Source organism: Hemibagrus wyckioides, linkage group LG11, assembly GCF_019097595.1.
Source record: "Hemibagrus wyckioides isolate EC202008001 linkage group LG11, SWU_Hwy_1.0, whole genome shotgun sequence".
NCBI classification, from domain to species: Eukaryota; Metazoa; Chordata; class Actinopteri; order Siluriformes; family Bagridae; genus Hemibagrus; species Hemibagrus wyckioides.
In genome coordinates this window covers 29468362-29537239 of record NC_080720.1, presented here as the reverse complement: position 1 = coordinate 29537239, position 68878 = coordinate 29468362, and the positions used below count along the sequence as shown (strand labels likewise).

The window sequence follows — 68878 nt, the reverse complement described above, 5'->3', positions numbered from 1 at the left end:
GCATCAGATAAAGCTCAGCTTCCTAACCCTTAATTATTCAATGAACCTGAAAAATTCAGGTTCACACTAAAAGAAAAACAGAGATTATGATAACAATTAATATACAGTCGGACGTTTATCTAGATAAACTTTAGCCGTGTGACATTTTGGACCTTGGACTTTTCTGAAATAACAAAACAAAGCAAGTGTTCATTATTAAGCAGCTTTCACACCTTTTCTGCAATGTCACGTTACTTCATTACTTGCAGAAATAATTAGTTAGCTAATTAACCCGTGTTACATTTCTCTTTACTGAGAATCAAACAGAAAGTGTTCACTGATAACGGAGAGCCACATGAGAGCAATGACGTAGGTATTTCTGAATTAAAATCCTAAATATGTGTGATCATTTTTTAGAGATCTGCTCTTTCCGACAGAATTATTGTACTGAAATGTGTAGAAATGTATTGAACATAAATGGAAGTAAACATGGAAATAAACAAAACCTTTGAGAACTTTGGAAGAATGGAAATGGACAATATCTTGAATATTTTTCCCAATTTTGGAAAAATGGAAATGGACAATATCTTGAATAATTTTTCCATTTTCTAAAGAATGGAAATGGACAATATCTTGAATATTTTTCCCAATTTTGGAAGAATGGAAATGGACAATATCTTGAATAATTTTTCCATTTTCTAAAGAATGGAAATGGACAATATCTTGAATATTTTTCCCAATTTTGGAAGAATGGAAATGGACAATATCGTGAAAATCTTTTCAAATTTTTAAACAATGGAAATGGACAATATCGTGAAAATTTTTTCAAATTTTTAAAGAATGGAAATGGACAATATCGTAAAAAAATTTTAATTTTAGAAGAATGGAAATGGACAATATCTTGAATGCATTTTTTAAATTTTGGAAGAATGGAAATGGACAATATCTTGAATATTTTTTTTTCATTTTGAAAGAATGGAAATGGACAATACCTTAAACTTTTTTTTAATTTTGGAAGAACTGAAATGGACAATATCTTGAATGCATTTTTTTCAATTTTGGAAGAATGGAAATGGACAATACCTTAAACTTTTTTTTAATTTTGGAAGAATTGAAATGGACAATATCTTGAATGCATTTTTTTCAATTTTGGAAGAATGGAAATGGACAATATCTTGAACATTTTTCCCAGTCTTGGAGAAATGGAAATGGACAATATCTTGAATGTTTTTTTTTTTATAATTTTGGAAGAATAGAAATATTTTTTTTTCTGAATATTCAATTATATTTTATGAATATAATGAAATTCTTCATTAAATAAATCTAAGTGATTTTTTAGTATTGGGCATTTTTTGTCTTTTGCCTTGAGTTTAATCCTTTTCACTGATATGTTCATGTGAAATGCTGATGGGATTCGATCTAAGAGTTGATCAAGAGTCTTAGAGTCCAAACTTAGAATCCATTCTGGCTTTATTGCTACACAAAAAAATACTGAAAACCTCTGAAATTCTTCTTAATATTTCTAAAATTCCACGTTGGTGCTCAAGCTGTTACTGATAATGTAATTTATAATCCAAAATATTTATTTTGGAAACACAAATGAATATTTTTTTAAAGTTTTTTTTCTCTTTTTTAGGCCTCCATTGTGACCGTATAATGGTTGTACTTTTCCCTTCACATTCTCTAGCCTCATACTTCAAATATCTATCGACAAAATCCAAGTGCCCTGAGACTTCCATTAGGTTTTTTTTGTTTAGATTCAAAGGATTTTTCTTTTCAGAAGGCGAAGGCTGCCTTAAAAGTATTGTCCAGCATAATCGGATGTACACTACAGATGTGCTGGATCGAGATTAGAGCTGAAAATTGCTGCATTAGTCCTTTAAGAGCCATCATTTTCTAATGACTGTAATTACAGCAGGATAGGATAGAGAAAACATACTTTTTTTGCTGTATTTGCTTTAGATCTTTCTGCCATTTAAGGTGCAATACCTTTAAGGGGGTTATGTAGAATCCGAACACTGAATTATGGGAAAACTACAAACCCAACACACCCTAAAAGAACCTTTTTTTTTGCGCATCTGGATTAGATGACTGCTTTGTTGTTCGGCTTCATAAATAAATAACTGATTCTATAAAATATAAATACTCACCGAAGACAAAAAGGTTTATGTTCTGATTACAGATAGAGATTCATTATCCGTTCTTGGTGGACACGAGTGGAACCCAGTGCAGTCATGTTTGCTTGTTCTAATCCCATCCCCCTTTAAGATTCGACGTGTTGTGTGTTTTGAGATGCTTTTCTGCTCAGCGTGCTTATTTGAGTTACCATAGGCTTACAGAAGGTATAGATAGGTATAGTGTCCTGATTCAGAAGTCGCAACGAATCAGACCCATGCGCAGAATTAAAAACCGTCCCTGTTTTATTTCACACGACATAACAAATGAAACAAGAAATAAACAGTACAGTGGAACCTCGCTATACGAATTTAATTCGTTCTGGAGGCAAGTTAAAGCTTTAAGGTGAAAATGTGTATTGCAATACAAATTTCTCATAAGAAATAATGTAACTGCAGATAATCCGTGCCAGCCACCTAAAAATATGACCAATATGACCAATATGAAGCATATGTCAACTGTATGGCTGCTTACAAAGAACTGACCCATGTCAAGCATTCAGTGTCAAGGGTCCTCACAAGAAGTCGTGCCACCAAGCTTGGGCTAAAAATAGAACAGACCACCCATGCCACCAATCTGTCAACAAAAAAAAAAAGCCGAAAAATCAGCTAGCTTTTGAACGAAGGCAGCGCTGGTATCGCGGGTTGACTCTTTCAAAACAGCTTTAGCTGACTGAAAAAAATAGGTCAAATTCGTACACTCACTTCGGTTGGTTTTCCACTGAAGTTTTAAACGGCTTCCAGACGTACAGGCAACTTAGCCGGCGCAAATGCTCCGTATGCCTATGCAAATTTCTTGCAAAATTTCAATTCTTTCGGTAAAATTTCATAAGGGAGGTTCCACTGTACATGAAAACCTGGAAACAAAACGTCAAACCGTAACAGGAACACAAGGAACCGAACATGACAATGAACAATAACTCGACAAGGACAGACACGCAAGGGCAGGTAGAAATAAGGCAACACATAAGGGGAAATTAAGAATAGGTGACATAACACATGACATGATCACATGACTTTCAACAAGGCATGGCAATCCACCCCCTCTGGTGGCCTGGAAGTGAATGGTCCCAGTAGTTCCTTAAATATAGATGTGTTTGATGTTTTTTGTTTTTTGCACCATTCTGTGTAAACTCTACAGATTGTTAAGTAAGACAAATTCTGCTGTGTGTGTGTGTGTGTGTGTGTGTGTAGTTTGCATGTTTTCTCTGTGCTTTAGAGGTTTCCTCCAGGTACTCTGGTTTCTTCCTTTAGTCCAAATACATGTATTGGTGGCTGACTGACTTCATTAAATTGTGTGTGTGTGTAGTTTGCATGTTTTTTCTGTGCTTTAGAGGTTTCCTTCAGTCCAAATACATGTGTTTGTGGCTGATTGGCTTCATTAAATTGTGTGTGTATGTGTGTGTGTGTGTCTGAGACTCTGTCCAGGTTGTCCCCTGCCTTATGCTCTGAGTCCCTTGGGATAGACCCCAGGCAACCCTGTCCATGATAAGTAGCACAGAAGATAGGTGGAAGATGTATTTTTTCTTCTTATTAGTATTTTTCTCCATGTTTGGTCGCTGTGATTCCCAGATTCTGTCTGTTCTATCACTGTTTGACCTGCAGTTTCACACCATATTATTTGAACTGAAGCACAGAATCGTAAATGACGACCCATGGACTGAGTGCTAACCTCCTATAGTTTCAACATTTTCCCCTGCAATTGGCAGGTGGATGGGTGTTAATTATAAGGCGATTTCGGCGTGCCTGATTCACAGGTGCAGGAGTGAATCTGGGATCGATTATGCAAAACAAACAGACGATTAGAGGTTAGTGGTGAGGTTCTTTTTTTAAATTTGGGATCATAATGTGGAGAGAAAAAAAGAGAAAAATGTGTTATGTACAGTATTTCATGTCAGTCAGTCACAGGGTACACACAGAAATATGTGGTTCACATCCATGTTTATTAAAAAAAAATCAAATTCGTGAATAAAAATACATGAATTGTAATAGAAAGGTTTTGGGGTTAATTAGATTTCTGTGTTTTGTGCGTCTGATGTCCAGCGTTGTGTTCACAGCAATACTAATCACTGCGGTTTCTTATTCAGCACAGCACTAATTTTTCCTCCTCCTGTTCCTCTGTGCAATAAGAGTCTATCAGACCTTTCGTCTGCTGCTTCTTCATCTTCTTTTAGCCCTTGTCATCTTTAACGAACTCGACATTTGTGACCTGCGCCTCGCTCCTGTCCTCTCTGCTTCTCTTCATTAAGCAGAACATGCGAGTGAAAAGCCATGGCTCTGGAGTGGGCTTCATTTGTTTGTACATTTGTACCTTTCCCACTTCAACACACTGGAGCCAGATCACACATACACACTCTGTTCATTCATTCTGAAGCACACACACACACACACACAGATATATATGACACACTCTTTCATTTAGTTCAGCATGCAGCAGCTCTAATTCCATCTGCTCCTGGTTGCATGTGGGTTCGAGCCCGATCGCTCGGCTAATGACCTCGTCAAACACACGCTGCACAAAACACTTGAGACGTTTCAGAGACGCAGTACAGCGCACTAGCACATGGATAAAGAGTGATAGTGAACACTGCACACATCATTCTCTAACTGTAGCACATATCTATCTATCTGTCTGTCTGAGTTTTTATCTTTCTATCTGAGTTGACTTTTTAAAGTTCATTTTCTAGTTTTCTGCACTGAGTAGTGCACTGGAATTTAACACTAATTTTCAAATTCCAGTGTAATGCACTATTTTTACCAGACGTGTTAGAGCTGCCAAAAAAAAGGAAGTGTGGAGCGCTGAATACTTTTAGGACTCAATGGCGGCAGGTTGCTCTACATAGCTGAAGCCCAGGACTGCTGGAGGATGTAACAGTTTAACATTTCCACGTAGGAGATCAATTACAAATAAAAATTCATGCTATTCCAGAACACCTGACCTTCGTGTCTTAAAATAACAACTGACTGTTTTTTGTTGCCATTACATATGGATTACTTAAGTCCGTGTGTGTCCGTGAGTTTTGAAATCTCCAGTATTGTTCTAGAATGTAGAAAATAAATCCCTAAACAAAAAACATTGAATTAAAAGGTGTGTCCAAACTTTTGACTGGTAGTGTATATATATATATATATATATATATATATATATATATATACACAGTCACTGCTGTATGATGTCACTAAAGCCCCCTTCCATTAAGGTACAATGAGGAAAGTAACTCCATGTGTCTTCACTAGGAGCAGATTAAAGAATCCTGCACTTAAGCTGTTTTCCGCAAAAAAACCCCCACAAAAACAAGCTGCATTGACATTTTTTTGAAAAAATGCTGCATCAAAATCAAGCCACAGCAATCAGAAAAAACCTGAAATCCTGACGGGACTGTATTATTAGTAATAGTATTGTCTGTTATTTGACCCTCCTCTGGACAATCCTCTGACCACACTTCTGGAAAAAAAAAATCGCTTCTGAATAAAAAAACATCCGAAAAAAACTTTTATTATTTCCACCTCATACCTCCGACTCGACTCTAAAATACATATGAGTCTTTCTCTTTTCTGCCTCCGTGGCGAGACGAGATGAATAAATACGAGATGAATAAATGAAGCAAATGTAAATATCATTTTCTCGCAGATTTCTTCAGCCCACACTAAGACACCGAGTTCTCCCTTTGCCTATCCTAAGGTCCTGTTTCGGGTTTTACAGATGAGACGAGCCGAACAGATAACGGGAAGTCTGGCAGTTTCATTTTAATCTTTCCTCTACAGGCTATATGTTTTTAAATTTTAAAACAGGTGCCTAGAGTTATATTACTTTATTTCCAGGCTGGGGAAGATGCCAGGTTTTAACATGGTTTGATATTTGATATTTAAGCCACAAGCTCAAGGGCATTAATAATCTCAATAAGCTTCAGAAATTTCCAACCACAAGGCACCTTACTGGTACTTTGTCTTTTAGATGAAGGAGAAGAAGAAGAAGAAAAAGAACAAATCCTAGGCATGGTGTTCTTTGGAATGGTGTAAATGATCAACCACTGAGCTGTCAAAAGAGATCAGAAACAAAGACGAAGTGTTAATAATGAATTTCTTCTCACGCTAAATCAGGACTCTGGTGTCCTCAAGTAGACATTGTGAAGGCCGTTTGATTACTAATTGGTTTTTACTGAAATGATGGCTGATGATGTAGAGAGGAAGCTCTAAATAGACTGCACTCTATTTTGCAGCTTTTATAGCAATCAGAAGAAAATGTGTAGAAAATCCATGGATGAAAAATTCATGAAGCATGAACTTCGGTACCCAGAGTTTGCTGGTCAACTTTACGAAAACATTCCAGCTTTTTAAGACACAATTTCCCTGTATAGTTCTTTGAACAAATTTGTTTTATGTGATGTCACTTCCTTAATATGAATATGCAATATATGTATACACATAAATAGTGTTTAGGGTTGTAACCTAGTTTCTTACAGTACACTCTACAGTACAGTGTAATAGACCATGAATGGGACAAAAAAAACCCTTTTTTTTATTAAAGCTGAGTTGTTATGTAGCTGCATGATGGACATCTCCTCAGTTACAACAGTTTCATCCACACAAAGACATCACACAAAGCTGCTATATCCTTAATCATTCACAGATTTATCATTTTGCACATTTATTGTATAGCAGTGATTGATCTGGGATGTGGTAGCATAGTGTAAGTTTGTTGGACTGATCAGAAGGTTGTGAGTTTGAACCCCAGGTCCACCAACCTGCCACTGCTGGGCCCTTGAGCAAAGACCCTAAATTGCTCAGTAAGGGTGTCTGCCAAATGCTGAGTAGTTTTGGAGTTACCAGGACCAGCTTAAGTATCTGGAAAGCATTTATAGCTCTTGTTTGGCTGTTAACTGAGGTGTGATTTCACACATTCTTTGCTGTTGTTTATCTAAATGTTACAGTGCTAATAAAATAGCCTGAATCCTGAACCAGCATTTTTGCTATAAATATGGATACTATATACTGTATATAAACAATTGACATTAAGAAGTGTATGTATATATATATATATATATATATATATATATATATATATATATATATATATATATATATATATATATATACATACACTGTATATATAAATAATCCCCCAACCCTAAACGTTCACAGGAGACCTAGACACAAAAAGTCTCTGGCTGTGTTTACCTTAATGTAAAGTGAGCTAGTCCAAAATGTCCTCCCCATATCCATTAGAGAGGTGATTCAATCCCTCTGACTCCCAGCCTCCTACGGAGAAGTGACATTTGCTGAAGATATCATTTTGGAAAACAGACACTAAATTCGGTCGCACTGATCATCTCTTTGCTAAGTCAATTTCCTGCTGGATTTTTCCATCTCTATCAAATTCTTCTCTCTCTCTCTCTCTCTCTCTCTCTCTCACGCACACACACACACTCTCTCTCTCTCTTTTTCACACGCAGGCCCATTGACGCAGATTGCTTTCAACCATTTGGGTATAAATGTAATATTTCCACTGATTGTGCAGAGTAGCAACAGATGGGAATGCAAAACAGTTCAATGTGTTTGATATCTGTCCAACCTGAATGCATGTTCCTGATTCTTAATGGGTTCGAATGGTTCTCTATTCAGAAATATCACTATAATTTTGTTTAGGGCGTGCTCCAGGTCTGATATTTTGATACTTTGTCCTTTGTGTCATTTCTTGACAGCAAATAAAAAGGCATTTAATAGTAATGATATGCTTTGAGTGTGATTATATGTGTCGGAGCTGCATGGCAGACCTTTTCGCTTAAGCAAAATTAGACAGAAGATTGGAAAAACTTTTCGTGTGGTCTTTGGGGGTCAGAGACTATTTACCTTGAGACGATTTACTATCAGATGCTTTTCTGCTCTTCATGGCTGTAAAGTGTGGTTAATTGAGTTGTGTTGAGATAAAAAAAAGACATTTTTGTCCATATAAATTCTGCTCAGTGGATGTTTAAAAAAAATTAATTTATTATTATTATTATTATTATTATTATTATTATTATTATTATTATTATTATTATTATTATTATTAATTTATTAACATATTACTTTATTTATTTATTTGTGTTGTGTTTGTGATCCTATGAAACTGGCTGGTCAGTATCCATTTTATTTCATTAAAATTATTACACTTTTAAAAAAATATATATATAGCTAATTAGTTAAAAAAAAGTTAGTGAGTGCCCTCTGAGTATCATCTAAACTGTCTCTGACTTAACAGTCAAGCTGTTAAAAATGTCACAGCAAAGGTTTGCCTTTATTCTTTAACACTTCCAAAATGCCACATTACCCTTTAATGATTTTGTAGGTCACGGTCAGAGTTTAATATAGAAATTATTGAGTTATCAGTATTTTAATCTTTCATGAAGCCGAGTAGTGAGCCCTGGAGAGGTCTTGAAAAGTTTCGTTTCTCCTCGGCAGAGCTGGACAGTCCACTGGGACAAGACGCCGTAGCTTGCAACTGGCCTCATGACATGTTCTGTGCCTTTCCTTCTCTAGCACTAATTAGTATCCTGCTGTACAGGGCCAGGCCACATTAGGAAGCACAGCTTGTAGAAATGGTGTGCCATATTTCACTAGGAGACAGCGGGTAGCTTTCGGAATGCGTACACACATGCACTAGCAGGTATCCATGTAGATGTCAATATCCAAAGGTCATAGTATGATACAAAGCTAGCAATTTTCAGTGTTCTGTGCTCACCGAGCTCTAAATCAAATACTGCTTCATCAAGAACTGGGATATTTTTTAAAGTGTCATGATTTCTTTCAGTTCGAACCAAATGAAGAACGCTAAACAGACGTACACAGTAAGATAGATTCATCATATAGGTAGCAGGGCACAATATAAAGCTACAATTCTTCCTTTCTTATTTGACTCCACATAAACCTTTAGTGCCATGCCTGCCTTTATTTCTCACCAGATAGGCTTCTTGAGAATGCAATCAGGTTAATACCGGCTCTCCACAACCACTTGAAATCGTGTCTCGTGGTCTCCTTCTTCACACCAGGCAAAAAAAATAAAAACTCTCATGTCTTCTCAGGCACTTTCTCAACCCTAAAAAAGATGCTCGAGACGAACAAGTCGGTTTTCATCCGGGCCCGCCCCCGTTTCAACCCTGTTCGCCGTTACCGTGGCGACGCTGCAAAACTATTACAAGAGAAAAAATGCACCAAGAAAAAAAGAAACAAGAAACGCTTAAAGAAATAACGAGCGATATAAACTGCGTTGTTTGGGATGACACAAGTGGTTCGCTAAGTGTGTGGAAGGTCGCCTGCTGGGAATTGATTACAAATCTGATTGCTTGATTGGAATTAAAAAAAAAAAAAAAAGACTTCCTGGAAAATTCCCAGCTCATGAATCTTATATACTTGCATGAAATGGCATTTCACACCAGAGCAGATGTAGAAAAGCATGACACACTCTCTAATCAGTGCCTGTATTGATAAAGTGGCAGTTTCTTCCCTAAAAGACCAAGTCAATCGTTTTTTAGCATTCAGTCTACGTGCTTGGTAATGGTGTTTGGTGTTTAAAACAAGCGGGTTTTAATATAATACAACTACAAATACATTACTTTTGCAGAATCGATCATTACTGCAAGTTTTTACACCCTCAGCCAAGTATTTTTTTCTCTGTACATGAGCATGTGCTAGAGTTTACTTAAAAGGAGTTCAAGGGATCGATACTCTCAGAATTGGTTGATGGTTAAGATTTTAGGGTTGGGGTGGTGTGTGTGTGTGTGTGACAGTAGAGGCTTGTGAGTGTTGATTTGTTGGTGCAGAACAACTCACGGCCCCCCCCAAAAATTCAAGATGCTTGGTAAAGTGAATGAGAGTTGAATGAAATTGAACAAACCAACTACGAAAACCAATTTTTAAGGGCAGAACAAAACGAAGTAGACTGATCTGAAAAGCAGTGCCCCAGAAAAACAGCCAAAAAAAAAAAAAAAATGGTTCATCGATCATTCAGATGCACAGATTTTTGGACGGCGGCTTAATTGAAATCGATGTTATGATCTTTGAAGCAGCTGGTACAATTATGATGATGCATTCACAACCTAGCTAGATACATAGCTAGCTAGATTACGGCAGCTAATCGCATCCTTTCTAATCAAGGAAAAGACTGAAAACTATAGAATATAAAATTCATTTTTAAAGAAATTCAACTAGGTTAAAGCAGGTGAGGTTCCTGTCTCTAGCTCCTCCCCCAAACAAAACATTTATATATACTGAGCCTGGGCCATTGTGAATCCTGCCCCAAAGGGTATATATTAGTGCTTGTAGTTCAGATTTTCGACCACTAGATGCATATTAAGTTTAATGAATAGGGCTGAGATTGCTCGACATCTTGAAAGGTGACCAAATAAATGAACACTGTCAAATGGCAACATCTTTATATATCATCACTCATTCAGAAGAGGTTGTTAAAGGGGACATGCTGCTCAAGATGGCACTTAAAGGTCGCTTTTCGTTTTAAAAAGAAATCTACTTGTCGATAACCCGCTTCTGCCTTTTTCCTCATTGTCCCAATATCAAAACTGCAACACAGTGTAATGTCATTTATCTCACTTGATGTCTCTTTGCCCTTAATATGTCTATGAGAATCCCAGTCCAACTAACTGCCTGCCATTTATCACCACCTACATTTCCTGATATAAATAAAGGACATTCTGAGGGTCACTACACATGAATAAATAACGAACTCATTTAAAAAATTTTTTATTTATTTATTTTACATTTTTGCTTTACTGATCATTACTGAAAAAAAAAAAATCACATCAACAGCTATATGATTGACATAAAGAGGTTGACATTATCAAGGGTGGTTGATGTAAATGGGCTAGCAGGACATTTCAGTTTTGGCATCCAGATCAGATTATTTGCTCTTAACAAATGTCTTGAGGCGGATTTGTTTGCAACAGCACCACCAATGGTCAAAAAACAAACAAACAAAAAAAATGCATAGAGCAGGGGTGCCCAATCTTATCCGCAAAGGGCCGGTGTGGGTGCAGGCTTTCATTCCAACCGAGCAGAAGCCACACTTGAGTCTACTGAAAGCCAAGATCAGCTGATTAGCCAGTTGGAATCAGGTGTAGCTTGTGCTTGGTTGGAATGAAAACCTGCACCTACACCGGCCCTTTCTGGATAAGATTGGACACCTCTGGTATAGAAGAAGTGAGGCTGGGGCTGATTTCGTTTTAGTCCAGACTGTAGAGTCATGCAGGCTGTCAGTGTTTGTGTAATTGTAACACACCCTATAGTTAATATCTATTTAGGTTGATGGTTAACAGCTTGTTTTGTTGATTCACTGATAGTTGACTACTGATCAGAAGGTTGTGAGTTCAAATCCCAGGACCATCAAACTGCCCTTGAGCAAGGCCCGTATAATTAAGTCGCTCTTTTTCCCCCCCAGAATCTATTTGGAGCAGGAACTAAAAAGAACACACATTAAGTACACATTGTTCAATCAATTTCCACAAAAAAAGGACAGACAAAATAATCACAACTTTTTAATTCAGAACTCAACACAGCATGAACCCAAACCATTGTGTACTTGCAGCACTTTAAAGAAAAATGTTCGAAATCTCTAGATGAATCATGAAGCCTGAATACATCTGATTCGTTTTGCTCCTGCAGTCTAATTAATTCTTGAGAACAGTAAACAAGAATCCCTTTTCATAAATCTCTCCTAACTAGGTCTTGTTTATAACAAGCTAATTCATGTCGTTGATATCAGGCAGATTTAAGCTCTATGGAGAGAAGCGGCCATAGTGCGCCATTTTTTCTCCCCTCCTTTTTACTCGTTTTTGAAGCTCCTTAGCTCAAACATTTACTTCTGACTGAGTTTTATATCTCGAACTCGGGCTTTTTGTCGTTTTTAGACGCTGTCTTTAAATAGCATGCACGAGTGCAGGAAGAAAAGCATGCACTTACAGTACACCGCTTACTTGAGGTTGTTTAACGATGACAGACTTTTTTTTTTTTGGTTTCTTTTCATATGGGTTAATAAGCACCTGCTCATGTTCAGATGTGAATTCAGCCTGATTTCAACCAAAACAAACATCTAGAGGGAAATGTTCAGTGCTTTCTGATGAGCTCTACAGGGTCTCAATGATTAGGACTACAGCCACATCTACTGGCCAAGAGTGGAACTTATGTATATCCTGTATATCTTGTGTAGACTGTACAAAACACACACATACATGCACAGTGTTGAGGATCTGAGTCACATGACTTCAGGTCAGAGTCAAAGATTGACCTCGAGCCCATAACATTTTCAAAGCTAAAGATGATGCAATTAAAGCTGTGCAGTGAATTGTTCCTCTTCCTAACAAAAATTCTCTTTTCCAATTTTTTAAGCTCATCTCCAAGCTCAACCGGCTTCAACTGGACCGACAGCCAATCAAAGTCGAAAGACTGCTCATTCCCAGATGACAGAGGCAGCCTGCGATAGCCATGTGTTATGTAGCACCATGGTCCTGGAGTAATAAACCTCTAAGAAGTCGCTGGATGGCGCCATAGCCTAATTTGCATATATATTGATTTAGTCATGTTATGTGAAGATGATATTTAGAATAAAACGGAATTTTATCAGAATTTATTTGAACCTATTTCTTATAGAAAGCAGAGATTACTACACTGAATACATATATTGATTAATCATTAATAAATTATTTTTAAAAAAAAATCCAAAACACAGACAACATAAAACAAGCTACAGAGCCACACCAAATCATTTGTAGAAAAAGTGGATAATTTTTATAGACTATTTTTTGAAAGGAAAGAAATGACTGAAGTGATCAAAACTTTAGCAACCATGAACTAAAATATTAACATTTTTAATCAATTTCCTAGCAGCATTCTTGTGCATAATACAAGCAATTAATTAAAAAAATATATATTTTCAAACATTTTAGTCCTACAGGTCATTTCCACTGGACATTTGTAGTGACATTTTTACTGGTGTTGTTTCGTCTTATGACATATCAGGTTTATATGGTTAAAATGACAATAAAAGCTTCTTGACTTGACATCTGCACTCACACATTAAGTTTTCTGGGCCATTGATAGCATTAAACAACCCTTGTTTAATGTTCTGAATAAATACTGGAAACTTACAAGAAACACATTTTTCTCGGTGTCTGTAAAGAATTGTGAAAGACTTGTAAGTCTGGCTAGTTTCACAGATTTAGATCTTATTATTGGATAATTGAACTGAATGTACAGCGTAGAAGTCACATATCCTTGTACTTTATAACATGGTGTCCCTCAAGGATGCATAGATGACAAAGTTCAGGCTGGTTCAAGCAGACTTGGTGAGAAGAAAAGCATTTCAAAATGCAAATCATCATGTCGAAGAGCTACAAATGCAGAAGGCAACACTGGGATCCAGAATTGGAAAGTAAGGCTATGAGAGGTGTTCCTATTAAAGTGGCAGGTGAGGGTGTGTCTGTGTGTAACTTCATCACCAGTAGATGGCAAACTAATCGGCTCCAAAATGCAGAGAAGACTGGGTGGTTGTGAACACGACACAGCATTCTAAATATTTCTAATACTGTAACCACATTCCTCCTTCTCCTCCTCATCATCCTCCTCTTCCATATCCTCCTCCTCCTACTCCTCCTCCTTATCATATTTCAATATTAAAATGTATACATATATACATAGGCAGATACACCCAACTATATGCTTATCAAACAAAAAAGAAAATTGATTAATATTAATATAATATTTTAATATAATGTTAAAATTAATATAATAGTTAGATTCAAAAGTACTCCTGAAATTCAGCTACTAGTGAGAGAACAGTAACGTCACCCTTTGACTGAAATGAAGCATTCGTCATTATTAGGGGTTGCCAGATCATTTTCAGTTGATTTTTAATCATAAGAGGAAGCTAGATATAATCTACAATAGATAACATAATTTAGGTTCATACTGGGTGCTTGGGTGGACTTCACAGTATGAATAGACCTGGCAACCCTGTTCCACCAGGTTTCATAGAGGAACTAACAGGCAGGCGTTTGCGGCAGTAATTCTCAGCTTCTCACCCCCGGAGATGACTGAAGCATGCAATGTCTTGTTGTATCTCTAACAACTCAACAACCCAGAGGATCTGAAATCGGAGTGGATCCAGTTTGTAGACGTTTCATAGAAGAGGGCAGTGGTCTAAACATGGAGAGCTGTCAATTGAGTAAGTAAAAGTTTGAAACTTTATTTGAGATGGTGGTCGTGTTTGTAGAGCAAAAACAGGAAACTCTTGCTGCACGGTTAGTCTACCGTGATGTTTTGAATCATTGTGTAAGCTTGAGCAGGTTCCATTAACCACAGATTTCTGTGAGTTTTTCCTCACAGAAATCACACCATTACATAGACACACCTGCCAGTCCTGGAGATCTCATGGACCACCAGATCTAGCACATGAAGGGTTTGTTAAAGAGCTTATGACTTGAATTACGTTAGAGAAAGAAGAAAATTGTGAACTATGCAGGGTTGTTGCCATGATAAAGACAGGGGAGGGTTTATAAAAACACAGATCCTCGTTTTTGATGGTGTAGTTCCTCAGAGCTCAATTTTCTGAACTAATGATCAGCTCAAAATCCAGATTTGCCAATAAAACCCTGGTCTCATGAACTTCTAAATGAGCCCTGCTATTTGAAAGTGCTTGAACAAGTTGAAACTATTGACTTTATGGTAATAGTGGTCAACTATAATGACCAGACCCCTGTGCAGACCACTTTCCTACACTAAGATGCTTGATAAGCCTGATGTCAGCAACAAGGATTTCACGCTGTCAGAAAAAATAAGTGTACTTAACTGTACCACCTTGTTGCCATCAAGCATAGACCTCTAGTAGCTCTGTATGTAACTTCTACTTCAGCTCCATAGGTACTATAGTAATGGTCTAATTTTTTATACACTATATCTCGAACAATTCACATCAAAGGTACCTAAAGGTACGTGTACTAGCCAAGTGTCAAGATAAGGCACAGTTTAGTACACATTTTCTGAGTGCTCAGATCAGAATAAGAAATTGTTTGATGATTCAAACAAAATGGATATTAATCATTTTTTAAAAAAATTCTTGCTTACAAAGGTGTGGATAAGTGGGCACGTTTTTGGTCTAATTTTTATTTTTAAACAAGCAATGTTTTTAGCCCTTCTTCTGCTGAACTAATTTGGATAAACCAATGTGATTGGCTGCAACAAACCACAAAAAAGAAGAAAAAAACTTGCTACAGAAGCCACAACAGGTCATGTATTGAAAACTTGAACAACTCCAAGTTTATTGGGCAGTATTCAGGTGCTGGACTCAGCTAAATGTCCACTGAAACAATTTGCTGGATCCACCAGGTGAAGAAATCTTATTTAAAGCATCACCATCTGATTCAACACCACTATAAAAGAACCTTGTACTTGCGTGTTATGTTTCCTTCATTCTGAATGTTCCAGTCTGAATAACTGTACTACTGTACCACTGTCTTGTGGTAAGTGGCATAATCCAGTTTGGAAGCATCCTGACAGAACATTAAAGAAATAACAAATAGGAAAATAATACAAATAATAATCTTATATTGGTGTATATTATAAATTCGTGCCAAAATAATTTATATTGAGGTTTGTGTTTTTTTTTCTTTCTTTCTTTTCTTATCAAACTGTTCACACTCACCTCTTTATCCACCCACAAGATACCTAGGTAACATTCAGACAAATAACCACAATTTCCTGTTCTACATTATGTTGATTACAAGCTACTCAGACCTATACAGATATCACTGATTCAGTATAGCTCGTGTAGAACGCATTTAAAATCTAGTCACTTTTCGGCCACATGGCTGTTATAGTTGAATCCCTGGTTGTGTTTTACATCTTTAAGAACGTTTGCAATAAACACACCTATATTAGAAAACAAAATATGGTTTCAATCAGAAGCTGGCTTTGTTACACAAGCTAAATGCTAATTGCTAATATAATATTTCTTCATACATATTCAGCAACTTTTCAACAGAAAAACTGCCAATAAAGGATTTGTCGAGTCAAATCTAGTGTTTTAAATGAGGTAGCATGCTAATCTTTGCTAATATTTGCAGTAACGAGCTTCTCAGGACTCTCAGATGCTAGCTAGTCTTTAGTATTCTGCTTAGCAAGAACATTACAACATAACTGTGTGTCTGTGGGGAAGCGGGATTGGTTTTTTTTAGTTGCTGAATCGAAAAATATTCCATCTAGCCAGGTGATTCTGACTGAAGCATTGCTCAACAGGCGTATTTAGCTGGTATAGTGTCAGAGTGAGAAATTCAAGCTGTTTTTCTTCCTGAAAGTCAGAAAAACACTGCTTTTTTCTTTTTTTGAGAAGTGTTACAGACCCTTGTCAGCTCCACCCTTTACACTTACACACACCCAACACGCATGTGACATACAAACATGCTGATTACAGGAAGAGAAAATGTGGATATGTTTGTTTTGTCGATGACTTATTTACTCTTTACAGCTTTTGTTTCGTTTTGTTTTAGGGCTATTTTCTTTTAGCCAAAAGTGATTAGACTGTGATTCCAAGACTCCAGTGTGGATCTAATCTGAAATCTTAAATCAGTCATACTGTACGAGAGTCTGGGAAAAATCCAGAAAACTTTTTCATGCTTTCTTTTGTAAAACATTAGTGGGAGGATTGGCTCAGTGGTTAGTGGTTAAGTTTCTGTGGTTGTGTATGACAAAAATTTCCAGAGAGCTACTGCTGATGCCTGAAAGCATCATTTATGCTAATAGAGTACCATTTTATACTATAAAATAGATAACAATATAGCTGTATATCAAAAGCACATTAACCTATACGATGGATGACTCACATAAACATATATAGGTATAGCTATAACTTTAAAAGTTTCTGACAAGGAAAAGTCTTCAGAATGGAGGACATTGTGGTTTCTGCAAAAAATGGGAGAGAAGAGAGCGACTGTTGGGAATGACTGTTTACAGCCCTGATTTTTTTTTTTATTTATTATATTATTAAAAGTTAGACTTTCTTTTAAAACCATGCAATAGTAAGAGAGAGGAAAAAATTCACCCAGAGATACAAACATTAAGTCTTTTATTGTCCTTTCTCGTCTGTAAAAATACTATATGTATGTGACACGTTTCAGTACTAATACCAATGCAAACATGCTTTAACAATGAAGCACCAATTTTTAAAAATTGGTCAAAATCTCAAATTTATTGAGTCACATTACTGAAATGAATGAAGTGGAAAAGTATTAATCCATACGTAGCTTCCAGTTTCAGTCTGAACATTCACTTTCTACCCCTCCTTTTTCTTCTTTTTTCTCAATGAGGTCACTCAAATGACACTTTTAGTTTCAAGATCACTCCTTGGATCTTTAGACTAAATATGGCTTTAAAGGCATACACCGATCAGGCATAACATTATGAGCACTGAGAGGTGAAGTGAATAACACTGATTATCTCCTCATCATGGCACCTGTTAGTGGGTGGGATATATTAGGCAGCATTTTGTCCTCAATGTTGATGTGTTAGAAGCAGGAAAAATGGACAAGTGTAAGGATTTGAGCGAGTTTTACAAAGGGCCAAATTGTGATGGCTAGACCACTGGATCAGAGCATCTCCAAAACCGCAGCTCTTGTGGGGTGTTCCCGGTCTGCAGTGGTCAGTATCTATCAAAAGTGCTCCAAGAAAGGAACAGTGGTGAACCAGCGACAGGGTCATGGGTGGCCAAGGGTCACTGATGTACGGAGGCTGATCTGTGTGATCCGATCCAACAGATGAGCTACTGTTGCTCAAACTGCTGAAGAAGTTAATGCTGGTTCTGATAGAAAGGTGTCAGAATACACAGTGCATGATGGGTCAGGGCTGTTTTGGTTTGCAGGTGGTCATAATGTTATGCCTGGTAAGTGTATGAGATAATTGATTTGTTTCATTGTGTGTGTGTGTGTGTGTGTGTGTGTGTGTGTTAGTGTCTCCTGATTTCTCGCCGGAGGAACAGATTGAGATTGAAAACCTCAAGATTCACAAGCAAGACCTCCTGGCTGACATTCAGGTACTTTTTAAAGCTTGCTTCATATCAAAAGTTGTACTTTTCTGGTCTTGTGGTATTGCTGTTGAGCCACTGACTTGAGCCTAACCAATTACACTATAGACCATAAATCACATAAAGAGAGATTTTGCAGCTAGTACTTCGTCTTTTTTCACGCACTCAGCATACTAATAATCTGATGTTAAACTTCATACGAAAACATTGTTCGGATTGAACAGATGTGTTCTAATCAGCCTTGCTTGCCTGAAAAGGTCACATGGTTGAGATTTGGTAACATGTCATGCAAGTCATGCAAGCTGGAAATGTTTGGTTTCATTCATTTTTATTAACAGCATCTCTGGTAAAAAGCCAGAGGTCATGGTTGTGGCAAAACAAAAATAATACCTGAAACAGAAACAAAAATGAAACTCTCTTTAATTTAGACCAATTATGAACTACAGTGATGTAGACGATATAACTCTTAGAGCTAGAAGTCCCACAACAGGATGACAGTGGTGGCATTTTTTTTTTCTTTTTTACTATATTTAAGCCACAACCACTTCAGGTTTAAACCTGAATACAGTAACAAATATTCATAACAACAGACAGATACAGAGAACGTCATTGCATTATACTACAACAATTATTACCATGCCTTGTTGTTTCTTTAAGACAAACAGAAAATATGTTTGAAAGTAAACAAAAATATAAATATCTAAAATATTTAATCTAGATTGGCACCTTTATTTTCTGCATTGCTAGTTTACTAAAATCTTCAGTGGGGTTTTTTTGTGTTTTTTTTAGCCTGTTAGTCAGTTCTGGGTTGCTCTGTTGAAAAAAAATGGACCTCGGTAGCAACAGTGCTGTTTCCATGCTGCATCTTGTGTGTGTGTGTGTGTGCGTGCGTGACTGAGTGTGTGAGAGCCGATGAGTCAAACTGTGCTGAAATGTTTTTGCAGAAGCTGAAATGGGAGATCGAGAACGTAATGGCTGAAATTCAGGACTTTGAGTCTACAGAAGAGAAGTGAGTGAACCTCCAGTCAGGACAAATGTGAATGTTACATTACGTAGTCCAGGGGTCCCCAACCACCGGGCCACGGACTGGTACCGGGCCACAAAGAAACAATATACTTATAATTTTATATATATATATATAAAATTATATATAAAATTATATATATATACAATATATATATATACCTCCTACCTATATATACCATATATATATATATACCTCCTTTCACCGATCCATCAGGCAGTGTGAACACAGCAGCGACTGAATGCTACCCTAGATAGTCATGCAGTGTGAAAGCACCAGTGATCTGACCACTTTGAAAATCGTGCAGTGTGAACTCGGTCTAAATCTAGCTTAAATGAGCTCCCTTTATCACACCCATAACACCCACCCGCCCCCTGGTTCCCCTGGACTGTGGAAAAATTGTCTGGTATCAAACCGGTCCATGGTACAAAAAAGGTTGGGGAACCCTGACGTAGTCTATCCTAAATCAATTTTATTATTAGGTTATGCTTCGCTCACTCATTTTTTCAGACGCAGCCGTGAATATTCTGAAAGTGGCTCATTTTTCATTTATTTTTTGTAAAATTACAGCAAAATACTCGAGCGAGGAAAGCAGGTTTCTAGCGGCAAGAAAAAATTCAACATGGACCCTAAAAAGGTACTTTTTTTTTTATACATCACTGCCTACAAGTTGAATTAAATATTAATGCTTCTGTGACTATAAAGTTTATGTGTGACAGATTAAAATAAATCTTATCTACACACAATCTGCAGGGGAAACCAGAGAATAAGCATATCTTGCTCATTTTTAAACTAAAAATGCCACTTACAAAGGCTTAACTTTTCCTCCAATCAGATCGGTTAGAAGTAGTAGTCTGTGTGGCTGAAAAAGTGTGACACATGTAGGCGTGGAAGAAACACTGGCATTAATATTTAAAAATGGACTTGCTTTACAGCAGAGGTAAGAGTTTCCTGAAAGTGAGCATCTGAAAGACAGAAACGGAAGAGCCGCCCCTTATGATAGTTTTTTTTTTTAAACGGTGCTGTGGTTTTTCATTTTGAACAAGTGTGGTTTTCAAAAGGGTGACTTTCGCAGCAGCACCAAGTCTGGCAAGCAGAAAAAAACAAAACATTATTTTTTTTAATGATCGATAGGCTGAAAAGAATTTGTTCGAAATGACGTCCCAGCATGCTGTGCTTTTTACGATCTTTCAGTAGCAATTTTGTGAAGTCCATGTAGTTCTTCATACAGAGTTAAAAGCTGAGCTTCGTGTTGTTTTACAAGTGCTAGCCTGTGGGATGCTCTGTCTTACCCATTTGTAGCGTATTGCAATAGCCAAATACAATACTAGACTTTTGAGAGACAACAGAACTGTGTAATAGCTTAATCAAACTTCCACTTTTGCAGTTTTTGTATACATTTGTTCAGAGAAGTAAAAAAACAGGACTAAGATTTTAGGAAGCACAACAGAGTATTTACTATGACGTTACATACGCATAATGCTGGAGTTCCAGTACTACTAACATTGCTATTTTGTTTTTGGAAAAAAAAGAAGAACCTTACTATGTTTCAAGCTCAACATGATTGCTGGTGCAACTTTATATGATTGCCTAATTTGATTACCAAATCATTAGACTTACAGTAAACTTAACCTTGAGTAAACTAAACCAGGACAATAGCACAGTGTGGGGGGTCCGGCTCCTGCTGAATACGAGAGTAGTTAAATGGAGGAATCAGCATAAATTGTATCCTCAAGAGGAAAAATACCATCTCTTTGGTGCCCAAGGCTTGAAGAAGTCAAATATTAAGTAGACCACCAACCTCTAACCAGGATAACACTAACCCCAACACAAGTCTCCAGAACTTGGGACTCTGGATTGACTCAGACTCAAAACATATTCCTTGACTCATAACCAAGTTTTATACTCTCTAAAATGCTTTGAGATTCAAAACAAGACCCACACTCTGGATTCCACTGGACACTACTGCTTGGGTATCTGGACTTGATTCAGAAGAAGAAGAAGCTTACTATGAAGCTTACTATGATTCAAGCTCAACATGATTGCTGGTGCAACTTTATATGATTGCCTAAGATAGATTATATGACACCAAATCATTAGACTTACAGTAAACTTAACCTTGAGTAAACTAAACCAGGACAATAGCACAGTGTGGGGGGTCCGGCTCCTGCTGAATACGAGAGTAGTTAAATGGAGGAATCAGCATAAATTGTATCCTCAAGAGGAAAAATACCATCTCTTTGGTGCCCAAGGCTTGAAGAAGTCAAATATTAAGTAGACCACCAACCTCTAACCAGGATAACACTAACCCCAACACAAGTCTCCAGAACTTGGGACTCTGGATTGACTCAGACTCAAAACATATTCCTTGACTCATAACCAAGTTTTATACTCTCTAAAATACTTTGGGATTTAAAACAAGACCCACACTCTGGATTCCACTGGACACTACTGCTTGGGTATCTGGACTTGATGCGGAAAACACAGTTTGGAACTTTAGACTCAGTTTAGATCTCTACAGCTTTGCCCTCTAGACTCAACTTGATGCTACAACATGGAAATCTTGGACTTGACCCAGACTTGAAACTTGAGACTCTATTCTCAACTCAGACTCTGTGGCTTGAGAGTCCGGATTCAGTTCAGCCTCTATAGCTTAGGACTCAACTCAAACTCTACAGCTTGGGACTCTAGATACAACTTAGATCTAAATCTTGAAACTCTGGACTTGACCCAGACTTGAGACTCTGCTCTTAATACTGACTTTTTGGCTTGGGACTCTAGATTCAACCCAGACACTACAGGTTTGGACTGTAAACCCGACTTGAGTTTACCACTTGTGTACTCTGAACTTGACCCAGACTCAGACTTGCCAAAGACTCTATGGCTTGAGACTCTGGACTCAATTCAGACTCTACAAGTTAGGACTCTAGACTTGACTTGACTCTAAGGTTTGAGACTTTGGACTCAACTGTAAGGTTTGGGACCCTAAATTCAACAAAGACACTATATCTTTGGGCTATGGCCTTGGCACAGACTTTTAGCCTAAGATCAAAAAAACAAGGTTAGGGTACAACAGACTCATGTGTCTATTATTACAGGGGATCAATTACCTGGTGCAAAATAACCTGCTGGAGTGGAACGCCCAGAGCATTGCTGAGTTCCTCTACAAAGAGGAAGGTCTCAATAAGACTGCTATAGGAGACTTCTTGGGAGAAAGGTAATTCATTAACCATACATTCATTACAATTTCACTACAAAGGTACATGTTTTATGCTTTTAAAATGTTTCCTTGTAAAACCTTTGTAAAAGTTGCAGTATTAGGTAATGAGATTTGCTCCAGATCTTATTACCTGATCCCAGGTCTGACCACAATGGTAATTTGGCAAGGAATCAAATTTCCCATAATTTTACCCCAAATGTATTTGGTTCATCAACTCTTTTTTTTTGTTTTGAGCCTGGCATTCGAAGGCTAAGTTTGCTAACTTGATCTAACACAAAATCTTTGCTGTACATAGTTGCCCTTTTCATTTACTTGCTTCATATAAGTCTCCAAGCAAATCTCAATATATTAGTATGTTACACTCTAACTTCTGTTACTTGTTAACTACATTAGCATCGTAGCTCTAAGAACAGATCGAACATTGGGAATTTTTTTTTTATTACTAATGACATGTTTTCTATTTCTCATTTATTGATATATTTCTGATTCTTGAACTCTTGCAATGCAATAACATCATGCAACCTCCACAGAGAGGAGATGCACCTCCAGATCCTAAAAGCTTTTGTGGAACTTCATGAGTTTTCAGACCTCAATCTTGTCCAGGCACTGAGGTTAGGATCAGACTTTTAATCATTTAAACCTGTTGGTTGTATACGTTTTCTACTCCACCATTATAGAATGCTAGATTCTGATTTGTCAGAAAGTGTTGATTTATTTTTTACAAAATCTTGCGTCTTGCGTCCAGCATCTTGGACAGTAGTTACAAGGTTACTAGAATAATTAACGGATTTATAATAAATGGACTTGTTCAAATGACTTGTTATTGTTTCTATAGCCACTTTTATGGTGGACTGTTAAAATTGTTGCTAGTTGTTAATTTTTAAGGAGTCTCCAATGAAGTTTTGTAACAGTTATCATCTCTATTAGTGACACCAGTCAGTCCTTAGTGTCTGAAAATACTTGTAACTACTTACAAAACATTGTAAAAAAAAAATGTTTCATTTCTCTCAGGCAATTTCTGTGGAGCTTTCGCCTTCCTGGTGAGGCACAGAAGATTGACCGTATGATGGAGGCCTTTGCCACTCGCTACTGCGAATGCAATTCAGACGTCTTCCAGTCCACTGGTGAGCCAATGTGCTCTTTTACTTTTATTTGATAAGGAACATGAGTGACATAAATGCGTGGCTCATATAAATGTGTGTAATCTATTTTCAGACACTTGTTACATCCTCTCATTTGCCATCATCATGCTGAACACCAGCCTGCACAACCCCAACGTGAAGGACAAGACCACACTGGAGCGCTTCATCAGTATGAACAGAGGCATCAACAACGGCGAAGATCTTCCAAATGAGCTTCTCATGGTCAGAGCCAATCACCTGAACACACTCTTCCCTGACAGGCTACAGTACATACAACTTGCATCTAAACAAAATAAGGAAATGAAATGTGGAAACAGCAAGAGTGTCGGTCAAAAAAACAAAACAAATAAAGATGCAGTAATTAGCCCAAAAAGATCAGGAATAATGGTTTACAAGCTCCAATCTGATATTAGGTTACTGTCTGTGTGAAGTTTCACATGTTCTACCTGTGAATGTACGAGGTTTCGTATTGTTTTGATTCAAACACTGGTAATCTTTTGATTAACAAAGAGCATATCGATCACTTTTATTTTCATTCTTAAAACAAGATCTTACTATTTCTTTCAGAATGAGAATATAAGTTCTCACTGAGCAATCACAGATCACGTTCTGGAATGACTCTTTGGCGTCAGTGAGTTTCTCCATACCCTCATGTGTTCCTCTTTTCTGTTACCTCTCCCCACAGAAACTATATGACAGTATACGGAACGAGCCGTTCAAAATTCCAGAGGATGATGGGAACGATCTGACACACACATTCTTCAACCCTGACCGGGAAGGCTGGCTTCTCAAACTGGGTACTGGATTTTACTTCATTTATTATAAATCAGTAAGATTAAGGAAAAAAAAAAAATTCCAGAGCACTGTTGAGTTCTCATATCTAATTGGTCATGTGATGGTGGAGTATCAGAGGAATAAAACATGTCATGATCAAGGGTGGTAAAAGGAAAGCCACTTATCAGGCCACATCAGTCCACATCTTATCACCTCATTGACAGACTCTTCTATACAGTGGAGTTGTTGTTAACATATTGTGATCTGTGCAGGAGGACGAGTGAAAACGTGGAAGAGGAGATGGTTTATCCTGACTGATAACTGCCTCTACTACTTCGAATACACCACAGTGAGTTAATATTCCTGTATATCTGGTACTGCAATATGAGCTGTGATCTACACCATCATCTTAACCTTCATTAAATCCAGACAACTCATCGAATGTTTGGTTTCTAGGACAAAGAACCAAGGGGGATCATTCCTCTAGAGAACCTCTGTGTAAGAGAAGTCAACTACACGCGTAAACCGGTGAGGTTATAGGCAATTCTGATGAGCTGACGATTAATGAAATAGAAATCACTAGCACTTCAATGAGTGAAGACCGTAGACTCAGAATTAGTGATGCTTCTGCTTTGTGTAGGAACTTTAGTTATTTCATAACTTCTTTTCATGTGCATGTGTAAGGGAAAGTACATCATTTGCATTTGCGTTTGAAGATCTGTGAATGCTTGTGTATGTGTCAGACTGTAGCATGCAAACCAGCCTCCTGTGATTGCGGCATAGGAAAAATCTTGAAAACCTTGGCAATAGTTCTGTGACATTACACAGACATCGGTATGAACCAATAAGTTTTTCTAGATGGAATAAAGTCAGAAGGGGGATGCCATGTTATAGGAAGATAATCAAAAATAATTCGTTGTTGTTGATAATTAAAAAAATTATTCAGAGCGTAATCCAGCGGAGATATTGGTGTTGCTAATAAAATAGTCAGTGAGTGTATTTATTAAAAAGCCATGTATATGTATGTGAATGTGTTTGCAGTACTGTTTGGAGCTGTACAACCCTAACAGTAAGGGACAGAAGATCAAAGCATGCAAGACGGAGACAGACGGCCGGGTGGTGGAGGGGAAACATCAGAGCTACATGATCTGTGCTTCGACAGCCGAAGAGAGAGACGACTGGATCGAAGCTATCAGGTCGCGCACCACCTCCTTCTATAATCTCGTGCCAATTCTACCTTTTAATTGGGTTATGTTCATTAAAAGATGTATTTAAATTACACTTTTGTAGTATTTATGTCTCCATACACTGACTAAACCTTTCTAAATACATTTTTAAAAGCCTGATTCATTGGGGATTATAGTGTACGTTTAGCTATAATGTAGCTTTCTGAGTGAAATACTGATATCCTTGATATGTTTAGCTAAAAAGCTTTGGTTTTTACCTCGCTTAAGCTTACCCAAAAATGTTCGAATTAGATATATAATAGGCTTCAAAAGTTTGTTTTATTCTATAAGTTAATACATAAGCTAATATACTTCTCAGCTGACATTTATTAGTCAAGAAATGAGGTACTGTATTTACAGGAAGCCTCCAAGGCTCCAGGAGTTCAAATTATTTATAATTTACCACACAATGTTTACATTTCTTTTTACAATTTTAGTTGTATGAAGCCATTTCATAGTTATTTTCATAGTTATTAGTTATTTATTTAAGATTTATGGAAAATATTGATATTCCTGGTGCTATTAGCTTTGCTAGGCTTCCTTTAGCTGTTTATCTTTTGCTAGCACTATTAGCTGGGTTATTATTAGCTCGCTTATACTCAATGTATGTTACTTAAATTGCAGAACAGCTTTTCTGGAAAATAGAAAACAAATCATTCTTGTTGATTACTATTAATTGTGTGATCATTTATTAGTAATTTACCAACAATTCTGAAGAAAAATATTGATATTCCTGATGCTATTAGCTAGCCGCTGTGTATGTATTGCTAGCCTTTCTGATTCTGCAAATATATTTAAGTAAACAACAACTTGCCGGAATAATAGAAACACATTATTGTGCCCTGTGTGTATTCTTCGATAAATATAGTTCTGACTAATGTCTGAACTAAAATGTTTTATGTGATCAGTTATCAAATGCAAATACAAAGTCAGTCAAGGGTTGCTGCAGTTTGTTCAGGAAATGAACCCATGTTTGTGGTATTTACTTCATTTAAATGCTGTGCTCTTGTGGTTTTGATGACTTTTACAAGACTGTGATAGAATTTTCCTGAGTTGTGACACAGTGATGATATTACTTGGTGAACCTCTGAGTGTTTGGTCTTGGTGTATGTGTGTGTAACTGTAATTATAGTGTTATTTTAGTTGCAAATATTGAAATTTAGTTTTTTTTATTTTCATTTTTTAAATTATTTTTATTATTATTTTATTTTAGCTAAGGGTTAGGGTTATATCTTGAGCACCACTGAGGAAAATCTGAGGAAAATTTTAACACTTTTTATACATGCTTTTTATTTTATTTTTTTTTATTATTATTTTTTTTTATTTTATTTTAGCTAACTACATGCTAGCTAGCTCTCTCTTGAGCACCTCTGAGAAAAATCTGAGGAAAATATTGAACATTTTTATGGTTTTTTTTTTCATTTTTATTTTTTTTATTACTTTTTTAATTATTTTATTTTAACTAACTACCTGCTAGCTAGCTCTCTCAAGTGCCACTGAGGAGAATCTGACGAAAATATTAACACTTTTTATACATGCTTTTTATTTTTTATTTTTTTATTATTTATTATTTTTATTTTATTTTAGCTAACTACATGCTAGCTAGCTTTCTCGAGCACCACTGAGGAAAATCTGAGGAAAATATTGAAAGTTTTTATGTTTTTTTTATTTTTATTTTTTTTTAATTATTTTATTTTAGCTAACTACATGCTAGCTAGCTCTCTCTTGAGCACCTCTGAGAAAAATCTGAGGAAAATATTGAACATTTTTATGGTTTTTTTTTTTCATTTTTATTTTTTTTATTACTTTTTTAATTATTTTATTTTAACTAACTACCTGCTAGCTAGCTCTCTCAAGTGCCACTGAGGAGAATCTGACGAAAATATTGAACATTTTTATGTTTTTTTTTTTATTTATTTTTTAAAATTATTTTATTTTAACTAACTACATGCTAGCTAGATCTATTTTAAGCACCACCGAGGAAAATCTGAGGAAAATATAGATATTTTAAATGTTTATTTTAGCTACCTACATGCTAGCTAGCTCGCTCTTGAGCACCACTGAGGAAAATAGAAGGAAAATATTTATATTTTTTATTTTTTTTAGTTACCTAGATGCTAGCTAGCTCTCACTTAAGCATTACTGAGAAAGATCTAAGGAAAATATTGATATTTGTAATGTTTTTTTTTTTTTTTTCTAGCTCACTACATGCTAGCTAGCTCTCTCAAGCACCTCTGAGGAAAATCTGATGGAAAATATTTATATTTTTTATTATTTTTAGCTACATGCTAGTCATCTCTCTTGAGCACCACTGAGGAAAATCTAATGGAAAATATTGATATTTTTAATGTTTTTTTTTTTTAGCTCACTCTGTGCTAGCTAGCTCTCTCTTGAGCACCACTTAGGACAACCTGAGGAAAATATGTTTTTTTTTAAATGTTTTTTTAGGTAACTACATGCTAGCTAGCTCTCTTTTGAGTTTTAATTGTTACATACAGGTTGTGATGTTGTAATAACAGTAACAGTGTTGACATTTCTCAATATATCTATAGACATTTGACTTGTTAGCAATTTTAATGTTCTCTATCCATTCTTTTAGTTATTTACCATAACATCTGAGGTTAAAATATTGCTATTCTTGACATTTTTAGCTTGGTACATGGTTAATTAACGATAGTTAATTTGCTAGCCTCGGTAGCATGAGTTCACACCAAAACTACAGTTGGGTAAAGTTGACGTATAAAAAATCATTTTCTCAGTTTGGCTCGCTTGTCTCTTCAACAAGCGAAATACAGACAAATTGATTTGTTTATATTTGTTTATTTATCTTTTATTACAGGGCAAGCATCACAAAAGATCCGTTTTATGACCTGGTCTCAGTCAGAAAGAAGAAAGTCATCAACCAAACAGCACAGGATTGACCACAGCAGAGCATTATGGGATACGGAGTTTCGAAGTGATCAGACACTGCAGTCTGCATGTAGCAGAAACCAAACAGGAAGTGATGAGAAGTGGTTCTTTTCGTATGCCGCTGATTCTGTGGAACAAACAGTAGTCTGTAGCACAATTAGTCCTTATTTCCGACTTTCAGACTGTTATCTAAAATCTTTTAAAATTGCCAAAAGAGGTCATTTAAAGGCCTTGAGAAGGCAGTTTACTTTCTGAGATCGAAGTATTATCAATTTTACCGGTCTCATGGATCTGCATTTTGTAATAATAGCCATAGCTGGATATTTTGAAGAGTGTTTTCCTTGTGGGAAATAAAGCCTGTCAGTATAGGAAGTGTGTATTATCTTTGCACATGCAATCTAATCTGAAATCTGATTGAGGATTGAGTTGATGAATACCACCAGGTCATTGAATGGCCCGTTGTTCCGATATCGCCTGACTCGTCCGTTATTTTGGAACGCAAATCAAATTCCGAACAAATCAATGTAAATCGGTGTGATGGTATCGATTTTATTCAAATCGTAACACGTCCACTAGACTCCTAGCACACAGAGTTGAACTGATTGCAGAGTACAGTGAGGATTTATTATAGAAATTACACACATTGGTTTTTCGGGCCTCAATTATAACTGCTGATTTAAGTGCTTCAGTTGCACCCATTTCTGAACGTGAATTTTCATGTTTTGGGCTGGAATTACACTTGAAAATGGAATTCCATTTGAAGCCAATATTAAATACATATAATATGCATTACTTTCTTATTAAATTAACCTAAACGATCAACTTTTTTCACAAAAAGCACAATTGTCCATGCTTTAATACTGACGATACTTCTTGTCTTGAGTCGCCATCTTAGTCGATAAAAACTTCTGAACAATTTATACATGCTAGATTTTTATTTAGAAAGCGTGATAGGATCTCGAAGTAAGAACACATTTCTTTTCCACCAGATGTTTTAAATCTAATTGAAATGGGACGCTGATACCAAAAAATGTGTTATTTTGGGTCACAGTGAAGAGTAACAACTTTTCACAGCCAATTAGGTCACAAGCTGAGGGGACGAGCAATAAAAACAACCGTGGATGAAAAAACTGCTAGTGACATTTTTATGTAAAGTGAGTTATAAACAATATGGAATGGATAATATTTCATAAAGTTTTGGACATCCTACATTAAGTGTATTCGCATACACTCTTCATTTATTTTGCCTCTACATCGAACCTCCTTTATTTCAATTTTATTTCTTCTTTGTTGTTACTACTACTAATAATAATCGAATCTAGAAAGCAAGCTCGCCTAGTTCGTTAGCTGATTCCACTATAGCTAAGTCTGGTATGAGTGTCATTATACATCTGTCTATGCCTTATTTTAATATATAACACATACCACGGCTAGCAAAAAAACATGAAAGCCAGCATGAAAGTGTTACGCAGCTGACTTAAACCTGTAGTGTACAGGGTCAATAACTGGACACAACTTTCTGTGTTTCCTCTTTGTTGTATATATCAATTACGTATTTATTAATACATGCCCTATGCATTGTGTGTATAATATGCCTGAATAAAAATTAGATTATTTATCCAAAAAAAAAGAAGAATGGTAAATAAATGTAAACATACTTACTTGTAAAATTTTATGCGTCGGACATTCGTCAGATTTGCCTGATACAGTGTATGTATTTTTTATTTTATTGTACAGCATTTGTGTACGTAGCGTATTATTGTGAATCACTTGATTATTGGTATTAAAGTCTTATTGTTTTATTTAATTGTATCGGTGTGTGTTCTTTAAAGTGACTTTTAAAAACATGCAACATGTTTTACAGCATGACTTTATCTGACACTTGTTTTGCAGAAAAGAGGAAGTGTCACCTGAGTTCCTTTTCCTTTTGTCTCTCTTTTATCTCTCTCTCTCTCACACACACACACACTCACACACACATCAGGTTATCAGTTTAATACTCTCTGTATATTTGTTTCTAATGTTGCTTCATAAGTGTCTTATAAACTGCACAGTACGTAGTGCATGTAGACACACTTCCTACACTTTAGATGCATTTTCCACTCTCTCACATTCATACACACACACACACACAAGCTCATTCTCACGGCAGGTTTATTTTTAGCCACGACGCATTTCTCTGTGGCCTCCACACCAGCCTCTTTTCGCCTTAGCATATCTGTAAGGATTTTATTTTAGCTGAGATAAGCATCTTACTTCATCCTAAATCAACGTCACGAACCCTAATGTACCTTTTTTGTATTGTGAAAGCCGCTTGGATAAGTAAGCTTTAGCTAACATCCTGTGGTGATTCTGAAATTCGTGTGGTTTCAAAAGAAACAAAAAAACTGTTCCCCAGGAAACTCAAAAAATTATTTCAAGACTATCACAATGTAGCTTATTAAAAAAACGGGGTCCAGCGTCTCCTGCTTTTGTCCTGAGCTTGCTTTACTCTCTGTGGGGTTTCACATGTTCTCCGCATGGCTTCTGCTGTGTTCATCCCACTTCCCAAAAACGTGCCAGTTGGCGACACCAATTCGGCCCATGGTGCGAAGGAGCCATCCGTGGTGTATTCCCATATTCATGATCAGTGATTCCACTCAGGCTTTAAAATAAGCGTGACTCTGACTAGAGTTACTAAACTGGTTACTAAACTGGTTACTCTTGATTAATTAGTGAAGATTAATAAACTCAGTGGTTAAGCTGTTGGAAGGTGGTGTGTTAAAAATCCCGGTGCTGGCAACCTATCACTTCTAGGCCTTTGAGCAGGGCCTGTAACCTTCAACTGCTCAGATCTTTAAGTCGTTTTGTATAATAACAAATAAATCCAAATGAATCTCCTTAAAACATATTGTTCGGTGTAATATTCTACATAGAACTATATATATATATATAAATATATATATATATATATATATATATATATATATATATATATATATATTTTATTTTAGGCCTGAGAGTATCTTAGCTCTACTAATTCTAAATATTCACATCTGCATATTGTATCTGCAAGCTCCAAGTTCATAACTGCTCTCAAATACAGATCCAATATTTCTCAATACATTTACTTGGTTCCATTTTACAAAACCAAACCAGTATCCAAATTTTAGGCCTGTTGCTAAGGATGAACGAATAAAACTTTAAAACTTCTGGATTTCGGTGAAACTGCTGAGTGCCATTTTTGGACAGATCTTAAGAATCATAGAGAAGAGGAAACATTTACTGTTCACATTAACATTAACATTAACATTCACTAATTAGATCATAGATTCTGAAGAGTTTCTTTTAAAAATCTGACCCAAGATGATATAGGAAGAAAGTATTTAAACTTCCCTTTTTTTATTCTTTTTTTTTTTTTTTTTTTTTGCAGAATTAACTAAACATTTAGGAAATAAATTTACATCATCTCTCTTGCTAGGTTTCGGGTTCCTGTTTCAGAGACTAATTATGTGCCTCTCGGTGCTCGCTCTGCTGTTTGGGTGAGGAACTGCATGGTTATGAAAGTCTGATCTGTTGAACTCATATACAGCATATAAATAAATATTCACAGATTGTCTATAAATAATAGAGTATTCAATTATGATTTCTTGGATATTTGTGTTCTATTTTTATTTACATCCGTGTATCTACACCCTGTGTCTTGTTTCATGAGCACATACACTTGCCTCTGAAATTATTGGAACAGCAAAATTTTTTATATTTTTGCTGTAGACCGAACACATTTGGTTTTGAGATCAAATCAGAAATAGGAGAAGATTTTTATTTCCTGCTAGACGTGGTGAACAACATCCAACACTTTGTATCAAACCATCCAAATTTTAGGTGAGCGAAAATACTGAAACACGTGGCTTGTTATCCAGGTGTGTCCTGTTTAAACCATAACTAGCTCTGAATTTCTACACTTGGTTTGGGCCTGTGAAGACTGCATTTGTTGTTAGAAAGGATAAATCACCTTGAAGGTCAGAGAAGTGTCTGTGGGAGAAAAGCAAGCTAAAACAAAAGAGTGGGAAAATACAACCATTTGGAACGTCCTGAAAAAAAACAAACAAACCCTGGTGTATTGAGTAAGAGATGCTGAGCAGGTTCCTCAACAGCTGATGACAGAAACATTGTAAGAGAGGTAACCAATAAACTCCACAAGGCTGGGGTGAAGGTACCAAAATCCACTATATAGAGACAACTTCGAGATCAGAAATATAGAAACCAAACCACTTATCAGCTGTAAGAATCAGATGGAACGAAATACAGAAATTAGACCAAACAGCTCTAGATGCAAGAGAAACCTGATGAAAAGGCCAAAGTGTGGAGGAAAAACAGATCTGCTCATGATCCAAAATATTCAAGCTCATCTGTGAAACATGGTGGTGGTAGTGTCACAGTTTGGGTGGCAAGTCTGCTTCTGGAACATTCTGACTAATCATTATTGATGTTTCAGCAGCAGTTTAGTTTAATTTATTTTACAGGAAGTTTACATGAACCTTGTCTCTACCAATAATAATGAATCATAATGAATTTCGGAGGAATTTAATCATGCAGCCTGAAAATGACCCCAAACAAAAGTTGAAGCTTTAAAACTGACCAAGTCGATGACCAGCTTGACGACCCAAGTAAGCAGCATTTCACCTCCTGAAGAGGAAACCTACATGAGAAACCACCCGAAACCAAACACCAACCAAAATATTAACATTTAAAAATAAAATGTGAATTCATCGAATAACCCTTTTCAAAACCCTTTCAGATCTTTAAGTCTATAGTTTCACTTCCTTATGTCTGATTTTTAACCATCACTTATACTGGTTGTTTATTTAGTCATTACGACCAACAAGCCAGCCTGCATAATCATGTGTTTTGTGGTTTAGCAAGGGTGCTATTTTAGCCTGCTGGGCCGTTTCCGGTTTCCTGTGTTATTCTGCTTCCTGTTAAAGAGTAGCAGCAGAATCTATCCTATATACTTCCCTGCATCACCCGTTCCATTCTGCGGTTAGATTTGTTTCGAAACACACCCTGGTAACTCAACAGGAGGAAGTAACACACAATCATGTTCAGTGACTAAGTTACATATACTTCATTACACACACACACACACACACACACACACACACACACACACACACACAGTATATATACACAGACAATAATCAACCACTAGGTGGCGGCACAGCTCTGTATTATTTCCACAGCACCGTTTTCAATTGCACCATAACATTTACAATCTATTAGACATAGAATTCCTTTCTGTAAAAGTTTCTATAAAATATATTCAAAAAGAACTGTAAGTTTTGTACATTTAAACCAACACTGAAGTTAAAGGATTAGTGTTCCTGAGACTTAAGGGGGCATTTTTCACGCCAAATGCAGAAACATAGCAAAGACATCTTTGTTGCATTTAGACCTGCTTTTTCTTCATTTTGATGCATGCCTTGCTTCTTTGTCTGTAAGAAACGGCTTTAAGTGGATTATTTTGCACCTTTACAAAAACAAAAACAATTGTATCAACAACTGTCCCAAGTAAAATTCAAAAGAATAGTATGAAATAGCAGCTGGAGTAAATTTTAAGTGATTTTACTTGGTAAAAACGAACGACAAGGACAACATTTCTGTTTGCCGTGCTTGTTATTCAGAAGAGGCATCCTAGCAAACGTGCTAATTTTAGGACAGTGGGGCATGGGGTTTGCTCATCAGTGTGACATTATCCATATTTTGTGCTATGATGAAAATGTTTGGGCTGCCCGATGAAAACCCACTGTATAATGTGTGATTTTTATGGGTTAGCATTAGTCCACACTCCCCACAGGTTTCCTGCAAAGGACCAACATAGGTACATTTGCTGAAACCGAATGATCATGGAATGACCTAGAAAACAACTAGCAATAGCACTTGTTTGAAATCATTTTTCACTTTTTCCTGGCAGTTCTACCAGAACTAGCAAATCATAGGTTTCTATTTTCCTCTGAAAGTCTTATATGTGTAGTTTGAATTAGAAAGAAGGTTTGTGGCTTGCTTCATGTTTTTGAGGAGGCCTGTGCTAGCCTTTAGCTTCTCTGTTTGATAGCTCGTGTGTAATGCTAGTAGTTTAGTTTTATGACTATCAGAGGCTCTACGATCAAAGTCTCAACCATAAAATGACAGTAATGCAGTATTACTGATAAGTAATCAAATTATTTTTATCCCTCACACATCAGTTAACATGCAATTTAGGCACCCATCTTAGACTATAAGCATCACTTGGTGTTATTCTGCTTTCTAGCACAGGTTAGATGTTGTATTTTGCCAAAAGAAATAAGATTTAGGAGTCAACAAAAACATGTTTTGGGTGCAACCAAGCTAATCTTGGCTAATCTGTAGCATACAAAATGACACGATATATAGCTGATGCTGACGGATTAGCCTCTATTGGAGTGAACTTGGATTTCAGAATTTCAAGTGCAATTGTTATCATTCAAGTCTTCAGGAGATGACGCAGCTCTTCTTGCTGTCTTTCTGGATTTCTGAACCTAAAAAAGAAAACTTATAGTGAGTTTTTTTTTTAAGGAGCAGAAGAGAGTTAGCAGTGCTTCAGGCTATGTGCTACTGACTGGACTGATTTGAATTGGAATATTTGCTGCCAGAGAGCCAGTGCTGGACTTAAATTTCAGCCGAAAAATGACATTTATACGATTATTTAAACATATTTGATTGGCTATGATATGACTGTTGTCTAAAAATGTGCTTCTTTAAGTTTGCATTGTAGCTACAACGCTAAGAAGGTTTAGCATCATGCTAAAACAGGATGTGTAGGTTTGACTATGTTTGACTATATTATCTATATATATGAATGTTTATTATCACTTAGTTTTCTTTACAGAGTTATTCTGTTGCTTTATTTATGCACAAAGTCGCTTATTTCTGAGGTAAGCTGCACTTTGCTAACCTGCCAACAAAAAAGTCAGGGCATGGTTGATCTACACATGGGTTAAAGTGAAAAAGTCTATATTTTTCTCCTCTTTATTCTCACAGAACTACCACTTTAATCGCTTCGTTCGGATCGTCTGCCAATTTTAATTCACTTTAGAAAATGAATGGCAGTGAAATGGGAAACGTTTCCAAGCATGATGATTAAGCCAAAGTCTAGACTGAAAAGAATGTACAGTACATCGATAATCATTAAATGATTAAACATACCCTGATCTTCACTTTGTGATGACGTGCGCTTTTTCTTCTTCTTCTTTTTACTCTTTGTTTTCTCAGACGTCTGTGTTTCAGCAGTAGGTTCCTCTGGGAGCTCTGTAATGTCCTCTAAAGTACTGGTCAATTTTGTTGTAGTTGAAGGCCCAGGCCCAGGCTCACCCTCAACCTCTTTTTCTTCCTCAATCTTACCAGCTCCTTTTTGTTTTGATTTTCGCAGGAATGAAAACCTTTTCTTCTTTTTTGATGGCACACATATTAATTTGGCACCTTTTTTGCTACTCAGAGACGAATGTGGGGTGTGCGTTTCCTGTATCTCGTTGTCCTCGTCCACTGGATTCCCTTCTGCTGCATACCTTTTGAGAGATTCCTCCATTTTGTTCATTAGATCCTGTCGACTGATGTCTTCAGGAAGCCTACCAAATGCTAGCTCGTATTTGGGGTTGTAGTATTTGTGGGCGGGAACTTTCAGAGTTCCTTTGTCTCCCAGACTCACTTGGAAGCGGGAGGTTGCGGGCAACGCGGGCCGTGTCGCTACGGTCATCCGGGTTGACAGAGCTTTGCTAGGTTTACTGATTTTGAACTCCTTGAAGAGTTTGAGCTCTCGTGAGATGGCGTAAAGCTCCCTGAAATCCCGGTCGAAGAAGTCCACAATCTGTCCTGACATAATGGTGATCATGTTTCTGTCCATACGGGATGAACTCCAGGAGAAACTGGACAACACAAGAGACAGGAAAGATTTACACGGTGTCCTTCAAGCACATCATGAAGCGTTTTATTGCTATTATTCCACAGCAGCATATCAATCATTACATAGAAGGTTGTGGAATGTCTGCAAAACAAGTTAATGCCTTTCTTTCTATCAGCTATAATCAGTCTCAGCAGACTTTCTTTGTTTCTCACTCTTGTTGATTTAACACTCTTCATTCATTCAGCTCTCGAGTACTAATTAGCAGCTTTCCGAGTAAAAAGCACTTTGGCTTGGAAATGGAATTATACGCATTACCAATAACGTGTAACACTACACTAGGGCATTTTAATACTAGACATTAACTACTAATAATTCCTAATTTGCGCTGAGGTGATTACTGTTGTGTATGAGCAAAATCATTATAATTAACCCTTAGCGCCATCAACAACTTCTAGGTTTCTATATCCAGGAGACATTTGTGCATGCTAGGCAGTATATATATTTCAGGATACCTTGTGTCATGCTTAAACGTTTATTTAATATGTAAATGCTACAGCAAGGACACTCTAGCTTCTCTGCAAAGGGCCAGTTTCATTTCAGCTTAACAGGAGACACGCTTGATAGCTGATTGGACACCAAGCCGAACTGATTAAACAAGTGGAACCAGGTGTGGTTCCTGCTTGTCTCAGTGTGGAGATGATTGATAAGATCCTGTGTGTGTGTGTGTGTGTGGTTTAGGATTACAGATTAATTAATGGCAAGACATGTTTGTCTTAAGGCTGTCAAATAAACAAATATACGCTCGATCCCATTGTTGAACAAATCTGACAAAATGAGAAAGCGGCTATTCTTGTTTACGAGCATTTGTGTTATGTTAAGGTTGAATAATTCATAGCGTTTACTGAATTATTCACTTAAGGATGAAAAGCATGGAGAAATTGGATGTTTTTACACCGAACCTAAATTTGATCAACTCAGCATTAGAGCAAATGAAGAAGAACTTGTATTGAGGTAGCTTGAGTTTTCTGTCTGATAGTCTAACAGCTGGGGGTTGTTTTCAACTAACAATATGGTAGAAATCTAGCATTAAACCTGTGCTTCTCATCCCCTCCTTCTATTTTCTGTACTGCTTATCCTACAGAGGGTCACAGGGAACCTGGATTCGATCCCAGGGGACTCGAACTACAGGCAATTTAGAGATGCCAATCAGCCTGCAATGTGTGTCTACAGACTGGGAGAGGAACCAGGAGTACACAGAGGAGACCCTGAAGAACAAGAGGCACAGACACAACATAGATAGATAGATAGATAGATAGATAGATAGATAGATAGATAGATAGATAGATAGATAGATAGATAGATAGATAGATAGATAGATAGATAGATAGATAGATAGATAGATAGATAGAAATCCTCATTTGTCACATTTTCATTACAGCACAGTGAAATTCTTTCTTCACATATCCCAATTTTGGAAGCTGGGGTCAAAGCACAGGGTCAGCCATGATACAGCATCCCTGGAGTAGTGAGGGTTAAGGGCCTCACTCAAACAGTGGCACCTTGGCAGTGAACCCTGATCCTCAGATCAACAACCCAGAATCTTAAGACTAGTAGACTAGAGTTCATTTTCCATGGACAGCTTATGTTACCTGCCCTTAAGCCCTCATCTGACCCCAGTGTTTGTTAGATATTTGTGGTTGCTGGACTGATCACCAGCCAAGCACAGAGTTGCGTTCTAATGTGATTAAGGGTTCAACATAATCAGAACCATTTCACTCACCTATATGATCCGAACATCACTTTGTCTCCATCTATAAGCATGTACTTGTTGTTCAAACTCCCGGGGATCCTTCCATAGGACAGGTCAAGTCCAACACCTCTCAACATGCGAGTTCGGATGTTCTGTAAAGGCAGAGTTGTTTGCATTCTTAATCAATAGTCAGAAGTTTCTGAAAACACTTCCAGATGCAACATAAATCATAGGGTTTTATTAATGCTATCTTTTTAATGTTATCGTTTCCATAGTAACAACTCATTCACGAGGACGCTCCATATACACCGATTAAAAAAACGTGTGTAATTGTTGCTATGGTGATTGTTTTGCATCTCCACATTAAATATCAGAATTTCCAGTTAAAAGATGCTCTTCTGTATGTGTTCTGCTCACCTGGAACTGCTTCGGGCTGACCTCCAGTCTGTTGCACATGTTGATGAAGTGCGGAGCTCCCTTGCTGTCCAGTATAATGTAGACAGAAACGTTACGCCGGGATGCTGCATCCAGGAGATCTTGTAGGATCTGAAGATCTGTGAGAAGGTCCATCACAATTGCAACAACCTGAGAAATACAAGCATGCAAATCAAGAAACCCTAAACGTCACAATGAATGGGGTTTCATAGACCATACAGTAATGAAAGCACACTTAATTTAGTAAGTACTGAAAGAATTTATTTTTAGCTTGTGAGTTAAACACGAAATGTATCAAAATCCCCAGTTAACACCTGATGAAACTGCAGCAGCTGGTATTATAACTATAAATGTTCTCCACAGGTTCTGCAAAACAGGATAAAGCAACACATGAGACTGTTAACACAGAATTTTATCAATGTTGGCACACCATAATCATGGAGTGTATTATGACAGTGCTTTACATTTACTTTATATTTACAGAAGAAATTTACGTCCTAAATGATTTGACTTTTTGTGATGGCCGGAGATTTTAATGCTGTCAGCCCGACGGACACGACACCTGGGTTTTACCATCATGTCTCCATAATGACCCGAGGAGAAACCACGCTTGACGATGTGTACACAGACAGACATGGAGCTTACAGAGCAGTCCCCTACCCCCACCTCAGACTCTCTCCATCTTGCTTGTTCCTTCCTACTACCATGTGCTGAAAACAATGAAATCAACACAAAAGACAATCATTGTATGGCCCAATGTTGCTGCCTCTGTGCTACAGGACTGCTTTGCTTGCACTGCCTGGCAGGTCAACAAATGAGCGAAAGGTAGATTTTTTATGTGTCTGCATTATCTTTCATCAGCTACATCAGTAAGTCTGTGAATGATGTTGCATCACTGTCCACTCTAATCAGAAACCCTGGCTAAATGCTGAGGTCAGAGCTCGTCTGAGAGCCTGGAGGTTCAGGTCCAGCGATGCAGATGCTCTTCCTGATGCTCTAACAATTTTTACGCTCACTTTGAGGCCAACAATACTACCCCAAACATCAAACTCATCCTACCACCATGTGAGCAGCCTGTCAGGAGCATGTCAGGAGGTCACTTCTTAGGGTGCAAAGCTGCATTCCTGGCCATGTTCTGAAAGACATACCAGTGCATACCAGCTTGCAGAGGTATAGACATTTTCAACATCTCACTCTACCAAACCAAAGTACTACGCCACCATCATCCCTCTACCAAAGACCTTAGCAGTGTCATGCCTAAATAACTATCATCCTCTAGCACTAACCCCAATAGTCATAAAGTGCTATGAACAGCTGATCATGGACCAAATAACAGAAAAAATTGACAACAGTATCGACTCAAATCAATATGCATATACATCATATGTTGTACACATCACCCTCACCCATCTAGTGAGCAGTGACACCTATGTTAGACTGCTCTTCCTGAATTTCAGCTCCTCTTTTAATACAATCATACCTCAAACATTACTTTACAAGCTGGAGACACTCAGATTGAGTATCACTATGCAACTGGGTGCAGGACATCTTAACAAACAGAAGACAGACTTTCAGAATCCATGACAACATTTCCTCCCCCATCATCCTCAACACCAGCTCCCCTCAGGGATGTGTCCTGAGCCCCCTGCTATACACTTTACTGACCTATGACTCTTCAGCCACATCTGAGAGCACCCACATTGTCAAGTTTGCAGATGACACAGCAGTGGTCAGACTAATTGCTTACAATGATGAGACGGCATCCAGATTGGAGGTGGAACATCTTGAGGCTTGGTGCAGGGTGCATCAACCTCCACATCAAAGTAAATAAAACATGATTGTGGACGTTAGGAGAGTCTTTCAGACCCCCCTGCCCCCCTGCATTGATGGAGCAGCTGTTGAGGTCACCTCCAGCATCAAATACCTTGACAATGACCTTACCTGGCACACTAAATTCATCAGCCTAATATAGAAAGCCCACCAACGCCTGTACTTCCTGAGGCCAGGCCACAGCAGTTATTTTTATAGGTGTGTGGTGGAGAGCATCATGTGTTACTATGTGGTAGACAGCAAACAGGAAGGCTCTGCAGCGGGTTGGTAAGTCTGCATAGAGGATCACTGACAGCAGTTTTCCAACAATTGACAACATCTACATCAACAGATGTAGAAACAGGACTGCTAGTATCGTGAAGGACACTGTCCACCCTGCACATAGTTTGTTTAACTTACTTGCCCTCAGGAAAAAGGCTGGACAGCATCAGGGCCAGAACAACCAGATTCAAAAACAGCCTTTTCCTAGAAACAGTGAGGCTCACAAACTCTTTCCATTTCTCTTTCCCTCCACTGTGATCGCATGTGCAATAATACCCTTACACTGTGATCTCATGGACAATAATACCATTATACTTTTATACTTTTACCCCAGGGGGGGTGCAAAAAGGTCAGAGGGGGGGCGCAAATCGTTTCTAAGAGAAAACCACAGTCAGGTATTCATTTTGGTACTCAGTTTTATTATATTTATTTTATTGCTTTTCAATTATAATGTGCATAAAAATGAAAAACCTATAAAAACTATATTTTTAAATGTATAAAATTTAAAAAATAGAATTAAAAAATATAAAAGAGCTTAAAAAACGGAGCTTAAGCGCGCGTTTTATGTATAGCTTGCAGTGCAGACACGAGTCAGAAGATCAGAGATATCAGTCGAGTTGGATAAGTTCATCACACGTGCTAAAAGGAGTTGTGGCGATGGTCTGTCGTCAACACCATCAGCTAAAAAGTCTAAAATAAGAAAATATGATGAGAGCTATATTCAGTTTGGCTTTACAGTGGCTGGGACAGATGCTGAACCGCTGCCCCAATGTGTAATATTCGCAGATTTGCTGGCAAATGATAGCATGAAGCCATGCAAGTTAAAGCGCCATTTAGAAACTAAACACCCACAACTTAAAGACAAACCTTTAAACTTTTTCAAATTAAAGATATCTTGCCTTACACAGCAGAAACACACCATCAGCAAACGCACAACAGTGTCAAACAAGTGCCTAGAAGCGTCCTACTACATCTCACAATGGGTTGCTAGGTTAGGAAAATCTCACACAATTGCCGAGGCGCTTATTTTACCTGCTGCTAAAGATATTTGCCAGGTCATGTTTGGTGAGACTTTCGCACAACAGATTGGTAACATCCCCCTTTCTAATGACACCGTTAGTCGCCGCATATCTGACATGGCAAATGACATTAAGGAGCAGTTGCTCGCTAACATCATGCAAAGCCAGTACTATGCACTGCAGCTCGATGAGACAACTGATGTTGTGGGGCTAGCACAGTTGCTAACCTATGTCAGATATATTACAAATGGCAACATTGAGGAAGACATTCTTTTCTGTCGGTCTCTTCCAGCGCACACAACTGGCGAAGCACTATTTGGTGTTTTGGATGAGTTTATACGGGTTGCAGGCATGTCATGGAGTAGCTGTGTTGGGATTTGCACAGACAGGGCACGTTCCATGACTGGGAGGGTTAGCGCCCTGGTCACTCGTGTCCTGCAGTTAGCCCCATTAGCCAAATGGACCCACTCATCATCCCATTCACCCATTCATCGCGAATCTCTTGCATCAAAGCAAATGCCCGAGTCTCTCGAATCCGTTTTAAAGCAGGCAGTGCAAATGGTCAATTTCATTAAAGCACGGCCGTTAAATTCACGCTTGTTTTCCGTGCTTTGTCAGGAAATGGAAGCCGAACATGAGCAGCTCCTCTTTCACACTGAGGTGCGCTGGCTCTCCAGAGGTCGGATTTTACATCGCCTTTACAAATTGCGAACAGAAGTGAAGGCGTTTCTAGTTGATGTGAAGTCCGACCTTGCATGTTACTTGGAGGACCCTCTGTGGTTAGCGTTGTTGTCATACCTTGTAGACATTTTTGAAAGGCTGAATGTGTTAAACATGTTGATGCAAGGGAGAAATGCAAACATTTTGCTTCTTTCAGAAAAAGTCAGTGCATTCGTTGGCAAATTGGATCTTTGGCGTGAAAGGTTGATGAATAAAAATGTTGAAATGTTTTCCAACTTCCAACTTCGCTGATTGTGTGCAAGACACAGGAATAGATAGCTCCTCTTTGATCAGTACAGTCACTCAGCATGTTGATTGTCTGAAAAAACAATTTGTCCGTTATTTCAGTGATGATTTCAGTTCGTTTGCTTGGGTCAGAGACCCCTTTAGCTGCCCAGGAAAAGATCTATCAATTGACATGGAGGAGCAGTTAGCTGAATTAAAGAGTGACACCAGACTGAGGCATCTCTATAGCTCTTGCTCTCTGCCTTCGTTTTGGTTGAGCGTGATGACTGAATATCCTCAGCTGTCTGACGCAGCAGTTAAATTACTGCTTCCATTTGCATCAACTTATTTGTGCGAGTCGGGGTTTTCAAAACTGACGGCAATAAAAAATAAATACCGGAATCGCCTGCAGGTGGAAGATGACCTCAGGCTTGCGCTGTCCAACACTGAACCATGCATCGCGCTTCTTTGTAAAAATAAGCAAGCACAGGTTTCCCACTAATTCATAGTAGCATGGTTAGCGAAACGCACCCAAGTTCCAGTTTGCATATTACATCACATTACATTACATGTAATTAGTTTTATATTATTTAGAAACATTTTAGATAAATTAAGGGCGTGTTCCACTATTGTCCTTGTATATGTTTTAAAAGCAAAAAAAGAGACAAAAAAAAAACTATCTATCTATCTATAATGGGGGGGGCGTGCCACATTATGGGACAGGTTTGGGGGGGGCTTCAGTTGCAAAAGGTTGAGAACCACTGTCATAGACAATAATAACCTTACACTGTGATCTCATGGACAAAAATACCCTAATACTGTGATCACATGGACAATAATACCCTAATACTGTGATCACAAGGACAATAATACCCTAATACTGTGATCACAAGGACAATAATACCCTAATACTGTGATCACATGGACAATAATACCCTAATACTGTGATCACATGGACAATAATACCCTAATACTGTGATCACAAGGACAATAATACCCTAATACTGTGATCACATGGACAATAATACCCTAATACTGTGATCACAAGGACAATAATACTCTAATACTGTGATCACAAGGACAATAATACCCTAATACTGTGATGTCATGGACAATAATACTCTAATACTGTGATCACATGGACAATAATACCCTAATACTGTGATCACAAGGACAATAATACCCTAATACTGTGATCACAAGGACAATAATACCCTAATACTGTGATCACATGGACAATAATACCCTAATACTGTGATCACATGGACAATAATACCCTAATACTGTGATCACAAGGACAATAATACCCTAATACTGTGATCACATGGACAATAATACCCTAATACTGTGATCACAAGGACAATAATACTCTAATACTGTGATCACAAGGACAATAATACCCTAATACTGTGATGTCATGGACAATAATACTCTAATACTGTGATCACATGGACAATAATACCCTAATACTGTGATCACAAGGACAATAATACCCTAATACTGTGATCACAAGGACAATAATACCCTAATACTGTGATCACAAGGACAATAATACCCTAATACTGTGATCACATGGACAATAATACTCTAATACTGTGATCACAAGGACAATAATACCCTAATACTGTGATGTCATGGACAATAATACTCTAATACTGTGATCACATGGACAATAATACCCTAATACTGTGATCACAAGGACAATAATACCCTAATACTGTGATCACAAGGACAATAATACCCTAATACTGTGATCACAAGGACAATAATACCCTAATACTGTGATGTCATGGACAATAATACTCTAATACTGTGATCACAAGGACAATAATACCCTAATACTGTGATCACATGGACAATAATACTCTAATACTGTGATCACAAGGACAATAATACCCTAATACTGTGATCACATGGACAATAATACCCTAATACTGTGATCATATGGACAATAATACCCTAATACTGTGATCTCATGGACAATAATACCTTTAGACTGTGATCACATGGACAATAATACCCTAATACTGTGATCATATGGACAATAATACCCTAATACTGTGATCACATGGACAATAATACCTTTAGACTGTGATCACATGGACAATAATACCCTAATACTGTGATCACATGGACAATAATACCCTAATACTGTGATCACATGGACAATAATACCCTAATACTGTGATCACATGGACAATAATACCCTAATACTGTGATCACATGGACAATAATACCCTAATACTGTGATCACATGGACAATAATAACCTAATACTGTGATCACATGGACAATAATACCCTAATACTGTGATCACATGGACAATAATACCCTAATACTGTGATCACATGGACAATAATACCTTTAGACTGTTTCACATGGACAATAATACCCTAATACTGTGATCACATGGACAATAATACCCTAATACTGTGATCACATGGACAATAATACCCTAATACTGTGATCACATGGACAATAATACCCTAATACTGTGATCACATGGACAATAATACCTTTAGACTGTGATCACATGGACAATAATACCCTAATACTGTGATCACATGGACAATAATACCTTTAGACTGTGATCACATGGACAATAATACCCTAATACTGTGATCACATGGACAATAATACCTTTAGACTGTGATCACATGGACAATAATACCCTAATACTGTGATCATATGGACAATAATACCCTAATACTGTGATCTCATGGACAATAATACCTTTAGACTGTGATCACATGGACAATAATACCCTAATACTGTGATCACATGGACAATAATACCTTTAGACTGTGATCACATGGACAATAATACCCTAATACTGTGATCATATGGACAATAATACCTTTAGACTGTGATCACATGGACAATAATACCCTAATACTGTGATCACATGGACAATAATACCCTAATACTGTGATCACATGGACAATAATACCCTAATACTGTGATCACATGGACAATAATACCTTTAGACTGTGATCACATGGACAATAATACCCTAATACTGTGATCACATGGACAATAATACCCTAATACTGTGATCTCATGGACAATAATACCTTTAGACTGTGATCACATGGACAATAATACCCTAATACTGTGATCACATGGACAATAATACCTTTAGACTGTGATCACATGGACAATAATACCCTAATACTGTGATCACATGGACAATAATACCCTAATACTGTGATCACATGGACAATAATACCCTAATACTGTGATCACATGGACAATAATACCCTAATACTGTGATCACATGGACAATAATACCCTAATACTGTGATCACATGGACAATAATACCCTAATACTGTGATCACATGGACAATAATACCCTAGTACTGTGATCACATGGACAATAATACCCTAATACTGTGATCACATGGACAATAATACCCTAATACTGTGATCACATGGACAATAATACCTTTAGACTGTTTCACATGGACAATAATACCCTAATACTGTGATCACATGGACAATAATACCCTAATACTGTGATCACATGGACAATAATACCCTAATACTGTGATCACATGGACAATAATACCCTAATACTGTGATCACATGGACAATAATACCCTAATACTGTGATCACATGGACAATAATACCCTAATACTGTGATCACATGGACAATAATACCCTAATACTGTGATCACATGGACAATAATACCTTTAGACTGTTTCACATGGACAATAATACCCTAATACTGTGATCACATGGACAATAATACCCTAATACTGTGATCACATGGACAATAATACCCTAATACTGTGATCACATGGACAATAATACCCTAATACTGTGATCACATGGACAATAATACCCTAGTACTGTGATCACATGGACAATAATACCCTAGTACTGTGATCACATGGACAATAATACCCTAATACTGTGATCACATGGACAATAATACCCTAATACTGTGATCACATGGACAATAATACCTTTAGACTGTTTCACATGGACAATAATACCCTAATACTGTGATCACATGGACAATAATACCCTAATACTGTGATCACATGGACAATAATACCCTAATACTGTGATCACATGGACAATAATACCCTAATACTGTGATCACATGGACAATAATACCCTAGTACTGTGATCACATGGACAATAATACCCTAATACTGTGATCACATGGACAATAATACCCTAATACTGTGATCACATGGACAATAATACCCTAATACTGTGATCACATGGACAATAATACCCTAATACTGTGATCACATGGACAATAATACCTTTAGACTGTGATCGCATGGACAATAATATCTTTAGACTGTGATCACATGGACAATAATACCCTAATACTGTGATCACATGGACAATAATACCTTTAGACTGTGATCACATGGACAATAATACCTTTAGACTGTGATCACATGGACAATAATACCCTAATACTGTGATCACATGGACAATAATACCCTAATACTGTGATCTCATGGACAATAATACCCTAATACTGTGATCTCATGGACAATAATACCCTAATACTGTGATCTCATGGACAATAATACCCTAATACTGTGATCTCATGGACAATAATACCCTAATACTGTGATCTCATGGACAATAATACCCTAATACTGTGATCACATGGACAATAATACCCTAATACTGTGATCACATGGACAATAATACCCTAATACTGTGATCACATGGACAATAATACCCTAGTACTGTGATCACATGGACAATAATACCCTAATACTGTGATCACATGGACAATAATACCCTAATACTGTGATCACATGGACAATAATACCTTTAGACTGTTTCACATGGACAATAATACCCTAATACTGTGATCACATGGACAATAATACCCTAATACTGTGATCACATGGACAATAATACCCTAATACTGTGATCACATGGACAATAATACCCTAGTACTGTGATCACATGGACAATAATACCCTAATACTGTGATCACATGGACAATAATACCCTAATACTGTGATCACATGGACAATAATACCCTAATACTGTGATCTCATGGACAATAATACCCTAATACTGTGATCTCATGGACAATAATACCCTAATACTGTGATCTCATGGACAATAATACCCTAATACTGTGATCTCATGGACAATAATACCCTAATACTGTGATCTCATGGACAATAATACCCTAATACTGTGATCACATGGACAATAATACCCTAATACTGTGATCACATGGACAATAATACCCTAATACTGTGATCACATGGACAATAATACCCTAGTACTGTGATCACATGGACAATAATACCCTAATACTGTGATCACATGGACAATAATACCTTTAGACTGTTTCACATGGACAATAATACCCTAATACTGTGATCACATGGACAATAATACCCTAATACTGTGATCACATGGACAATAATACCCTAATACTGTGATCACATGGACAATAATACCCTAGTACTGTGATCACATGGACAATAATACCCTAATACTGTGATCACATGGACAATAATACCCTAATACTGTGATCACATGGACAATAATACCCTAATACTGTGATCACATGGACAATAATACCCTAATACTGTGATCACATGGACAATAATACCCTAATACTGTGATCACATGGACAATAATACCTTTAGACTGTGATCACATGGACAATAATATCTTTAGACTGTGATCACATGGACAATAATACCTTTAGACTGTGATCACATGGACAATAATACCTTTAGACTGTGATCACACGGACAATAATACCCTAATACTGTGATCACATGGACAATAATACCCTAATACTGTGATCACATGGACAATAATACCTTTAGACTGTGATCACATGGACAATAATACCCTAATACTGTGATCACATGGACAATAATACCCTAATACTGTGATCACATGGACAATAATACCTTTAGACTGTGATCACATGGACAATAATACCCTAATACTGTGATCACATGGACAATAATACCTTTAGACTGTGATCACATGGACAATAATACCCTAATACTGTGATCACATGGACAATAATACCCTAATACTGTGATCACATGGACAATAATACCCTAATACTGTGATCACATGGACAATAATACCCTAATACTGTGATCACATGGACATTAATACCCTAATACTGTGATCACATGGACAATAATACCCTAATACTGTGATCACATGGACAATAATACCTTTAGACTGTGATCACATGGACAAAAATACCTTTAGACTGTGATCACATGGACAATAATACCCTAATACTGTGATCACATGGACAATAATACCCTAATACTGTGATCTCATGGACAATAATACCCTAATACTGTGATCACATGGACAATAATACCCTAATACTGTGATCACATGGACAATAATACCTTTAGACTGTGATCACATGGACAATAATACCCTAATACTGTGATCTCATGGACAATAATACCCTAATACTGTGATCTCATGGACAATAATACCCTAATACTGTGATCACATGGACAATAATACCCTAATACTGTGATCACATGGACAATAATACCTTTAGACTGTGATCACATGGACAATAATACCCTAATACTGTGATCACATGGACAATAATACCCTAATACTGTGATCTCATGGACAATAATACCCTAATACTGTGATCACATGGACAATAATACCCTAATACTGTGATCTCATGGACAATAATACCCTAATACTGTGATCACATGGACAATAATACCCTAATACTGTGATCTCATGGACAATAATACCTTTAGACTGTGATCACATGGACAATAATACCCTAATACTGTGATCACATGGACAATAATACCCTAATACTGTGATCACATGGACAATAATACCCTAATACTGTGATCTCATGGACAATAATACCCTAATACTGTGATCTCATGGACAACAATAATAATAATAATAATAATAATAATAATAATAATAATAATAATAATAATCTTAATAATAATAATGTTTGAAGTTAATTCACCTGAACACGCTATCACCAGCATCAAATGCAAATAGCTTCTTGGGAAGTCAACTCTGCCAAGAGTTCATGGACTTTAAACACCTGTACAGTCACGCTTTCACTGAAATAAAAGTGAAAGCATTTGTGTTGCCTTATTATTACTGACGCAGGAGATTTTAAGGGTGTGATCAGCATATATATATATATATATATATATATATATATATATATATATATATATATATATATATATATACATATATAGTGACCTGTGTTTACCTGTAGCCAAAAATAACTTGTCAATATTATTGCACATCAATCAAATAATTTGAAATCAAGTCTTAAATCTACTGTCGGTATGACGATAATGTGCCAGAAGAGCAGAATGATTCAGAATCACTCAGAATCATGACTCACAATTCAGTCATCAAACTAGTATCTGAGCATGAAGTGTGTTACCAAGGCCAAGCCAAACAAACAATCTACCCCTGCTATGATCTTCCGAGGTTCTAACCAGGGTGGATATGATGAAATATGATGAAATATCATATTGCTGTGCATCAGGGTATATCCATAGGCTTGCTAAGAAACTGCTAGCATTGCATTCCATAAATAAAAACCTGTTTGAAGATCAAAAATGACATTACAGTAACTCAGAAAAGAATATTGTGAGGCATGTCTACCGTGACAAATGGAATTTTAAATGCTTTGCATGGTTCAGGGACGTGAACACAACACACCACACACGCACACTTTAAACTAAACACAATTGACATTCCTCTCAGCTGACTAAGACACTAGATCTTACACTGCTAGTTTGTGGGCCTATTTATTTTCCACAGAAGTGTTACACGATGGAAAATTGCCCTGAAGCTAATATCCAGAATTCGAGCTAACAAACTGTCAAGTCAGTACATGCCCACATAATCCAAATTCAGTTAAACTTGGAAAGTAGCTACAAGACAACATCTAGAACCAAACGTCATTTATTACGAAGTATGACTATTGCTTAGCGCATCCTTGTATACACATAAAACAAACCTCTTTCTGAGAACGGCTTTTCCGTGAAGTCTTTGTTATTGTCAGTATTTATCGTGCCATTATTATAATTGGAAAAATAGTGGGCGTGAAGTGAAGTGAAGTTGGAGATCAAGTCACTACAAAGCTAGCCCTGCTAGTATTTTCTGGGAATCCCTGCTTGTTCCCATCACACCCTTTTATACACTTCAGTCAGAACAAGGAAGCACAAGAACGTTTCAATTTAAGCGTTGCCAGTTAAGCTCATTTAAGGCAAACATTCTTAGCATAACCTCAGTCACATTCGACTGCTCTTCAGTTCTTCGTTAGACACTAGTGACTCTGAAAAATGCAACCTATTTAGTTAGATGAATACAGAATGCATCAGATGCCAGTGCAATGACAAAGGTCACAAGGACAAAGTGAAACAGCTAAAACTTTCCTACATTACATCCAGTTAAGAGCAAAAGTTTGCACACCCCATGTTGTTTTGATGGAAAAAAAGAAAAAATGGATTCATCATAAAATTGTTTTTTTTTTTTTCAGTCAAGAATTTAGATTAGCTCAAATGTGTTGCCCAATCCCAGAAAACTGAACAAATAAAGCATGGTAACTAATGAGTTTATATAAATGTAGGCAATCAAGTACAGGAATTCCTGTGAAGGTGGGTGAGTTTAACCTTTAAGCTATGAGCTCTGGGCTTCGTTCCTCATACAGCGAACAATACAAAATACTATTCAAGTCTGATTAATGGCTTTATTCTTTGAATTCTCTCTCTCAGGTTTTTAGATTGACTCGAAGTATGTTTGATGGTTTGGACAATTTGTATAATAATTCAGGTGGTAGCTACACAAAGATCAACAACGTCAACAAAAATGTTTTTTTTTTCCAAAAGATCGAGTTAAAGAGGCTGTCAGATGAGTGTATTATTTATATACTGGTGATACATTACAGGCAGTGGTGGTTCAAGTGGTTAAGGCTCTGGGTTGTTGTTTGGAAAGATTGGGGTTCAAGCCCCAGCACTGCCAAGCTGTCCCTGTTGGGCAGTTGAGCAAGGCCCTCAACCCTCTCTGCTCCAGGGGCGCTGTACCATAGCTGACCCTGTGCCCTGACACCAATTTCCTCAGCTGGGATATGTGAAGAAAAGAATGCTGTAATGTATGTGTGTTCTTCTTTATATGAACTGCTATAACTAGTCCCACAAGCAAGCAGCAGAAAAAGAAAGTTACAAGATCTGGTTAGTGGTCGTCATCATCCGGGTACTAGATACTTGAATGTACTGTACAGCTTCTTAAACGCTTTATAACGGTAAAATCAATTCCTCGGACCCTTCTAAACACAGATTTATTTTACGGTCATTATTTCAATGTGTATCTTTTTTTTTTTGGTATTCATGAGAGCCACAAAGTTTTCTATTTCTGAACTTTCCACTGACTGAAGATGTTAGACGCACTTTATAGCCCTGGTTCTCAAAGAAAAATCCACGAGGGAATGTTTTTGGTTATAGCGGCAAAAACCACAACATCCAAAGCTTGTAAACAACCTCTTGACAATTTATATATATATATATACATAGGATATAATAATAAACATGAAATTGAAAAAAAATTAAAAGCTTTCTGGATTCTGAGAAAACTAATATAAATAATTAACTACTTTATTTTAATGATTTATATATTAAATAATCTGTATGTATTGAGTGGGTCGGTAGTTTATTTATTTATTTATTTATTTATTTATTTTTAATTGTTATTATTTCTACAATAAAAAGCTTTACTTATGTTTACATACTAAAGTTTTAAGGCTTGGATTAAAGCCAATCAATTTATGTCTATAATAAATTGTAGATTTTGTGATGATTTTAATTGCATGTTGTGATTTATACCACTGTACAAATTTTTTGAAAACACAACCCTGTCTGTGCACGACGCATTTCTTTAGTATAATTCATACTCTGTTTGTTTATCTGTTTGTTTACTCTTCTTGTTGTGGGAAACTTTTCTAACCTTGTGTGCCTCTTGGATCAGCCTACGGACAACTTCTTTAATGTGCGGCCCGTTGTCTTTAGGCGGGTGCGCGAACACCAACACGCGCGGGACCCCTTTAAAAAAGAAAGCTTGCGGCCAGCCGATGTCCAGCAGCGGCGTTTCGGTGTCGGACACCTCAGGCCAGTAGGTCGAGCGTAAAGACGTCGAGTCGCCTGCATGTTTACTAGCCGTCGCTGCCGCGTTGTTGTCCTCCTGCGTGCTGTACTCTTCCACGGTGTTTTGGATCACATGGACCTCAGGCGGCGAAAGGAAGTCCTTAGCGTTGTCCTTTTGGAGGAGCGTCTTGAAGGCACCTTCTCCGTTCCGTAGAAGCTCCTCGAGCGCTGTCCGGTGCGTCTCACTGTAATAAAACTCCGGCCTGGACTCGGGGATGGTCTCACCGATCCGACCGTCTTCCATGCACTGTAGCTGGGACTCAGCCATGCCTGCTCTCGGTCACTCATAAACACGAGACCTAATTTTTCTCTTAACTTTTTTTTCAGCTTTTACTTTACAAGTTCTCACGAGCGCGGAAGTAGCAGAGTGCCGCTCACCTTTACCTTTGTGCACGCGCCGAAGGTGAGCGTGGGCGTGGATGAATGAGTGCAAAAATACATTCCACGCTGATTGGTTCAACTCAGAAATCCCTTTAAGTCCCGGGAAACCCTTTCACTTTTCACACTTGGTATATATTTACATAGAGCTTAGTTATGGAGGAAACTTTTTCAATTCAATTCAATTCAATTTTATTTGTATAGCGCTTTTAACAAAGAGCATTGTCTCACAGCAGCTTTACATGAGAAACGACATAAGAAAACAACAAACATACACTATATTGCCAAAAGTATTCGCTCACCTGCCTTGACTCGCATATGAACTTAAGTGACATCCCATTCCTAATCCATAGGGTTCAATATGACGTCGGTCCACCCTTTGCAGCTATAACAGCTTCAACTCTTCTGGGAAGGCTGTCCACAAGGTTTAGGAGTGTGTTTATGGGAATTTTTGACCATTCTTCCAGAAGCGCATTTGTGAGGTCACACACTGATGTTGGACGAGAAGGCCTGGCTCTCAGTCTCCGCTCTAATTCATCCCAAAGGTGTTCTATCGGGTTGAGGTCAGGACTCTGTGCAGGCCAGTCAAGTTCATCCACACCAGACTCATCCATGTCTTTATGGACCTTGCTATGTGCACTGGTGCACAGTCATGTTGGAAGAGGAAGGGGCCAGTGCACCACTGTGCAATTCAGTGAATTGCTCAGTGCAATTCACTGAGCTCCTGAGAGCGACCCATTCTTTCACAAATGTTTGTAAAAACAGTCTGCATGCCTACGTGCTTGATTTTATACACCTGTGGCCATGGAAGTGATTGGAACACCTGATTCTGATTATTTGGATGGGTGAGCGAATACTTTTGGCAATATAGTGTATAAACAGACAAACAGACAAACAGTCCTAGATGTTACCCCAAGTGAGCAAGCCTGAGGTGACTGAGGTGACTGTGGCAAGGAAAAACTCCCTTAGATGGTATGAGGAAGAAACCTTGAGAGGAACCAGACTCAAAAGGGAACCCATCCTCATTTCACTGCCTGATTTGGGAACAGCACCAAACAGGACAGGCAAGCTCTCCAGAGGGTGGAGCGATCAGCCGAGCGCACCATCCGCACCGAGCTTCCTGACCTGGACACCATATACAGCAAGCGGTGCTGGACCAAAGCCAGGAAGATTATGAAGGACCTCAGGTTTGAAATCGGTTTGTAATTTGATATTTCATCAGAGTCTAGTTTCGGTTTCTTAAGAAGAGGCTTAATAACTGCTAACTTAAGAGATTTTGGGACGTGACCTAGAAATAACGAAGAGTTAATAATATTAAGAAGAGACTCTCCAGCTGCATGTATCACTTCTTTCAGCAATCTGGTTGGAATTGGAAACCACCTTAAATGAAATATCTTTCACTTTTGCATGCATCTCAACTGCATGTAAAGTTATATCACTGAAAATAATCTACATTAGCGTGGTAAAGCTACTCATTTTAGTGACCACACCACCAGCCGGGATCATTTTCATATAACTGACCAACCAGTCTGCAGTGCCACACTTACCACAGAATTTTGTCAAATATTACAACACCATCATTCACGGTATAGCCGGAAATCCGAGCCGTGCAAAATTTTGTACGCTTACTGAACAGTTTGATCCAGGAATTCGACCCGCTGTGTTATAAACATGTTATACCATTCTCAAATCCGATTGGTCAGCCTGTACCTCCATAGGTACTCCAGGTAGCCTGTAGGTCTGACAGCAGTCTTTAATTTGAATAACATCTTCTAATGTTATTGTTTCTATAGCAACAGCTTATTTACAGGGACTTGTATGACATTGGACAGCACACTGTTGCCTCACAGCAAGAAGGTCCTGGGTTCGAATCCCGGGTTCGAACAGCAAGGGCCCTTTCTGTGTGGAGTTTGCATATTCTCCCTTGCTTGCGTGGGTTTAATCCGGGGACTCTGGTTTCCTCCCACAGTCTAAAAACATGTACATTAGGTTGATTGGTAATTGTAAATTGCCCATAGGGGTGAGTGTGTGTGGTCTGTCTATGTGTGGCCCTGTCCAGGGTGTACCCCTGCCTTTCGCCCCAATGTGTGCTGGGATAGGCTCCAGCAGATCCCTGTGACCCTAATTAGGAATAAAGCGGGAATAGACAATGGATGGATGTATGGCGCCTCAAATAATCAAGGCCTAATAATACACAGACTTCAAAAATACTTACCTTTAATCTTTATTTAATTTAACATTTACAGAAGGTGTCTCAAGCAACAGGACAGAGTATTGTGTGCTTTCTGGTTTTATGAGTGTGTGTTTATGTGTTTTATAAACATTAAAAGACAGAAAAAAGAGAAACTGTTGAAGGAAGGACTGTTTATTATTATTATTATTATTATTATTATTATTATTATTATTGTTAGTTTGATTGTTTATTTTCTTTATTTTCTGGCATAGGGAAGAAAGCTTTGCTTGGGATGTCAAAATGGCGACTGTTTTAATTGCTTATTAATAGTTTAGGTGTTTTATTTTTCTTTCTTTCTTTATTTGCATAGTCATCTATTTACATAAATAAATATTTATTTATTTATTTATACAAATAACATGAAAGATATATAGAGCATGATAAAAGCAAAAGGTTATTAAGTTGCTAAGAAACCCTGATTGGATGCTTTGTGTTTGGGTAAAACCTCTTGTCTCTCCTATCACTATATTTTATAGACTCTTTACGGGGCACCTGAAACCCAGGGGGCGGAGTTTCCTAAATGTTCGTGGGAATCATTTGAATGTTGAAGAAAGAATGTTGAGAAAAAATAAATAAATTAATACTTATTTTATACTAAACTTGTATTATTTTTTGGTTGACTCAGCTGTGGTTTCATCACAGAGTTAAATCAATCAACAAAGGCAGGGTGTGACAACTGGAATAAATGACACTGGCAGTACAGTCATCGCAGAGTCTCGGTGTCAGCTGGGCTGTTCTCTGAAACACGAGGGTTATGAGAAGCACTGAAATGATGAAATTGTTTATTTGGAAAGCAAGACAACTGGAACTGATTTTTGGGTAAAAGAAACACTCAGGATAGTGATAAATAAACACAAACATGAAATTAGCACAGACATATGATTTGGGCTGTATGTAGTCATAAAGAAGTGATGTAGTTGGTGGGGAAGAGTCCTGTCCTCCCTCGTACCCGACCCACCCACCAGAAGGATTCTGACTCGTCCAAAACGTCTATAATGTCGCCAGCGCTGAAGTTCAGTTCGTCCTGCTCCTCGGCTATGAAGTCATACAGAGCCTTGACCTTTTTCAGTGACGCCTGCGTGAACATATCACACACAAACACCCACACACACCCACACACACACACACACACACGCATTCATATATGTTTTTCTATTTGAGTTAGAAGTAAGTATGTTCCACTTTATTTGGATATTTGTATATGCAAATCAAGGCTAGTGTGTGTGTGTATTACCTGTGGAGGTGGAAAAGTGTTTGCAGGACAAAAAGGTGGACCCGGTGGCCCTGACTGTACACTTTGATATCTGGTCTCCTGCACACACACACACACACACACACACACATTCATATATGTTTTTCTGTTTGAGTTAGAAGTAAGTGTGTTCCACTTTCAGGCTAGTGCACTTCCTATTCGTATCTGTATTTGTATCTGTTTAGAACACATTATTATTATTATTATTATTATTATTATTATTATTATTATTATTATTATTATTATTATTACAATAATTATAATATTCATATTTGGTTACATCCTTTACAATTGTAACTTTTTTTATTTGATTAATTTGATTTATTATTGCTCTATATGTAAATCAAGTGTGTGTGTGTATGTGTGTGTGTGTGTGTATTACCTGTGGAGGTGGAAAAGTGTTTGCAGGACAAAAAGGTGGACCCGGTGGCCCTGACTGTACACTTTGATATCTGGTCTCCTGCAAACACGCACACACACACGCACACACACACACACACACACACACATGCTATCATTTTTACGCTTCCTGATAATCTGCAGTAAAAGTGGCTTTTGGGGAAAAATATGAATGTTTTATAAAACTGTGGATTAATAAAATAATAAAAAAATAATAATAATTTTGAATCTAATGATTTTCTTTATGGTTTTCTTATATTTCCTCTTCATTTTCTCCCTGTTTTTCTTTTTCTGTTTACGATGGGACAGGGTTACATGTACACAGAGGTTAGACAGAGGAGGACACATCAGAATGGAAGACAAAAAATAAGCAATCAAAAAAGGACCAATAATAAATAATAAAAAATGAAGAAAACAAACAAACAAACAAACAAACAAACAAACAAACAAAAAACAGCTATGATGAGGAGACAGTATACAAAAATTCTGGGTTAGAGGGCACCATTTTGGGAATGGGAATTTATCGTGTGTGTGTGTGTGTGTGTGTGTGTGTTGCTACCTGTGGAGGTGGAAGTGTCTCTGCAGGACGAGGGAGAGGTCTGTTCTTTAACTCTGCTGCCTTGTTTCTTCTCTCCTGTGAGGGACCACACACACACACACACACACACATAAACACACACATACATTGAAACACATCTTTTTTACTTCTTCATCTTCTTCTTCTAATCCTTTGTGATCTGAACAATTGATTTGAAAACAAAGAGTAGTAACAGTACAGTACCTGAGGAACCGGCCTGGGATCTGGAGCAGCGTTTAACAGGCTCTGAAATACCAGTGTTTTGGTGTAAATATAAAAAGAAACCAGTCTGTCATGATAAACATCACACTCTGTTAGTTCGGTTACACCCTTCTTGGGGACTGTACTGAGCATCGCACTAGCTATAACAGGATGGGCAAATGTGAAATAGTCGTATGACTATGTCTTCATGAGTTCATGACACACACACACACACATTTAATTAACTATATATGTTCTAAAAATACACCTCTTACCCTAATCATGGACTATTTACCCTCCTCCCATCAGGAAGGTGCTATCAATCCATCAATAATCAATCCATCCATTCATCCGTCCACCCATCCATCCATCCATCCATTTTCTGTACCGCTTATCCTTCACAGTATCACAGGGAACCTGGAGCCTATACCAGGGGACTGAGAGCACAAAGCAAGGGACACCCTGGACCCTGTGCCAACCCATTACTGGATCACTCTATGGCACTCTACACTGATGCCGAAATATATATCCAACAAAAATAAAATTTTCTCTTTTCTTTGTACAGTAATTTGATTTTCAACCTACACTGTTGTCTAGCTGCCCGCATTCTTTAATTTACCTCTTATTAAAAACTACAATATTTGTAATGTTTTTAAGCTTTTTACAAGGAATAAAATTGGCATACATTTATCTGTCCACTCACCTGCTGCTCAGACAGGAGGCGTATCGAGGTCTGCTTGGAGATGGAATTATATGTGTAGTACGTCACAAGTTCATTCAGAGAGCTGAATTTCTCAGCCCACAGAAAATACTGCCCTCTGTTGTCCTGGAGCACTTTAAAGTGCTGCACATCCATCTCATGCCTACAGGATTGAGAAAAAAAACCCACTGAAGACAAATCCACCCAATGGTGTCTAAGAGTATTGCTTTGGTTGTTGATATATTGGTCTACATTAGTTTAGCCTTGCCTCATCTTCAGCTTGAGATAGTGATGCAGCAGCGCTTTAGTACTTCTGTCCAGCTCTCTCATCTTCTAATCTGTTCTTTCTGCTCAGCATACAAAGCTTAACTTTCCTGTGTCACTTATCACTTGTCATCTCATAGATCTTAACCTAGACATCTTGTGTTGCTCAAGAGTCAAGCATGACTCCGCCATTTCCTTTTTCTGAAGGTCACATGATCTCATCAACGATGATGCAACTACTGACATCTTTAGAGCAAACATAATACTACACATTGCTGCCATAATTGAATTGTATATACTGTACATTTGTATTAATATTATTGTAAGGTGAGAAATATAACTTGGTTTTAGGGGCTAAAACCTGATTATCACTGATCTACACTGATCAGGCACAACATTATGATCACTGAGAGGTGAAGTGAGTAACACTGATGATTTCCTCATCATGGCTCCTGTTAGTGGGTGGGATATATTAGACAGACAAGTCAACATTGTTGTCCTCAACATTGATGTGTTAGAAGCAGGAAAAATAGGCAAGTGTAAGGATTTGAGCGAGTTTGACAAAGGGCCAAATTGTGATGGCTAGACGACTGGATCAGAGCATCTCCAAAACTGCAGCTCTTGTGGGGTGTTCCCGGTCTGCAGTGGTCAGTATCTATCAAAAGTGGTCCAAGGAAGGAGCAGTGGTGATCCGGTGACAGGGTCATGGGCGGCCAAGGCTCATAGATGAATGTGGGGAGCGAAGGCTGGGCCCTGTGATCCGATCTAACAGACGAGCTACTGTTACTCAAATTGCTGAAGAAGTTAATGCTGGTTCTGATAGAAAGGTGTCCGAATACACAGTGCCTATTTGGTATCAATAGGGGGACCAACACAACATTAGGCAGGTGGTCATAATATTATGCCTGGTCGGAGTACGTTTATTTAAATGCTATTTTTGTCCTCTTGTGATGTCAGAGCAGCAAAGTCAGTAAAAACACCACAGATATTTCAATCTAATCATTTTTTTCATGTGCTTCAGGGAAACATTTCAAGTGTCATTTACTGCAGTAAGGACCGTAGCAATATTAAAATGATGAGCAGAGACCTGAACAATATGAAGAAGAATAAAGTATTCATAAAAATATACAGAGAAAGAAAGCCTCCATCACATCAGTGGGCGGAGCCAAGGCTGCCTGTATTGGACCAACTATTTCAAGTATTTCAAGTATATCTACTTAAGCTTGTAGGAAGGAGACGATTATTAACACCTTTCATTTAGCTGCGATTTAATCGGACATGGTCTCGAAAGTGAAATTTTGGGAACAAGAGCAAAAGCAAAGAGCAAGCTGGTCAAACTGGCTGAGCTGCTAAAATAGAAAAGAGGATGCTGTGATTTTCTTTTGTATAACAATGGTACTTTCCCAGACTAAGTTCACTTATCTGTGCTGGCCCGTATCTAAAGGCTTTGTGTGTGGATTTATGCTTGAATCACTTCAAAGGGACTGCTGCAATGGATTGAATGGAAGTGGATTTAAATAGGATTGACAGGACCTGGGAGTATACCTGCAAAAGGGAATTGACTAGAAGTAAACCTCCACTGGTCCAGGGAGTGATGTGAAAGGGAAAAAATGAGCTACATCAGATATTTTAATCATAATGCAAAAGACACAACATCAACGTATATTTTTAAACCTCTGAGTCTGAGTGTAAATTATCTGGGATAGAGTTAAAATCCTTTCAAGCTAAATGAACATTAAATCTTTAATTGAACCCAGGGGGCGGAGCTTAGTGTACATGTCCAGGTCTGAGGTTCGAGGTCTGTATGAAGGCGTTAAAAACTCATTCAAATGATATAACTCTACCTATTTCACTGGTATCCAGCACTTCTATTAGTATTTCTATTTTTATTCCCAGCATTATAATTTGTATGTTGATTTTTAACAGCAGACATTGTATTTTATTTATTAAGCTTTTCAAAACCGACACCTTTAGATCTATGCGTTAAATGCGATAACGTATTTATATATTACTTTTTCTTTCATTATTTATTTATTTATTTATTTATTTATTTATTTATTTATTTATTGCCTCTGTGCCATAAATGAATGCTAGTCCAGTCTCTAAATGACGAATACATATTTTACATATGTATTTAATTCTATACAAGTGCAAAAGATGTCATTTTGATGTGCACAGTGTTCACTGTCAGACTGTGACTATATCACCTGACAGAGATGGAGAAGTTTCCCGGAGAGCTCTGGCTGCCACGGATGATAAACGAACCAATCGGCTTGGGGATGAGAGCGCTCTCAGACGCCCGGCGACTCATGTCCTCCTGGAACCAGCTACAGGAAAAGACCTGATCTTAGAACACCAGGATCAGTAAATATACTATAAAGCAGATACAGCAGTTCTGTTCTGTGCCAAAAGCACAGCTGTCACATTGTTGTTTTGTTTTATTCCTGCAGCTTCATTAATAATGTATTAATGGCATAAATAAAGCGCAAAGCTGTCTAACATCTTACTGGTATATAATTCATTCTCATTCTCAGAAAATGTCTGACTATTATGTTTTAGTTTTAGAGTCAAGTTCAAGTTTTTGTTTGTTTCTGATTAATTAGTGCTATGTAGTGTCTTTGTGATTAGGTTAGACTTCCCCATGTCTGTCTACGTCAAAAAAGCAGTGGGTCTGTCTCCATGGGGTGATGCACCAACACGGAGGTCCGGGTTCGAGCCCCGCACAGGGCGGGGGTGTCCGGATGTGACAGCTTGATTTTGCTGCTGCTTTTTCCCCAAACTTGAATTTTTTTGTGCTTTACTTACTAGTGAAAAACTACTTGAGTTGGTGAAATTGCAAGCATAGGATTTTAAACTCTTATACATCTGTAATGATTTTCTGTGACGAATGTTGGACACAGGAATGGAAGAAGGCTTTGGCTGAATGTGTGTTTGTGATGTCACATGAAATCTGCTGAAAAGTTCCTCCTAATATTATCAGAGTTGCGTTTGATTTTCATTTCTGCAATCGAGAAAAAATAACACAAGATCCTGGAAGGACTGTTCTGTGTATTCTCGAATGTCTGGCTAAGCTAATTGTGGTCTTTAATAGTTTTCAGTCCAAGTTCTCTTTTTAATTTCTCAGTCGCTTCGCTCACATTTTCTAGTGTATTTGAAACTGTTATATATTTTAGACAAACCCCCTGAAAGTCTCAGTCTCTTTTTTTTTTTATTGCTGTATCTTTCTCGTGTGCAATGCAAAACAGCTCTATAAAAAATCTTGAAAAATATTTGACCGACTCATAACCCTGTGGCCTAAAAGCCTAATCTAATTTTATTAGATGTAACCATGTTGAGTAAATGTTGGTTTTTGGATGTGTAATTTTCCACTCTCAATCCTTCTTGTAACATACTTACAATTACATATCAATAAAGTTATCTTAAAGCACTGTTATGTACACTATTTTGTATTAAATAAATTCATATCTGTCTGTGGAAATGCTTTCAATCTGCTCTGGCAGAAACTAAAACAACGAATCAATCTCTTCTAAACTGCAAATCCCAACCCCCCATACCCCCTTCCCTCAAACCCTCCCTCGTTCCTCCCTCATAAAGCCGTAATAATAACCTGGGGATGTCGAGGGTAATGTAATTTTTTGGAACGAAGCCTTGCAGACCATGTTGTTCAGCTCTGTACCAGTTATCCTTAGTGCCCAAAATCTGCAGAGAAATGCAACATACATGCTAATTAAAAACTTTAGTTCTCTTTATTGCTCTCTCTCTCTCTCTCTCTCTCTCACTCACACACACACACACACATTTCTATTACATATAGTACACTGAAGATATTTCAGATGCAGGTGAGTACCAATGAGGGAATTATGGCTACTTTCACTGAACTACTGACCCCAATTAGTCCCAAACCTTGAGTTGCTCATCTTAGGAAAATAAACCTCAGGCTTTGATCATAATTGCAAAAATAAATAAATAAATAAACAAATAAATATGGTATACACAGCATACTTTTTGTTATTTAGGTTTTATTTGTATACACATCTATGTTATTTATGCACTATACTGTGTAAGAAGCAACCCTGATTTAAGATTTCTTTTTTTTTTTGGCTTATACGGACGTTCAGCCTTGCCTTAATCACGTCTCCTTTCTTGAAGCTCAGCTCATCATCGGCCGTGGCGGTGAAGTCGAACTTGCCCGTTGCCTCCATGATGGAGACAGCTCATTGATTCTGGGAGAGAGAAAGCAAGAGAGACGCTCTCACACATACAGAGAGAGAGAGAGAGAGAGAGAGAGAGCTCATTAGAGATGATGTTGTTTTGCCCTTTTCAACTTGCTTTTGTTAATATTTTCCGGAAGAGTTTACAGCACCAGAAATAGGCTTTTTCTGTTTTTTTTGTTTTTTTTTGTAAATATCCTGCGATTCCTCCGAGACAGCTAGGTAGAACACATCAAATGTGGATGATGACAAGCCCCATTAAACCGGAAAAAAACTGGAATGTTTTGGAGGAAAATCGAACAGTTTTCCTTCATTCTCCACATCCATCAGTTGATGTTAGTTTCTTTCATTTTCTAGTGAACAAGCTGTGATCATTTGTATTAACCAAATCTTGTGTACAAAGAGAGAGAGAGAGAGAGAGAGAGAGAGAGAGAGAGAGAGAGAGAGAGCGAGAGGATATCACAAGTTTTGAGGAATAACACATCAGCAACTCAACATGAGCTTTATTTTATTATTATAATTACAGCTACCTGCAAAAGCAGCGAGAAATGAACCCCGAACGTGTTTTGATCAGTTCTAATCTGTAATCATTTCTTCATATAAAGATATCGATTTAAGATTTAATGGTTTCTCTAGAAGAGAAGTTTTCTGTCAGGCGGTTTCTTACATCACAAGAGTTTTTTTTTTTGTCTTATTAACACTGACGAGGCTGACGAGAAAGGCGATTGGCTCTTGCTGCTCTAATGTAAGTGATAACAGGTAGTAGTGTTTTCCACATGTAACAGTAACTATAACCGGATAAATAAAACCATTGTTAGGAATCATTCCAGGATAGATATATGTTTTGTTTAAACTCAAAAGTGCAATAAATACCTCTGGTATTTAAATACCTATAATACAATAAATAGGATGAGTGTGTCTGGACCTGGTCGCTAGAGAGGAACTAGAAAGGATGACATTCTTTGAGCCTTAACTTTCAGTCTCCCCTTCAGACAGCGCATGACTACACACCTACACACACACAACCGAAAGGACAGACACTTGGGTCTGTAATGAATGTCGAGCCACTGCATAAATTACTCGTCGACAGTGAAGTGGTCCCGCAGCGGACGCTCACCAGAGGAAGCTACGTTTAATCATCAGCACTAAATGAATAGCTGTCATAAATGCCCATTTGATTTTGGCAGCCCTGAATAAGTCGCTGTGCATCAGTCTAAATTACACCTACAAAAAAACCACAGTGTTGCTTTTAAGCATGATATATGGGGTGTATTCTCTTCAGCCTCAAGCAAAAAAAAAGCTATATAGATTATGATCACATGTGATTATTGCACCATTTTGACAATTTTGTGGGGTTTTTTTTTTGCCCACAAGGTCCAGAAATCTCTACCTAATATATTAAAACAAGTACGAATACATTCATAACGATGACTTTAACACATGAGCAAATCCTTCATGACCCACTATTATTAATAAAGATCACTCTATTGCAAGTCCTGTTGCACTAATCATCAATACACGTATTCCTTCATCATAGTGAAAGATGCATGATTAGACATGATGGTATATTTCTATCGTTTTTGTTTTTTTTGTTTTCTCAGTTGCAAAATCATCAAACTGCTATCTGTATACTTTCTAAAAACCTAAGCGCTAAGAACTTATTTACATCCTCATGGCCTGTTGAAAAGCATTTCCTGTTAGGGTTTTTTTTTTCCCCCCCCTGCTTTTTCCTGTTTTAAACCGTCCAAAATTCTCAAAATGTAAGATTAAAATACTATAAATCACTTTAGCTTTCATTTATTTCCTCACTCTTTGCTTTGCTACTTACTTTTTCACCAGCCAAGATCTAAGCCAAGCAAGCTCCAGGTATTCCTTTCCAGAAATTGTCTATTTGTAGGCTCAAGAATGATTTCTTTTTGTGCGTATTAACCTACACAGAGCAGCTAGTAAAGCTGACTTCGAGTTCTTGGCTGCTGCATAGCATACAGAAAGAGGAAGAATAAGAGGAAAGTAATCACCTCCTCCCCTTGACACCATGTGTTTGTGACCTTGGTTTCAGCGCTGACCGTCCTCTTAAGGAGATATCTTAAGAGCTCTTAAGATAAAAAGGTGAAATGCTGAACATCTGGACATGCAGCTGTCATATTTTATTCAAGCTACAGTATATCTGTATGTCTGTATATATATATTATTTTTGTGTGTGCATATATATATATATATATATATATATATATATATATATATATATATATATATATATATATATATATATATATAGATATAAGAATGATTATCTCATCATAGCACCTGTTAGTGGGTGGGATATATTAGGCAGCAAGTCAACATTTTGTCCTCAAAGTTGATGTGTTAGAAGCAGGAAAAATGGACAAGCGTAAGGATTTGAGCGAGTTTGACAAAGGGCCAAATTGTGATGGCTAGACCACTGGATCAGAGCATCTCCAAAACTGCAGCTCTTGTGGGGTGTTCCCGGTCTGCAGTGGTCAGTATCTATCAAAAGTGGTCCAAGGAAGGAACAGTGGTGAACCGGCGACAGGGTCATGGGCAGACAAGTCTCACTGATGCACGTGGGGAGCGAAGGCTGGCCCGTGTGATCCGATCCAACAGACGAGCTACTGTTGCTCAAACTGCTGAAGAAGTTAATGCTGGTTCTGATAGAAAGGGGTCAGAATACACAGTGCATCGTAACAGAAAGATTTCCCTCATGGGCTCAATAAAGTATATCTACCTAATCTATCTATTCTTAATTCTGATTGGTTGGAAACTGCATAGCAAATTCACCTACTGATCTTCTGTACTGCTTATGCTTCACAGGGTTAAAAGGAACCTTTGAATCTATACTAGGAGACTCGGGGCACATTGGGGCATATGCAACGTTCAATTTAGACATGCAAATCAGCCTACATTGCATGACTTTAGACTGGAAGGAGGAAACTGGAGAACCTGTAGGAAACCCCTGAAACTACACACACACACACACACACACCCAACAGAGGCAAGAAAAAACCCCTAACCCTAAGCCCAAATCACATAAATGAAGGAATTAATCCCTTTAATAAAAACACACATCATGTATTAGTTTCCTCAGAGGAGACGTTTATAAGTAGAAAAATGTCTTCAGCTTGCATGTAAAGACAGGATGTTTCAAGAAAAAAGATAACCTTGTAAAAAAGATTTTTGTTAAATTTGTGAAAATTTGAAAATATGGGTGATGGAAAATCACTATGGTTCTGTATAAAAGGAATAAAATACTCAACTTTACGAAGCGGACCCCCCCCCCACATTTTTAATTTATTTTTTAATTTATTCATTAATTTTATTTATTTATTTTTAAATGAACAAACCTCTCATGCTTTTTATCCATTTCTAGTTACATTTCATTCTTGTATTTTTTGCGTACATACATATATAGAGACAGCCCTAAACTACCATTGATGTCTAGCGCGTGTGTGTGTCTGTGTGTGTGTGTGTGTGTGTGTGTGTATACGTAGTAAGAGAGTTACATTTCATAACACACTTTTTTTTAATCTCTAGTCAAAAAATATATACGTTGAGCCGAGTGAAAATTCAGTAAACTAAGCAAAAATACATTGCTTCATGTGCAACTTCTCAGCCACTTGATCAGCCGTTTGGTTCTGCAGGCCATTATTTCTGAACAGGAAGTGGTTTGAGGCAAGTCTGTGACCATGAAGGAAAAAAAAAGGGTCAGCTGATCACTTCTAATCTTAAAATGGAACCTATTTTATATATATATATATATATATATATATATATATATATATATATATATATATATATATATATATATATATAAATACATCAAAACATCACAACAGACGCAATAAATCATCTGTCTGTCTGGAGAAATATCTGGATGTTTGCCAAATATAGGGAGATTTTTATCAGAGAGTTTTTTGCTTCTTTCATCATCAACGCTGTGACATTTTATGTCTTCAGAAAGTGTCAAATTTGAACAACTGTTGCACTTCCTGCTCGAGTGTGTATGTGTGTGTCTATGTGTGTATGTGTGTGTGTGTGTGTTAGTTAAAGCTTACAGGAGTTAAGAAGTTGCAGCCACAAAGATAAGCCGTGTTCAGAAGTGTGCATTAGCGAGTGTTGCAAAAAGGAAGAGAGAGAGAACTTAGGGTTGTGTGTGTGTGTGTGTGTGTATACATACAGTATTTGTATGATACCATGTATTTAATAGATGGTGAGATTGATAGACCAGTATATTTATCCTAGAGGGAAATTCACACATAAGACATATCGAGTTTAATAAAGATGGAGTTATAATGCAAGTATTTAGTGTGACTCTGGATAGAGATGTTCTAGAGAATTCGGTGCGCGTGTGTGTGTGTGTGTGTGTGGACATTTATCTTCTTCTTTTGTTTCTTCTTCTTCTCCTTTTTTTTACACATTAATACAGAACAAATTATTTGTTTATTGAGAATTTATATTGGCTGTTATTATGAATAATATTAATATTAATAATAATATTTTTAACCTTCTAGGGACATTTTCTTTGGTCCCCATGAGCAAAGTTGTTGTTGTTGTTTGGGTTTAGCAAAATGTAGCATTAATATAGAGTTTATGTGTCTTCGGATAAGTAGAATCATGAAATGCGTGTGTGTGTGTGTGTGTTTAAGTTGTTTTTATTTGTCACATAGACATTACAGCACAGTGAAATTCTTTTCGTCGCATATCCCATCCCTGGGGGTTGGGGTCAGAGCGCAGGGTCAGCCATGATACAGTGCCCCTGGAGCAGGTGGGGTTAATGGCCTTGCTCAAGGGCCCAATGGTGGCAGCTTGGCAGTGTTGGGGCTTGATCTTCCAGTCAGCCTTAACAACTTAAGCTACCAAGACATGGGTGCTTGGCACTTGACCATTTCAGGAGAGACCACTTGGCACTACCTTAACCAAGCCAAGTGTGTGTGTGTGTGGACATTTTTCTTCTTCTTCTTCTGCTTCTTCTTCTTCTTCTTCTTCTTCTTCTTACCTTAATAGGAACCAGATGCTGTAATACTTAAAGTTTTTAGCCTTCTAGGGACATTTTGTTTGGTCCCCATGAGGAAAGCTGTAGTTGTTTGGTAAGGGTTATGCAAGGAGTAGCATTGATGTAGAATTTATATCTGAGAATTGACGTAAGATGAGTAGTATTATGAAATGTATGTGTGTGTGGACATTTTTCTTCTTCTTCTTCTTCCTTCTCTAATATTCGACATTTTTAACTTTCTAGAGACATTTTGTTTGATCCCCATAAGGAAAGTTGTTGTTGTTGTTGTTGTTTGGTAAGGGTTTATACAAGGTGTAGCATTAATATAGAGTTTATGTCAGTGAAATGTCCTCAGATGAGAAGTATCATGAAATGTGTGTGTATGTTTTCCAGATGTTCATAAAATCCATGCAAGATGCCACATTTACCTTAGTGTGAACATCAACAAAACCACAACAAAAAGATTCTTTCAGAGGGAGCACCATGTCTAGCAGGTTTGCTTCACACCACCGAGCTTGGGGAACTCCCTCCTTTGTCCTGTATGTTCTCTACATGCTTCAGGGGTTTTCCTCTGTGTACTCCAGTTTCCTTCCCCATTCCAATGATATGCTGTAGGCTGGCCGGTATCTCTAAATTTAAGTCAAGTCAAAAAGCTTGTATTGTCATTTTAATAAATAAATATACACCGTGGAATTAAACAAAGTTCCAAGAGGACCAGGATGTCACATAAAACACAGAGCTACAGAAGACCACACAGAATGAAGTATACTATACAGTGCTACATGAGCAAACAGTGCAAGTAAATTATCAGTGGTGT

The 68878-nt window shown here is 37.5% G+C and overlaps 3 protein-coding genes across 5 annotated transcripts; 1 reads left to right on the top strand and 2 right to left on the bottom strand.

Annotated features, from left to right (window-relative positions):
- Positions 1-14181: 14181 nt before the first annotated feature.
- On the top strand, positions 14182-30311 carry cyth4b (cytohesin 4b). The gene is made up of 13 exons (XM_058403950.1): positions 14182-14364; positions 18140-18222; positions 19158-19222; positions 19808-19874; positions 22336-22454; positions 22988-23068; positions 23469-23581; positions 23673-23821; positions 24285-24396; positions 24646-24722; positions 24830-24901; positions 25415-25569; positions 28439-30311. Exons 1-13 carry the CDS (start codon positions 14241-14243, stop codon positions 28518-28520), a joined length of 1299 nt encoding a protein of 432 aa, XP_058259933.1. The 5' UTR covers positions 14182-14240; the 3' UTR covers positions 28521-30311.
- Positions 30312-31506: 1195 nt separating this feature from the next.
- LOC131362290 (protein FAM83F-like) lies at positions 31507-53237 on the bottom strand. Its single transcript, XM_058404228.1, has 5 exons — positions 52639-53237; positions 38574-38741; positions 38187-38308; positions 35713-36428; positions 31507-35045 (listed from the first exon to the last, which is right to left on the bottom strand). The coding sequence occupies exons 1-5, from the start codon at positions 53101-53103 to the stop codon at positions 34999-35001; spliced, it is 1518 nt and encodes a 505-aa protein (XP_058260211.1). The 5' UTR covers positions 53104-53237; the 3' UTR covers positions 31507-34998.
- A 2809-nt stretch (positions 53238-56046) lies between these two features.
- On the bottom strand, positions 56047-65064 carry grap2b (GRB2 related adaptor protein 2b). Of its 3 annotated transcripts, none has more exons than XM_058402016.1 (10): positions 64879-65062; positions 62964-63097; positions 62447-62538; positions 61047-61166; positions 58579-58738; positions 57879-57920; positions 57657-57731; positions 57081-57158; positions 56681-56758; positions 56047-56521 (listed from the first exon to the last, which is right to left on the bottom strand). In XM_058402016.1, exons 2-10 carry the CDS (start codon positions 63039-63041, stop codon positions 56345-56347), a joined length of 900 nt encoding a protein of 299 aa, XP_058257999.1. In that variant the 5' UTR covers positions 63042-63097; positions 64879-65062; the 3' UTR covers positions 56047-56344. The 3 variants fall into 3 exon arrangements, with proteins under 3 accessions (XP_058257999.1, XP_058257998.1, XP_058258000.1); XM_058402015.1 differs by having other exon boundaries at positions 62964-63062; positions 64879-65058; XM_058402017.1 differs by lacking the exon at positions 61047-61166 and having other exon boundaries at positions 62964-63062; positions 64879-65064.
- Positions 65065-68878: the final 3814 nt, after the last annotated feature.

What these genes read in the sequence shown, in the direction of transcription:
- cyth4b (XM_058403950.1), top strand. Translation starts at nt 14,241, where the DNA reads ATGCAATGTCTTGTTGTATCTCTAACAACTCAACAACCCAGAGGATCT. An exon ending in AGGCTGGCTTCTCAAACTGG is followed by an intron (nt 24,397 to 24,645) that starts GTACTGGATTTT and finishes TGATCTGTGCAG; the next exon opens with GAGGACGAGTGAAAACGTGG. An exon ending in TCAACTACACGCGTAAACCG is followed by an intron (nt 24,902 to 25,414) that starts GTGAGGTTATAG and finishes ATGTGTTTGCAG; the next exon opens with TACTGTTTGGAGCTGTACAA.
- LOC131362290 (XM_058404228.1), bottom strand. Translation starts at nt 53,103, where the DNA reads ATGGCTGAGTCCCAGCTACAGTGCATGGAAGACGGTCGGATCGGTGAG. An exon ending in TGATCCAAGAGGCACACAAG is followed by an intron (nt 38,742 to 52,638) that starts GTTAGAAAAGTT and finishes TGTATTTCTCAG; the next exon opens with GTTGTTGCAATTGTGATGGA. An exon ending in TCAGCCCGAAGCAGTTCCAG is followed by an intron (nt 38,309 to 38,573) that starts GTGAGCAGAACA and finishes CTGCCTTTACAG; the next exon opens with AACATCCGAACTCGCATGTT.
- grap2b (XM_058402016.1), bottom strand. Translation starts at nt 63,041, where the DNA reads ATGGAGGCAACGGGCAAGTTCGACTTCACCGCCACGGCCGATGATGAG. An exon ending in AGAAAGGAGACGTGATTAAG is followed by an intron (nt 62,539 to 62,963) that starts GCAAGGCTGAAC and finishes ATTTCTCTGCAG; the next exon opens with ATTTTGGGCACTAAGGATAA. An exon ending in GCCTCCTGTCTGAGCAGCAG is followed by an intron (nt 57,921 to 58,578) that starts GTGAGTGGACAG and finishes CTGGTATTTCAG; the next exon opens with AGCCTGTTAAACGCTGCTCC.